At 47.3% G+C, this 60,948-nt stretch overlaps 1 protein-coding gene across 2 annotated transcripts; it reads right to left on the bottom strand.

Moving 5' to 3' along the window:
* Nucleotides 1–1,857: 1,857 nt before the first annotated feature.
* On the bottom strand, nt 1,858–49,246 carry SMOX (spermine oxidase). Of its 2 annotated transcripts, none has more exons than XM_028744126.2 (7): nt 49,058–49,246; nt 21,914–22,148; nt 13,376–13,602; nt 7,185–7,358; nt 6,103–6,805; nt 3,693–3,853; nt 1,858–2,379 (listed from the first exon to the last, which is right to left on the bottom strand). In XM_028744126.2, the coding sequence occupies exons 2-7, from the start codon at nt 22,119–22,121 to the stop codon at nt 2,242–2,244; spliced, it is 1,611 nt and encodes a 536-aa protein (XP_028599959.2). In that variant the 5' UTR covers nt 22,122–22,148; nt 49,058–49,246; the 3' UTR covers nt 1,858–2,241. The 2 variants fall into 2 exon arrangements, with proteins under 2 accessions (XP_028599959.2, XP_028599960.2); XM_028744127.2 differs by having other exon boundaries at nt 7,185–7,340.
* Nucleotides 49,247–60,948: the final 11,702 nt, after the last annotated feature.

Here is a 60,948-nt window from a genome sequence, read left to right as displayed (position 1 = left end):
AGACACGAAAGGAGAACCACAGGTAGGGTTCGAAATGCCGAAGCTTTATAACCAGATTAGGAACTTTATTTTTTTTTTAAGAGACAGCAGCAATAATGAGACGCAGAGGCAGTTCTCGCTGATTCTAATCATTGTTTCATACAATTTTGTACAGACCGATTTTTTGAGTTTACTGATCACCATTTCTAACATGTTTTGAATTGTCACCATTCATTTGGAGATGTAGTGAGGTGCTTCGGGCATCTTGTGGGGAAGCAGTATAGAAACAGATGGGAGATGAGACTACAAAGGCAAGCAGGCAGTTTCTGAGCCATTGCTTCATAAACAACGAAACAAGAGGAAGAACGTCAACACTGTAAATCGCTGGCAGCCAACTCCCTGGACTGATGTTTCATCTGCTCGCAAAAAGCAGAGCAGAAGGAGTCAAAGAAAGGGATATCAGCTTGCCACACAGCGAAACCCCAAAGGGTGGGCTGCAAGGCTAGATGATATATTGATATATCGTCCCAAACCAGTTTGAAGTCCATATCATGATATCGGTTTCATGTTTTTGACCTGGCAATATACAGTGGTGCCCCGCAAGACGAATGCCTCGCAAGACGGAAAACCCACTAGACGAAAGGGTTTTCCGTTTCTGAGTTGCTTCGCAAGACGATTTTCCCTATGGGCTTGCTTCACAAGACGAAACGTCTTGCTAGTCTTGCAATTTTTTCCCCGCTTCCTCCCCCCCTTTTTCTAAGCCGCTAATAGCCTTTTAGCAGCTTAGCCGCTAATCCTTTAATAGCTGCTAAACCGCTAATAGCGCTAATCCGCTTAGCCGCTAATAGGGTTGCTTCGCAAGACGAAAAAACCGCTAGACGAAGAGAATCGCGGAACGGATTCTTTTCGTCTTGCGAGGCACCACTGTATCGTGAATCAGGATGTGTATATGTGTGAATGCTATGCAAATATCACAATACGGGGAAAACCGCGAAGCCAGCCAATGCCTCTACAGAGCTCCATCCTTATTCCAGACATTGTGATATATCAGTACAGTCATACCTCGGGTTACAGACGCTTCAGGTTGCGTTTTTTTGGGTTGCGGACCACCGAAACCCAGAAGTGCCGAAAGGGGTTACTTCTGGGTTTTGGCATTTGCGCATGTGCAGAAACGCTGAATCGTGCTTTGCACATGCACAGAAGCGCCGAATTGCAACCCGCACGTGCGCAGACATGGCACTGTGGGTTGAGAATGTGCAACCCGCACAGATCACGTTTGCAACCCGAGCGTCCACTGTATATCGCGATGTGATATATCATGACGTTGAAAACCAGGTATCGCCCAGCCCTAGTAGAACTGCTGTTCATAGCCAGTGTTTCAGCTATGGAAACTAAGCTAGCCCAAACAGGACAACGTCACAAAAGGTGTTGTTTAGCTTGCTAGAGGAGCTGTTCAAGCCGCTTTTGTGAGTCTAGGCACAACAATTAATGGTTAGATGGAGAGAGATTATCCGGGCATGGTTTATAGCCATATACAGGGCCCAACCTTCCGTTTCCAAGACAAAGGGGCACAGGAACATGCGAAGAGCCTTGCAGGATCATACCAATGGTTCAACTGGTCCAGTAGTATGCTGGTCTCACAGTGGCCAACCAGATGCTTGCAGAAAGCATGCAAGAAGGACCTAACTGCAGCTCTTCCCACCTGTGGCTTCCAGCAACTGCAAGGCTGGACTTGCAAAACCAAATTCGGCAAAGAAAGCAATGCCCCGCAGGATCACCACAGAGGATGCCATTGCTATGCTTTGACCTAGAAAAACACTGACGAGTGTGATCTAGTCTCGGACAAACCCTGCTGAAATGGAGCCACACGAGAGCACAGTGGTTATGACAACATTTATTGAAATATAGAAGGCACTTACAATACCAGGGACCTGGGGAAGAGGTGGGGTGGGAGAGAGAAGCACCAGATGTGCAATCAGAAATCAAAATTACACCAAAATAAAAGAAAAGAAAAAGAGAGATAGCTTTCACTCAGACAGGAAGAGCAAGCTTTTCCTGTCGACAGATACAGTACATGGAAATAAACTACCATCAGTCAACTACGGGTCAAAAGAATTAAGACTTTTATAGAGACATAGAGATATAAAAAGATAAAAATGTTTTTTTAGTTCGTTTGTTTTTTTAGAAAAGGAAAAAAGAAAGAAAGACTTCTTTAAACACACAGCCGTAAAAGGAATCACGAGTTAGTGGTTCAGGCCCCTCTCAGTTCCTGCATTGCAAGAGGTCTTGGTACATTTCGAGGAGGTGGTTCGCCTCCCTCTGGCCAGAAAGCAAAGCACCATGGGTAGTGGAATAATACTTCCTGTGGGTGGCCTCGCCCGAAAACATCACCTGCATAGGCTGGAGATCCAGGGAAGGAGGGAGGGAGGGGAGAGGTTGGGGACAGGGGGAGAGAACACACGTCAGGAAAAGGTATTTGGAGAGATAAAAATGTCAGGGGGAGGCAAGGACTGGACAAAGGCAAAAGCACACACGGAACTGCATGGATGCTGGCGCTCCTCCATTCATGCAATAAAGGGCTTTCATGAGATGTGCAGAGCCAAAGGTGTCTTGAAAGACAACAGCCCTTTGCAGATACACACACAAACACAAACGCACCATGTTCCGTGAACACATGGTGTGGGGTTGTTGTTGTTTTTTGGGGGGGAGAGACTTGAACGCCTTGGGCAAAGGATACTACTGCCTGAGTGGGGTGTGTTCTCCTTTTCAAATTCCAAAAACGAGGGGTGCAAAAAAAAGAAAAAAACCGCTGTAAAATGACACGGGAAGTCAAAAGAGGTTTTGGTTGAATTAAAATTTGAGTAAAATGTGTGAAAAATTGCATAGAAAATCAGGGTGGATAAAACCAAAGATGTTTTTTTAAAAATCAGAATTTTTAAAAAATTTAAATCGGATTTTTAAAATAAAATGCTTTTGGAGGAAAAATCTTTCTAAAGATAGTTTTCTATTTAAGTTACATTATAATCCAAAGGCTATTCATCAGGAAATAAGGATTTGTTTTAAGTTCTGCATGTGTGCTAAAACTCAATCAAAGTTTTGTTTTGTTTTTAAATTGTTTAACCACATCAGTTAACAAACACGGATACATGTGCTATAATGTTATTGCTTTAGTTAAATGAATTGTTTAAATTGTTATTAAGGAAATGATTATTTTTCTCCTTCCAAGAAAGTACAGCAGAAATGTCCAAATATAAAGAGTTAACTTATTAAACCTTAATTACTTCTACTACTACTACTACTACTACACCACACTGCCCTGATAGTTTATAATATGGCTGCATAAAAATACTATCTTAAATAAATGCTATGAAGACAGCTTAGTCCTGCGGTTCCATTGACAAACACGTAGCTTGGATCCTGCAATTGCCATTGCATGTTCTTTGGGGCTAAGATTTAGGGACTGGAGGATCCAGCCTACAATTCTCAAGCTGTTTTAAATGCTAACTAGAAAGGATTTACGTCAATTAATTTGTTTAATATTGGCAATAAGACAGAAAGTGACTGTTTGCCCTTAGTCCTTTCTACTGCACCCCAGACAAAAAAAATTGCACTCTTCCTAGTTTTAACAATTCATTGCGGACTTTTTCCTACCCAACGGTCCGTTTTCCAAATGAGCGTTCTTTCAAGGGGTTCGTTTCCGGAACAATACTTACAACTGTCTTGGAGCTCTCGGTATAAGGCAGTGGCTTTGCGAGTTTCTCCACGTCCGCTCCGCTAGACCCAACTTGAGTGTAGGAATAGGAGCCGCGGAAGTAAGGATTGCTGCCCCACGAGGATCGCAAGATCCGCCGAGGTTTCGGAATGTCCGGATTCCCTAGACCGAAAGAGAAGGCGCAAAGTCGTCAGGGGAATAGGCCTGGAAAAATAATCCAAGTTCAGCTAACCAGATATATATGGCATAGCCCTGTGAAAACGTGCGCACACTTCACTGACGGTGACTCCTGGTGGTTCAGATAAACATTGGATGGATTAATTGAAAGAGTCGTGTTCTGGAGGAAATCAGTGTACCACTTTCCATGTTTCTAGTACAGTGGTACCTCTGGGTGCGAACGGGATCCATTCTGGAGCCCCATTCGCATCCAGAAGCAAACGCAACCCGCATCTGCGCGTGTGTGGGTCACGATTTGCCACTTCCACACATGTGCATGATGTCATTTTGACTGTCTGTGCATGCACGAGCGGCGAAACCTGGAAGTAACACGCTCCGTTGCTTCCGGGTCGCCGCAGCACACAACCTGGAAATACTTATCCCGAAGCTACTTCAACCCAAGGTATGACTGTATGAGTTTTTATCTTGGGTTGGAGTATTGAGGGACTGGACTGTAGCAGGTGCATTCTCTGCCATCTCCCAAGATGGGGTACTGTTTCAGGGTTTTTCTTGGGGTCATGACTTAGTTTCAAAGGTGCCATCTTGACTATGTTCTTGTATTTTTATCATCCATCTGTCTCAGGATACAACCGAGGGGTGCACCTTCGGGGGTGAAGTCAAGCTTTTGGGTTCTTTTTTGGGCTGGTGCAGAAATTCAGTTCTCTTATCAAATGATACACTGAGCTCCATGCACCCACTGAAGCAGGCAGACAGTGGCAGGTGAGCACTTATTGGACCGGGGACTGCACATCTTAAGACTGGCAGTTGCTGACCAGTGAGACACAATGATCTCTCCCACCGACAAAGACAACCTGAGGCGCTCATCCCTTACACCAATCAAGTTGAGTTTTCAACTCTTGGGTTGTTTTCGCTGAGTTTGCAGCAGCGAAGTGTTATGCTTAGACTTTATTGTGAATTATCAGTGCACTGTTTAATTTTATTGTCCATTGATTAACACGAGATTAGTCTATTGTTTATATGAGTATTTAAGTTTTGTTGCATTCGCAGTCCTGCTAGGGGATGCTGGCGGCTGAACCTGGATGTTGCAAAGCAGATGTTCTATCTCTGAACTATACAGCCTTTTCCTCAAATGAGCCCCACTCTGCAATGGAACAGGAGATCACCACACTCAGAAGATGGGTGGCCGGCTGGCAACCACATTTGTGGCAACTGATTATTGACTTCAGACCAAAGGTGTGGCTCAATTCCAATGCGGAAGCCATCTGAGTAATATCACAGCAACATGGAAAGATCAAAAGGAGAGCTGGGATTTTAGCATGGCTAAAATCATCCTCAGGAACACACACACAGAGCGCAAAAGGGCGAGAGGCACGGTTGCACCCGTGAGCTCCTGAACGGTTGGGCAGCAGCCAGAAGATACAGCAATCCTGTGAACTTGAAAGCTTCTGGCTCCCCTGAAATCCAGGCACCTAGCATCCGAGGGCTTAGCCAACAAAGGCCGTGTACAAGAAACTGAGTTGTTTTGAACAAGGCACCACTTTAATCAGGTTTACAAAGAGCCGCAGTTGTCAATGGCTCGTAGCCTGCCTGAAGACCGGGGTGTTTGGACGGCAAATCCAAATAATCCATTATGCTAACATGTGGGGGAAATCAAAGTCCCCCTAGATAAATAGTTTCTGGGATGAAAGGGGCACCAAGCACAAGTGATCACGAATGGAAAAGATGACAGAGTCTAGCTCTGACGCTGTGTGCAGGCGAAATTCATGGGATAATTTTCCCAGGAGGAGCCATGGCAGCATTTTCCAAGCTGCGCGCCAGGGTCCTCTGAAATTTACCAAGAGTCCTAAGTAATGAGAAGATCAATAATGATGAACCAAGGCAGAACTCAATTGCAGAGCTTCGCACACCTGCAATTAGTACCACCCCTTTAATGCTGCATGGTGAACTGAGGCTGAGACATATATTTTCCTAAGGCAACCCTTTAAGTGTGTAGAAAAGCTAAAATCTGAGCATGACACATTAACCTATATCCTTATTTTACCATGGTCGCATCCGCACCAGACCTTTACAGCAGTCCCGTGCCACTTCAATAATCATGGCTCCCCACAAAAAACCCTGGGAACTGGTCACGACGGCTTTAAATGCGTTGCCTCCCACATCACCCCACCCCACCCCGACCCAGCCCTTTCCGCTCTCCGGACCCAAACGCCAAGGCGGTGGGGGCAGCTGCAGACCTGTAAATTTACGCAGCATCTCAGTGCAAGTCTCTGCTACGGTTTCATCGTCACATTTCTCCATGATCAGGGCCTCCTCCCCGCAGATCCAGCCGCTCAGCACGTGGCCGTAGCGCTCGGGCGGGTAGAGGACGTCGAAGCTGCAGATCTTCTTGTACCACATCCCCTCGGGGTAGGTGAGGCTCTCAGCCTCGGCCTCGTCCTCCCACACAAACTGGATGCTGTTGCACTCGGGGCTCCAGAAGGGCTCCTCAAACTCCAGGAAGATCTTGTCTGTGGTGCTGATGCCCAGCTTCTGGATGGCCATCACCTTCTCCTCAGGCAGCCGGGGGTGGAACATGTTCTCGTGGTGCTTCTTCAGCACCCCTAAGGACACCGTCACGATGACGTGGTCGGCCAGGATGAACTCGCAGTCCTCACACTCCACGCAGACGTGGTACCCCACGTCCCGCTCCCCCGTGCGGTCGCTGTTGTGGTCGGCCACCCCCTCGATCTCCTTGCTGACCGACTGGTTCCAGTAGATGCACTTGACCGGCTTGTTCAGCTGGATGACCGACTCTGGGATGGCGCGGGAGAGGATCTCCACGATCTTCATGAAGCCGCACGGGATGATGTGGTGGGCCCCGGGGATTTCGGTCCACTCCCCGAATTCGCTGAGCGACACCTCGTCCATGCTGTGGGAGCTGCTCTCGCAACTCTCCACCTAGGGAAAAGCAGGCAGAGAAGAAGGGCTTTCAGATGGGGGCTGTTCTTCTCCTAGTGCGGCTTACAATGTAAAATCACAACAGAAAAAACGCAAAATTCGTAACAGGAATAAAGACAAGGAGAACCCAGTAACTCCTCTGTCCAACAACAGATTTTTAAAGGGTGATGAATGTGAATCAGGAAAGGCCTGGTTACAGAGGAACATTTTCACCTGGCACCTAAAGGTGTAGAATGAAGGCACCAGTCAAATTGCCCCGGGCAGAGAATTCCACAAATGGGGTTTTGAAAATCTCAGCCATGTGCCAACTTGCTATTGCCAGCCTATGCTATATGGTGCTGCAACGTCTCAAGCAAACCCCCGCCATCGCTGTCCATACCTTAAGGTATTGCTGGATCATGGCAAGCTTCAGCCTCCTGATCGTCTCCGAGTCATCCGGATCGGCTTTGATGCGCTTGCGCACGACATCTCGCGTGAAGACGCCCACGCTGTTCTTGCTCTCGGCATTGACTGGTTTACCACTCTGGAAGAACTCCTGAGTCAGGTTATAGACCTGTCTCGAGACAGGGAGAGGGGACACACAAAGGGGTTAACAACACCATACGTCCAGACGTGGTGGGAATGCAAACCTGCACAGCTGTTTCAGGAAATGGTTGCTGGAAAAGTTTCTTTTATTATGGGACAAGTGTATTAAATATGCTTATAGGTTACCAGAAGAACCTACTAGTTATGGACATACAAATATTTTCCATGTTTGCAGCAAGAAATATATTAACACACCATTGCAAAACAGCTACATTAGCAAGGAATGCAATGCGTCAGATGTGTTGTGCGTTCCACAGCTACCTTAGAGCAAACCAGACACTAAAAACAGTATTAAGCGTAAGTCCAACTGATGAATGCCTGCTTTTGCTCGTGTAGATACAGTCGTACCTTGGAAGTAGAATGCTTTGCATTTTGGCTCCCAAACACCTCAAACCCGGAAGTGAGTGTTCCAGTTTGCAAACATTCTTTGGAACCCGAACGTCAGGCGCAGGTTCCGACTGGAAGCTCCTGCAGCCAATCAGAACCCACGCCTTGGTTTCCGAATGCTTTGGGAGTCGAACGGACTTCCAGAATGGATTCCGTTCGACTTCCGAGGTACGACTGTAAAACTATTTGCCTGGGACTTAGAGGAAACCCAGGGGAAACTGCACATTTACCTTGTAACATAAATACTAATTATACAAAATATTTTGGATCTATATAGTGCTTCCTTGAGGAGTGTTGTTGTTGTTGTTGTTGTTGTTGTTGTTTTCTTTATACCCCGCCCATCTGGCTGGGTTTCCCCAGCCACTCTGGGCGGCCTTCAGCATATATAAAACAGTAAAATATCAAACATTAAAAATTTCCCTAAACAGGGCTGCCTTCAAATGTCTTCTAAAAGTCAGATAGTTGTTTATTTCCTTGACATCTGACGGGAGGGCGTTCCACAGGGCAGGTGCCACCACCAAGAAGGCCCTGTGCCTGGTTCCCTGCAACTTCGCTTCTCGCAGGGAGGGAACCGCCAGAAGAAACTCAAAAGTTTCACATATTTAATCACCAAACTGACACCGTAGAAGCTCCATCCCCTCCTATAACAAGCTATCCGTCAGGCTAACTGGGCCACAGAGGCAAATGCAATCTTTTAAAGGCAGCAACGCAGCCCAGACTGGGCCATTTTAGCCTCAAACAGTGTTGCAATTCTAAACATTCTGAGCATTTTCCACGGACAGAGTTCTTGCCATCCCGATTCGCTCTCCACATGAAACTAGCCACCGGAACATGGATAATAAGCTCTGTGTCAACATGCATGGTAAGCAGAGAGGGAAAAACAACCTTTGATGGCCAGTAATTCGAGGGAACTAATCAGCCAAGGCGGGCGATGTGACCTTGGTCACGTAGCTACAGAAACATGATCAAGGGCCTGGTGTTTCCAACTAGAGGCTGGGCACCCAGCTTCCTCCTCCCGCTGCATTAAATGGAACTGGGGGATTTCACCGGGGACCACTTTGGGGAGGTCCGAACCCCTGGCTCACACGAAGATATCAAAGTCGCTGCAACCCTTGGCTTCAGCAGAACGCCAGGCAGCTTGCATAAGCCGCTCGCTGGCCGTAAGCAGATTGCACGTTCACAAGGAGAGCAAAACCACATTAAAATACATTAAGTAACTGGGCAGAGGCTCAATTAGCCACAGCCTGTTTTTGACTGCCCTTCCCTTTTCCTTTTGTACAAAAAGGGCCTACTTTTTAAAACTTCAAACACTTATCTGAACCAGTTGCTGAAGAAGCCCAAGAGGAGGGAGTAGGGGGAGAGCTTAAGTCAGCTGCATGACCCTAATTCCCTGCATTTTGAGTGGCGCTAGGAATGTTCTAAGAGGATCTAACTAATACATCTCCAAAGTAGCCCCCATAGCTTTTCGCAGGCAGGCTCAGTGCTGGAAGCCTCTAACGCTGGAGCCCTTGGCAGACTTACATGGGAGAGAGCAGTACAGAACAGTGCAGAGGGGCTTCCTTCCGAGTAAACACACATAGGACTGTGGAACACAGAACTGTGGAGCTGGAAGGGACCACGAGGGTCAATGCAGGAATCTTTTGCCCAACGTGGGACCCAACACACACATATATGAGAAACCGTCGGGTGAAAAGGACAGATATCAAGTCTGGCTCACGGTACAGGGCTTGACCTCTTCATGTTATTTTAAATACATTTCTGAGCACAATTCAAGGTGTAGGCTTTAAAGCCCTAAACAGCCTCGGTCCTGTATACCTGAAGGAGCGTCTCCACCCCCATCGTTCAGCCCAGACACTGAGGTCCAGCGCTGAGGGCCTTCTGACGGTTCCCTCGCTGCGAGAAGTGAGGTTACAGGGAGCCAGGCAGAGGGCCTTCTCAGTGGTGGCTCCCGCCCTGTGGAACGCCCTCCTGCCAGATGTCAAAGAGAAAAACAACTGCCAGACTTTTAGAAGACATCTGAAGGCAGCCCTGTTTAGGGAAGTTTTTAATGTCTGACGCTGTATTGTTTTTAATATTCAGTTGGAAGCCGCCCAGAGTAGCTGGGGAAGCCTAGCCCGATGGGTGGGGTATAAATATTATTATTATTATTATTATTATTATTATTATTATTATTATTATTATTATTGCAAAGCAGGAAACCCAGGTCTGACTCTCCACTCAGTCTTGTGGCCAAGGCTCAGTTCAGTGCAGCCACATGTTGGTGCTTATCTATTTGGAATGCTGCACCTCCCACACCAGGGAACGCAGGAAGCAGACTTAATATTGAGTAAGCCCATTGGTTTATCTAGCTGAGCATGGTCAACACTGATTGGCAGCAGCTCTTAGCGTTTCAGGCAGGGGTCTCCACCAGGAGACGGAACCTGGTGCCTTCGGCGTTCAAAGCAAATACCCGCCCACTGAGCCACCTCCCTTTGCCAAATGTGTGACGGATGCACAGGGGCAAGCTACCACTCTTGGCTTCTGGTAAGAACATAAGAAGAGCCTGCAGGATCAGGCCAGTGGCCCATCTAGTCCAGCATCCTGTTCTCAGAGTGGCCAACATTGGGCCTTTGGGAAACTAGCTGCTCTTGAACACAAGAGCAGCACTCTCTCCTCCTGTGGTTTCCAGTGACTTGGATTCAGAACTGTGGAGAGAGAGAGAGCGCATAACTATTATGGCTAGTAGCCATGGCTAGCCCTCTCCTCCATGAATTATGTGCTATCTTCTTTTAAAAGGCTTCTAGATTGATGTGAAATCAGTTACGATACACTGGGCCAAAGATTTTGGATATAATACACAGCTAAAAGAATGGGAGAGGTTGTGGAAAGGGGGAAAAAATTACAGCATACAATGCTTTGAAAGAGAATCTGATGAAAATGATGTATAGATGGTATATTACACCTGTGAAATTAGCTAAAATGTATAAGACAAGTAATAAATGTTGGAAATGTAAAGAAAAAGAAGGATCATTTTATCATATGTGGTGGGAATGTAAGAAAGTAAAAAATTTCTGGGAAATGATATATAATGAGATGAAAAAGATGTTGAAATAATACTTTTTTAAAAAAAAAACCAGAAGCATTTTTACTTAGTATTATAAGTGAGGACATTAATAGACAGGACATTAAACTTTTTTTATACGCAACAACAGCAGCAAGAGTATTGTTGGCCAGAAATGGAAGCAAAAGAATTACCAACAAAAGAAGAATGGCGGACGAAACTAATGGACTACGCAGAATTGGCTAAGATGACAGGAAGGATTTGAAACCTGCGGGACCAGAGATCAACAGAAGATTGGAAAAAATATACAAACTATTTGAAGAGCAACTGTAATCAACAAATTATGCCAGTAGGACTACAAGAAGTTTTGTAAGGAGGAATATATGAAATATTGCAAAGAGGATAAAGAAGAGAGACATTAGTTATGATACTTAAATGTAATAGTGAAAGTAAGAAATGTAAATTAAGTGGGGAAGATTGGAAAATTTTCAGACGTGATTGATGGAAGTAAAAAAAAATTGTATAAGATATAAAAGCATGTTTAATAATTGTTGAAAATGATACGTTAAAAAATTAGTGTGTGTGTGTGTGTGTGTGTGTGTGTGTGTGTGTGTGTGTGTAAAAAAAGTGGCCCTCCCTATTCCCTGTAATTTTCAGCCACTAGTGTTCAGAAGCAACGCTGCCTTCAGCTGTGGAGAGAGAGAGAGAGGTATCACACTATTTCCCTTTCCCACTTTCACATGCACAGGCAGCAAAGCGCCAATTTATGAGTGATGGAGCTCATGAACTGCCTCTCCCTAGGTAGCCTCATGCACATCTCAACCTCTCTAACTAATCCACTTTCTCGAGGACCCGGAGAGGATAAAATGAGACAAAGCACAGTAAAGCAGATTTGCACGAGTCAAGAAACAGGACCTTAGAAAACCCTGGAAATTGGGACAGGAGGGGTGTCAGATGGGGGCTGGAACTGTGGCTGGCCAAAGGAGGATCCGAAAGAGAAACCCACCAGGCCAGCGGAGACAAACTTAAGAGCAACAGTCCCAAGTGGGTCATTATGGATTGCTAAGGTCACCAGACTTTCTTGTGCCCGTACAAACAACTGCAGGCTGGAGACCGCAGATGCACCTTTCCCTGTTTATATGTTTGTTTTGCAACAGGGAAAAGCTTAAATAAAAACTTATTAAAAACAACAACAGCAGCAATTGCAAGCTGGGGAATCTGTTGTGCACACCACACAAACTGTGTTTTCCCTCCCCGCACGCAAAATGACAATTAAGTAGGGAGGAAGAAGTGAATTAGGCCTGGGAAAAGGTGTTTTTGCTCTCGTCCACTCTTAACTGGAGTGGGACGCGCGTGGTGCTGTGGGTTAAACCACAGAGCCTAGGACCTGCCGATCAGAAGGTCGGCGCTTCGAATCCCCGCAACGGGGTGAGCTCCCGTTGCTCGATCCCTGCTCCTGCCAACCTAGCAGTTCGAAAGCACATCAAAGTGCAAGTAGATAAATAGGTACCGCTCCAGCGGCAAGGTAAACGGCATTTCCGTGCACTGCTCTGGTTCGCCAGAAGCGGCTTAGTCATGCTGGCCACATGACCCAGAAGCTGTACGCCAGCTCCCTCGGCCAATAAAGCAAGATGAGCACTGCAACCCGAGTTGGCCACGACTGGACCTAATGGTCAGGGGTCCCTTTACCTTTACTCTTAACTGGGGATGGGGGTAGGACATGACTGTCCTGTACAGCATAGCTGGGGAGGCCAGAGTTAACCTTCTAACACCAGTTGCAATTTCCAGGAAGATCCCTCTGTCTTACACACACTTACACACACACTGCAATGATTAGGCTAAAAAAAAGACCTTCTGTTGGCTTCAGTATAAGGCCAGCCACCCAGTTAATTGAGGGGAGACACAAGCTGCAAAGGGTGGGGTGTTAGAAGTGGGAAGGAAAGAGTTAACTCTCCCCAGCTGAGACACACACCAGCACCAGTAGGGGAGAAAATGCCTCTCCTTGATTGTTATTAGACCTGAAAGAAGCCTTCTCTTGCAGTCAATTGAAAGCTTCTTAGGCTTCAAATTGTGGCTGAGAGTGGGGTCGCCGTTTCTGGCACACTGGGTTGTGTATTTTGGCAGGGGGATGATAATAAACACTAAAAGACAATAACCTATTAAACATTAAAAGCTTCCCTAAACAGGGCTGCCTTCAGATGTCTTCTAAAAGTCTGGTAGTTATTTTTCTCTTTGACATCTGATGGGAGGGAGTTCCACAGGGTGGGCGCCACCACCAAGAAGGCCCTCTGCCTGGATCCCAAAACAACCCCATTCCCTCATCCCTCTGCCATCATTACGCTTCAGAATAGCCTTGTGCTGATAGCAGGAAGCTTTGTTCAAGCATAATTTCAGGGGGGGGGGGGAATTACATGCAGATGTGTCCCTGTGGGGGGAACACACCTAAGCAACCCCTTCTTTGAAAAGCTCCCTGGTCAACCCTGAAACCGTGCAAACAGCTCTGACGGGTGGGTCCGTGCTGCCTACAAATTTGCTTTAGCAACTCATCGGCGACAAACCTCGTTGTATAAATCACTGAATTCTTCAACCACATCTTTCGGGATCCTTTGACCGTTGTTGGTGAGGTGATAAGCCACCCCATTCTTGGAGTACAGGCTGATGCGGCCCACACTCCTCTCGCCGTCTGTCGTCTCTTCAAGTAAGCCATTATCTTCTGCTAGATGATAGATGGGGTTTCCATTGGAACCGTGGATCCACGTAGCTCCCAGTTCAAAAGTAGCGTTTTCTATGGTGGGGGGGAGAGAAGGAAGTCCTACGTTAGGATGCTATAATAATAATAATAATAATAATAATAATAATAATAATAATAATAATAATAATTTATACCCCACTCATCTGGCTGGGTTTCCCCAGCCACTCAGGGCGGCTTCCAACAAAATATTAAAATACAATAGTCTATTAAACATTAAAAGCTTCCCTAAACAGGACTGCCTTCAGACATCTTCTGAAAGTCTGGTAGTTGTTGTTCTCTTTGACATCTGGTGGGAGGGCATCCCACAGGGCGGGTGCCACTACCGAGAAGGCCCTCTGCCTGGTTCCCTGTAACCTCACTTCTCGCAATGAGGGAACCGCCAGAAGGCCCTCGGAGCTGGACCTCAGTGTCTGGGCAGAACGATGGGGGTGGAGACGCTCCTTCAGGTAAAGGCAAAGCCAAGGGCTGTCTCGGAAAACCAGCTGCAAACAGAGATGGTCCCCATGTCTTCCCACTGACCAATACTAGCCTTTGCCATAGGGACCTAAGAAGAGCCTGGCTGGATCAGGCCAATGGCCCATCTAGCCCAGCATCCTGTTCTCACAGTGTGGGAACGGTTTCCTGTGGGAAACCAGCAACAGGATTCGAACACAGAGCCCTCTCCCTTCCACAGAGCACTGCTGCCTCTTATCCTGGCTAGTAGCCATTGATAGCCCTCTCTTCCTGTGTGAGTTGGTAACCACGCCTGTCTCTTCGGGAAGCAAGTTCCACAGTTTAATTACGTGAACAAATGTATTTTATCCATCCTGAATCTGCCAACACTCACGTTTCCTTGGATGTCCATAAGTTCTAGTGTCTTGAGAGAGGAAGAAAAGGTTTTCTCTATCCAGTAGCTGCTGGATAGCTCAGCTGGTAGACCAAGAGACACTCTCTCTCTCTCTCTCTCTCTCTCTCTCTCTCTCTCTCTTTCTTTCTTTCTTTCTTTCTTTCTTTCGTATTATTAATTTAATTTATATACCACCCTATACCCGGGAGTCTCAGGTCGGTTCACAGAATAAATTCAAGATATAAAACCACAAAATACATAATAAAAATAAAAACAACCCAATAGAGTCCCCCCACCCAAAAAGAAAACACGTTTTAAAAGGGGATAGGATGTAAATCAGATCAGCCAAAGACCTGATTAAAAAGGAACGCTTTTGCCTGGCACCTAAAGGTGTATAATGAAGGAGTCAGGTGGACCTCCCTGGGAAGAGCATTCCACAGACAGGGAGCCACTGCAGAGAAGGCCCTGTTCTTGTGTTGCCACCCTCCGGCCTTCTCGAGGAGGAAGCGCACAGGGAAGGGCCTCAGAAGATGATCTCAGGGTTCAGATAGGTTCATGTGGAAAGAAGCAGTCATTGAGGTATAGTGGTCCTGAGCCGTTTAAGGCTTTATAGGTCAAAACCAGCACTTTGAATTGGGCCCAGAAACTAATTGGTAGCCAGTGCAGTCGGACCAGGATCGGTGTAAGATGCTCAAACCGTCTTGCTCCGGTGAGCAACCTGGCTGCTGAATTCTGCGCCAGCTGAAGTTTCTTAATCCCAGGGTTGTGAGTTTGAGCCCCAGGTTGGACAAAATATTCCTGCATTGCAGGGGGTTGGACTAGATGACCCACGTGGTCCCTTCCAACTCTATTGATTCCATGACAATTTCTCCATGCCACACATAATTTTGCAAACTTCTGTCCTGTCTCCTGCTACTCGCCGCTTCTCTGAACGGAAAAGTCCCAAATGTGGCGACTTATTACCTTATTGTGGAAGGAAGAGTGTTACAGTATATAGAAGTGTATATATGGTTAATTTGAATATGGTTAACTTGAATATGGTTAATTTGAATATGTTATAATTGAATATGTATATTATTGAATATGCATATTATTGAATATTGTATACCCAATGTATCAGCCGCCTGGGGGGTTTCACCGTTTGTGTTTTGCTGGTTGGTAAAAAATAAAATTAAAAAATAAATAAATAAGGGAATTGCCATGCGCACTTTGGCGGGAGCATCCATGAAAGCGAGACCATCGCTCTGACGGCGGGACCATCGGCTCTACCGCCATCCGCCTTGCCTTGCAAAGATGCCAGGAGCGCCGCGCGCCCGGGGATGCTCACGATGGCTTCAGAAGTGCGGAGGACACCGGCTGAAACGTCCTCGTTTCCGTACAGCATCAGATGTGCAAAGCAGAGAAGAGGGACGAGTCAGGCTAAAAATAACCGAGGCCACCTGTAATGTTTACTAACTCATTAAGCCAGAGTCCTCAAAGCAGATGAGCTTGGTGCAAATGTACGACATCAAAGTGTGACGTTAATCACATCCTTTTAGACAACAGATGCTCCTGCTGACTAAAAGACCTCTTGGAGGCATGGAAGGGGGAAAGTACGCAGTCTCCTGCAATTAATGCAACAACTACCGCAGTCGTGGGTATGTTTTAAACAAAGGCTGCAATCACCTACATCCAGCGTGCTTTTGCTGCTGTTTTTCTTTTCCCTGAGCTGGGAACGAATGCATATTTCCATAGGAATATAACAAAACATGGGAGGCGGGTGGCGCTGTGGGTTAAACCACAGAGCCTAGGGCTTGCCGATCAGAAGGTCGGCAGTTCAAATCCCCCGACGGGGTGAGCTCCCGTTGCTCAGTTCCAGCTCCTGCCAACCTAGCAGTTTGAAAGCACATCAAAGTGCAAGTAGATAAATAGGTACCGGTGTGGCAGGAAGGTAAACGGCATTTCCATGCGCTGCTCTGGTTCACCAGAAGCAGCTTAGTCATGCTGGCCACATGACCCGGAAGCTGTACGCCGGCTCCCTTGGCCAATACAGCGAGATGAGCGCTACAACCCCAGAGTCGTCCGCGACTGGACCTAATGGTCAGGGATCCCTTTACTTTTATAACAAAACAACCCTGTGCCTCCCCCCAAGGGCGGGAGTTTTCTGCCAGAACTGCCCTTGTGTATGGCTAAAACAAGGCCTCTGCAATCACAGGAAGAAATGGGGGTGGGGGCCAGACAGGTCTCATGGGAGAGGTTTGAGATTACCAACAGGGAGTCCCAAAGTATAAGGTGCCACCTCACTGAACGGTTTCTTGTAGACGGGGAACTGTAACAGTGGCCGTTCCCACGCCCTTTGGCCCTACAAGAATGCTGAATTTTGTGCGTGAAGTTGTGGGTTGCACAGAGCCAGGGCAGTACAGTGGTACCTCGGATTACACACGCTTCAGGTTACATTCGCTTCAGGTTACAGACTCTGCTAACCCAGAAATAGTACCTCGGGTTAAGAACTTTGAGATGAGAACATAAATCGTGCTCTGACGGCGCGGCAGCAGCAGGAAGCCCCATTAGCTAAAGTGGTGCTTCAGGTTAAGCACAGTTTCAGGTTAAGAACAGACCTCCGGAACAAATTAAGTACTTAACCCGAGGTACCACTGTACAGACTCCCCAACGTGCAAAAGCAAAGAAGCGCACAGAATCCGCTACAAAATCTGGGCAGCTGTGCTATTTTTTGTACGCAGAGAAGCTCCAGCCTTCTATATATAAAGGCCACACAGCCAGGAAACGTCCCGCAGGTGTGCTGAGTGACGCGATGGCTCCCTTAAGGGCTCGGGGCATGGAGCACTTCCCTTCTGTCTGGCAGCACACACTGCCAGGGGGGCTATTTTTGACACGGCGTAATCGGCAGTGGACGACCCACTTCCCATCCGCAGGCCGGTGCCAAGCGTTCAGCAGCAACTCCTGAATGAAAAGGCGGATGCTGGGCTTGCAAGGCATCCTTTCCCCTCCACTTCCCTCAGATGTTCGGCTTTTAATTTACTGCTGGTGTGTTTATCGACTGAACCGCAGGGCGTGATGTCAGGGCTTCTGCAAGGAGCAGGAAGTGGGGGGGGGGGGGACTAGGGCCCCTTTCTCCGGTGATTATAACAGGGACACGGCCAAATAGTAAAGGAAACCAGCTCACTGCCATGAGAAAAGCAGAGAAGGAAGTCATTTGCAGCGCAGCCAGGACATACAATCATAGAATCATAGAGTTGGAAGAGACCACAAGGGCCATCGAGTCCAACCCCCTGCCAAGCAGGAAACACCATCAGAGCACTCCTGACATATGGTTGTCAAGCCTCTGCTTAAAGACCTCCAAAGAAGGAGACTCCACCACACTCCTTGGCAGCAAATTCCACTGTCGAACAGCTCTTACTGTCAGGAAGTTCTTCCTAATGTTTAGGTGGAATCTTCTTTCTTGTAGTTTGGATCCATTGCTCCGTGTCCGCTTCTCTGGAGCAGCAGAAAACAACCTTTTTCCCTCCTCTATATGACATCCTTTTATATATTTGAACATGGCTATCATATCACCCCTTAACCTCCTCTTCTCCAGGCTAAACATGCCCAGCTCCTTTAGCCGTTCCTCATAAGGCATCGTTTCCAGGCCTTTGACCATTTTGGTTGCCCTCCTCTGGACACGTTTCAGTTTGTCAGTGTCCTTCTTGAACTGTGGTGCCCAGAACTGGACACAGTACTCCAGGTGAGGTCTGACCAGAGCAGAATACAGTGGCACTATTACTTCCCTTGATCTAGATGCTATACTCCTATTGATGCAGCCCAGAATTGCATTGGCTGTTTTAGCTGCCGCGTCACACTGTTGGCTCATGTCAAGTTTGTGGTCAACCAAGACTCCTAGATCCTTTTCACATGTACTGCTCTCAAGCCAGGTGTCCCCCATCTTGTATTTGTGCCTCTCACTTTTTTTGCCCAAGTGCAATACTTTACATTTCTCCCTGTTAAAGTTCATCTTGTTTGTTTTGGCCCAGTTCTCTAATCTGTCAAGGTCATTTTGAAGTGTGATCCTGTCCTCTGGGGTGTTAGCCAGAGGCCCCTTTGGTGTCATCTGCAAATTTGATCAGGATGCCCTTGAGTCCATCATCCAAGTTGTTGATAAAGATGTTGAATAAGACCGGGCCCAAGACAGAACCCTGTGGCACCCCACTAGTCACTCTTCTCCAGGATGAAGAGGAAGTTCCCCCAGAGCATCCTCCCGTTGTGGGTCAGTGGTGGATCATCTGCCTTGCATGCGGAAGGTGTCGGGTTCAATCCCCGGCATCTCCAAGAGAGACACTTGCCTGAACCACTGGAGAGTCCATATAGACAATACAGTGGTACCTCGGGTTAAGTACTTAATTCTTTCCGGACGTCCGTTCTTAACCTGAAACTGTTCTTAACCTGAAGCACCACTTTAGCTAATGGGGCCTCCTGCTACTGCCGCGCCGCCGGAGCACGATTTCTGTTCTCATCCTGAAGCAAAGTTCTTAACTACTTCTGCGTTTGCGGAGTCTATAACCTGAAGCGTATGTAACCCGAGGTACCACTATACTGAGAAAGACAAACGAATGGTTTGACTCTGTGTTAAGGGAAAAATGTGGATGAATGACCTGCCCGCAGACTGTCTCACCAGAGTGGTGCATGCCTGGTTATCTCCTGCTTGGACTACTGCAATGCGCTCTACGTGCGGCTACCTTTGAAGGTGACCCGGAAACTGCAACTAATCCAGAATGCGGCAGCTAGACTGGTGACTGGGAGCGGCCGCCAAGACCACATAACACAGGTCCTGAAAGACCTACATTGGCTCCCAGTAGGTTTCCGAGCACAATTCAAAGTGTTGGTGCTAACCTTTAAAGCCCTAAATGGTTTTGGCCCAGGATACCTGAAGGAGCATCTCCACCCCCCATCGTTCTGCCCGGACACTGAGGTCCAGCTCTGAAGGCCTTCTGGTGGTTCCCTCATTGTGAGAAGCCAAGTTACAGGGAACCAGGCAGAGGGCCTTCTCGGTAGTGGCACCCGCCCTGTGGAATGCCCTCCCATCAGATATCAAGGAAATAAACAACTATCGGACTTTTAGAAGACATCTGAAGGCAGCCCTGTTCAGGGAAGTTTTTAATGTCTGATGTTTTATCGCTTTATTATTTTTATTATCACTAATTCTACTAATTCTATTGGGAGCTGCCCAGAGTGGCTGGAGAAACCCAGCCAGGTGGGCAGGGTATAAATTGTTGTTGTTGTTGTTGTTATTCTATTACTTTAACTGTTCCTTGGTACAGCAAAGTTTCACCCATCCTCACGACTCCTCTCTATCCTTCCTTCAGAAAAGCAAGACAAGCATTGTTCAGGTTCAGGGTTCAAGGACACATTTCAGCTGGGCAATGACACTCAAGGAGGATGCAGGATATAGCTGGCATCTTAGATGCAGAGGAATCGTGGGAGGCAGCAGCTGGGGAATCCCCAAGGCACAAAGGCTCAGAGCCTGGGGACTGGTGGTGGGACCACAATGAGTGGTCGGAGGAGGGAAGAGGAGAAGACTGGGAAGAGGAGGAGCCAGAAGCCAAAGAGATAACAGGGCTCAGTGAGCAAGGAGAGTCTGTGGCAGAGAAAAGCCCAGAAGCTGAAGCTGAAGCAGGAGAACAGGAGGCCAAAGATGGGTCAGGCTTTTAATTTCCCCTTCCTGCTGCAACAAGCTCCCCTCCCTGCTGGCCTCCGAGAACCAGGAGAGGCATGAAGAGGGAGAAGCAAACACAGACACACAGGCGCGTCTCAGATGGCATGGGGGGGGGGGGACCCTGGAAAAAGGAGACATAGCCGGCTGTGGGGAGGCAGGGACCTATAGTCTCGGCAACGGCTTCACAGGGCACCACCTAAGTTGCTGTGCTCATTAGGCCTGGCACCCCTATGCAGATCCTGTTTTGCCAGTAGTTCACTCCAGCTTTCTCGGTGTGATTTACCGCAAGTTTGCTCCGGGCAGCTGGTGAGGGTTGGGAGTGTGGGGCACGGCTGAGGAGGTGAAGGGAGCGTCCCAAGGGCCAAGTGGAGGGGCACATTTGGCCCCTGTGCTGCTCCAAGGTTTCATACAGAAATCTTTTTCATCCCTACTTGGAGCTTCCAGGGACGGAACCTGGGACCTTTGGCACTCAGGTGCTCGACCACTGAGCCCGAAGGATGCTAGATAGGTCTCTGTTAGCCCTTCCGGATAGCCAACCAAAATGAAAAGAGGCTGGGAGGTGTATTATGGAACAAGCACAAAATATTATCCTCAGCCTGTAGATCGATCCCTACACACGGACAGAGATGGAGGGGAGTGTGAACAGCCAATAATATGAAAGAGTTTAGTCTGTGATCTCTCTTCCCAAAGCTCAGGAATATTTCTCTGCCAGCAGAGAGCAACGCTTCACACATGATGTGGGTTTCAGCCGGGAAAGGTTCTGCCGCCACAGATCAGATAAGCCTTTAAGCAGTCACAAGGCTCCTTTGTTTTTGCTGTAACAGACTCAACACCGCTCCCCTCTGGAATGCGTGCGATTTATAGGGACACAAATGCGGAAGGAGTGGGGGGGCGTTTACGCTGCACGTCGCCATTCTGGCCAATGGTACGGCTTTCGATTTGCATGCCAAGCCGGCTGCAGCAAGTACAGCTCGAAAACCCACGTGTGAAAACAAAGAGAATTTGAGATAACAACTACAATGATCCTCCTGCACTGAGACGGGCGAAGGAACTTTTTTTTTTTTGGAAGCAAAATTAAATGGAAAAGGCACGAAGCCATGGTAAATCCTGGGATACTTTGCAGAGCCCAGTGAACTGGGCATAAAGGACCCCACCCTCTAATAAAACACTCTCGAGTAATATTTATCTCATTTGCTAGGAAAAGAGAGGGAGAATCTTCCTACATTGTTCAGATTGGACAAATTCACGGAGGACACATCGATCAGCTGTAACAAGCAGGACATTACACAAAATGTACGGGGTTTCACTCGAGCCAGCCAGCGCCTCCTCCAGGACACTCCATTCCCTTCCCACCACCCCTATCCCCACAGCATTCTACAGCCCCTGAACTCACTCGTCCTCCTCTTTGGGTTATTTCTGAACCTCCTCCCCTTCAATATTGTCTTCTCCTAAATATGTTTTTGTACTTCTGCCTACTTTGGGCTTTCCCCACAAGCCTTGCCTGCCAATTCCTCCCTCTCATACATGGATAGTGCCCTTTCTGGCTACACAAGGAACGGCACTCACTTCTGACGATCATAAATAGGGGGGGTGACAATAGAGCAATGCCCCTAGGGCCAGAGGCAGTAAACCTAAGTGCAAGGGGCACACACCATGGAGGGTGGCTCTTGGCTGACATGCTCAGTTGCCCGTGAGATTCCCAGAGACTGACCACCATGAGAAACAGGTCACAGGGGCTAAACGGACCTTAATGTGGAGTCCCCTTCTTATGGTGATTATGCAAAGGCTGGCCAAGAACCGGAAGCCACGTTGCAAGGAAACGATTCCCTTACCAAGCTTCACGCTTTGTATCCTGCCTCCGATTCGGTCAGACGCTTCGAGGACAGTCACATCCGTGAAACCATTCTCCAGGAGGGTTTTTGTCGCAGAGAGGCCCGCGAGCCCAGCGCCGATAACTACTATTCGCGGCTGTCGCTTTCTTCGTAGGCCACTACTAAGAGGATCATCAGTGCTGTCTGCAGATATTTCACTACTTTGCATGCCGTCCAAGCTCTCTTTCTAAGGAACCTGCCAAGAAAGGGGACACAAAGTAGTTTCGGAGCATTAGGCTGGCAATTTTCTCTTCCTATCGCCCTCTTCTCCCTTCCCTTCAGGTCGCTTTTCAATCTCCCTGTTCCAGCAATAAATTCTGGAGAAACATTGGCGTCCCAGGACTCGAGGATCCCGAAACAAGAGCCAAACCTTCTCAATGGGAGATACTGAAAGGAAAGCAAGACCGGCCTGGAATATAAATGCCTCTGATTCTGCGGGAATGAAAGGCTTGGTGAATACAAAGGCATCCACCCGGTCATCAAAGATGATATTTTCAGAAAATTCACATGCATTTTTGCCCTTGCATGTCTTTTTATAGACATATAGACCCTCCCGAGGTGCCAATCTTGCGGTAGAGGAAAACCCAGACGCCACACACACACATTCTGTGAAAAACCTGCAGAGCAAAGGAATGATTCAGCCTTCCTTCTGCCTCTCTGGCAACCGCAAAACATAAGCTTCGGGGCATAAAGATAAGGGGCATGGCAGCTGACCTGGTTGGAAAAGAGCAAGGAAGCTAAATATGAAAACACACAGCCTCTTCACACGAGAAATTGTAGCTGAGCATCTATCAGTGCTAAGCTGTAGGCAGCAGATGGAGAGGACCTCATTGCCACAAGGGAAACGCACAGAAATATTTCAGAGTCCAGAAGAGAACTTATTAACCAGGGACCTTGCAGGAAATTCTTTTAACAGCCCTCCCTACCTCCAGGAGGGCCAAACAGTTGGGTGAAGAGGACTGTGGGGGGGGGGGGAGCAGTCACACACACCCACCAGAGCCAAAGGCAGCTCATGAAACATGTGCCCTTCTCTTCCAGGGTTTCAAGCTGGCAGCAAATGCAGACAATTTATCAGCACCCATGAACAGCCCAGCACCCACTAAACCTCCTGCTTTGTTCCTCGTTCGCTGTGCGAATCCGCAGGAAAGACAATTGAGGACGCAATGCCAAAAAAAGGTCTGAACTTCTAAAACAAGTTAAGTGGCATGTAAGCTAAGTTGATGATAGGGCCTTGGAGCCAGGAGCATTTCAAGTTCAAATTACACAGTGTGCCACGCTTATGAGTGCATAAAGAGCCACACAGTAGCAGAGAATTCTCAGCTGAAACCTGGAATAGCATGCCCATCTAAAATCCCACCCAGCTGTTGGTTATCTGAGGTGCTGCAAGATACGAGGTCCTCCCTGCCTGACGAGTCCTGAGATGAAGGGAAATTGTCCTTGCTTTCTGGTCTTGGGCTACTGGTAGCCCAACTAGTTATTGCAGATCCATGTAGTATTATTGCAGATCCATGTAGTATTATTGCACACGCAGCGGCAAAGCCTGCAACTCCGAATGGAGAAAACGCGTAAAAGGGCACAGCATTTTGCCTCCCAAGATTGCAGCAACTCAAGGGGCCAAGCTGTGAGAATGTCTGCGGTCAGCTTCTGTGGGGGAAGAGGAAGTTGTCGGTTTCCCTGGGACAAAGATATCACAGGAGGAGTTGTGTCAGGGCAGGCTGAGGCCTGGGGAAATGTTGCAGGCAATATGAAAAGATCCCAGAGACATGTCAGCTGAAGAAAGGCTGCAGGGCTAGACACTGGGAGTTGGACTAGACGACCCTCGGACTCTACAATTCTATGATTCTAAGTAACGTCTTACAGACATCCCATGTGGATGTTGAAAGTTGCTTGAGACAGGGAGCTTGTGGAAGACAGAAGAGAAGAGCCAAAGAGTCTGTCTCCCAGGTGTGAGGTGCAAAGGCAAAAGCAGAGAGGTGTTAAGAAAATGTTTTCTTTCCCCTTCCTCTCTACCCTCTGCTGTTTTTTCATTGGCCCCCACCTGTTTGTACAAATTTTTCAAAAGCTACACAAATATAAAAAAGGAAACCAGACCACGGCTGGCAAACACATCACGCTTCTGAAATGCCATTTGTGCAATTTCCTGTATCAACCAAATGCGACAGATTTGGGTTGTTTTGAAAGGCGGTGTTTTCACAGCCTGCTTCATCTCACCCATCTTTAGCCAACAAAGCTGGAAAGTAATGGAATGAGGCGATCAATACAAGCATTGCGCCGAGAACATCAAGGGCCAATTCAATCAGTGAGACAAGCTCTGCTTGCCCAAGACATCCGTGAGTGCCACAATGAGATGCTGACATCAAAAGAACCCTAAAAAGAAGTTGTTGCATAAGTACCATCAGAAGCCAAAGGAAGAATTTGAAAGCTTGGACCAGCGAGCTCCTCCAATATCAGCATCACCCTGCAGAAAGAACTATGGGGCTTGGCTTCAAAACAAACTGAAGGCGTATCAGGTTGCATTAAAGTGTAATATTGTTGTTTAAAGCGATAGCTGAGGACTCACATTTTGAGAGACATTTAAAATGTTTTCAGGGTGTCCAACACGTACAAGGTACACCCACACTGGGTATTTTCCACACAACTAGTTCTGCGGGTTAGTGTGAAACTGTAGAAAGGGGCTTTCAATAAATAATGGGTCTATAATGAACTAGGGCTTGCCAATCAAAAGGTCAGCGGTTCGAATCCCCACAACAGGGTGAGCTCCCGTTGTTCGGCCCCAGCTCCTGCCAACGTAGCAGTTCGAAAGCACGTCAAAGTACAAGTAGATAAATAGGTACCACTCAGGCGGGAAGGTAAACGGCATTTCCGTGCGCTGCTCTGGTTCGCCAGAAGCGGCTTAGTCATGCTGGCCACATGACCCAGAAGCTGTAAGCCGGCTCCCTCGGCCAATAAAGCGATATGAGCGCCACAACCCCAGAGTCGTCCGCAGCTGGACCTAACGGTCAGGGTCCCTTTACCTTAATGAACTTGCAAATCAGCCACTCATCTGGTTACCTGCAGCAAGTAGGAATCACCTCCAGGCAACCAAGTAGGGAACTTTCAGCAAACTGGAAGAAAGTTGGTTCCTTTTCTCCCCTCTCACCATCTAGGCATTCCATGTGCCACAAATGACAAATATAATTAGGGAGGGGAGCTAGCAAGTTTTGTAGCCATTTCCCAACTTGCTAAAAGTTCCATTGTGGCCTGGAGAAATTCTATTCCACTATGATTAGATTAGCCGGTACTCAGAGACAATGCTATCAGCTCCATTACTAACAGATAGGCAGGAGCCCAGACCGAAGTGAGTTCAAAGTCGCATCCAACTCTCAATCCTATCTGATGATTCCTATAAGGCCACCTGGAAACTTGAGAAGACCACCAGGAAAGGAAAAAGCGGAAGAAGTTGCCCTACTAGCCCCCAAGCATTTCCTGACAATCAACCCAAGGGTTTGGCTGGGGAGAGGAGGTGTTTTCCAAGGAGGGGGTGCGGAGAAAGGCCAAGGGATGAAAATGCCTCCTTAAAAAGTCCAGTGTAGACATTACTGAGCAAAACAGTCTGATTCCGTGTAAGGAAGCTTCCCATACAAATGTGTTCTATTTCATTTCCCAAAGTGGAAGTCAATTCTTGGGGAGTTTGGTGCTGATTTCCACACTCATGCTGAAACTGCAGAACTGCAGAATTGATAAGGCTCCAGCACCAAGGCCAATTCAGGGTCCGTGCTTCTATTTTTTTCCACGGGCTTTTTAAGCTAACAGTGGCCCGTTGCCTGCTTCAAATCTTGCAGTTGGGAAGGGCTACAAAAGTGAAGAATGGCATTTTTGACCTGTAAAGGGGCAGGGGGGGGGGTTGCCCTTCCAGCCAGCTCACACCACTTCTGTTCAGGTTTCATCCACCCAAATGCAGAACACAAACATACAGAGCGAGCTCTACAAATATGACACACACGCATCCTGCTTAGGCAAGTTAGCCCAGGAGCAGCACGGTCCACCCTGTCTGGAATTCTCTTCGGGGAAAAAGCTATTAGGAGTGATGAAATCTTGGCGCTTTATGCAGTTTGCAGAAGGCAAACAGTTCTGGATCTGGCCAGCGCCTGGGTAGATGACTTCCGTGGGAACCCCATATAACAGCCTGGAGTTCTGTGATGAAAGAAAGGCAGGATGGGAATGTACTAAGCCATTATCAACTCACTGGACTTAAATGGCAGGTTGTCTCTTTAGGCAAACAGCACGCTGCCTGGAAGAGAACGCCGTGTGCTCTCACCAGTGGGCAACATCCTGCCCTGCCTCTCCCTCCTTCTGAAGGCAGCCCTCCAACCTCCAGGAATGACAAATAAAACATTTTGTGCAATGTCCCTTTTCCCAGGTTAATCGGCATTCCACAAAGGAAGCCTGGGTGAATCCCAGACACCTGCTGTTCTGAACTGCTGCAGGCTGCGACTCTTGTCGCACTGAACGTGTCAGCCAAAATTGTTATATGTGGGGTTTTATTCGTTTTCAAAACTTTATTGCGAAGTTAAAATAACAGTAAGAGAAATATGAAATGAAATAAAGGGAAGGGGGGGGGGACACAAGCTTCACAGCCGTTACCCCATAAAAACAAAGTCATTCTCAAGAGACTACACAATGAATTAGATGTTACAACAAAAACTGGCCTGATACAGAGAGAGCACAAAACAAGTGTTGTGAATGCCATATAAAGCCGTATTTCATCACTTGCCATTCCTGTGATTGGCCTGTTATATAAGTAACAAATGGCTGCAAAACACTATGGATTTTGCACCCCAAGATACCCTTAGCTTATGAGTCAATTTCTCAGAAATAAAAACAAACGCTACCACATTGAACCAAATGAGTAACGCCCAATGATTTGTCCCAGCCCTGTGATATGGTCAAATGAGCAGCTAGCAAAATGATGAGTGCTAAGTCTGTCTTTGATGCATCCAAAACTGTCACAGTTTGGGTTCTAAAGGGCTACTGTTTCAGAAATTTCCTTTATCACCTCTTCCCAAAATTCGCACGCGTGTTTGCAAGACCATGACCATATAGCTGCATTTTTAAGGTGCAAGTTTACTCTCAAATGCTTCATAGTAGTCACCTTTGTGACAACCCTGTAATATAAGTCACTAATACTAAGGATGAGCGATACTGACCTACCCCTGGGTACCCAACGAATTCATGGCAAGGACCCTAGGGCGGCTTAGATCCTATCAAAAATATACATACTGAGTCAAGGACAGGTGCATATTAAAATAAGAGAATCAAAGACTCCTGAAAGTTCATCCCCTTGGACTGTGCTGCAGTACGGTGCATCATTTTAAGGGGCAAAACTTAATTTTTGCACATTTCTTAAATGAAGGGTCTTAAAAATATGTTTTTGGGTGCGAGGAATTAAAATCTGCTGTTATTTTTGTGACTGGACAACATTTAGCTTAGTAAGTCTATCTTTGATGAAGAAGCACATAAACTGCTTTCGGAAAACCAAACAGTTTTAATTTTACCTTCAGAAAACGTCCCGTAATGTCCAGTAATGATTGGTTGGTTGATAAATAAACACACAAACTCACATACATACATAACTGCAAATACTTGGCAATTATTCTTAATGATTTCTATGCAATTTGACACACATCACACTTGCCAAGCAAAACTAAACTATATTAATTTAACCGAAATATCTTCTGAACTCCCCAAGTCCTGTTGCAAATTTTCAGCGCCCCACATTTGGGAAATTTTGAAAGTTGGAAAAGTCAACAGTTCAGAGCAGGTTGCAGAATGCGAGGAACGCTGAGGAAGAGAAGATGCTAGCAGGGCGGCCGTCGGGAACCACAAAGTGTGAAAAGGCCAAGGGAAGTTTTTGTGAACTGAAATTGTTTTGCGCTGTAGATCTTTCAATGCTGGCTGTTTAAGAGGGACAAGCAGTCCATTGCGGAGGATGAAACTTCACCGACACAACCCACAGGGGAAAGTTTTCCAGATACTTTCAGGCAGGGGCGGGGAAAACTGTTCGGCCCGATTCCCTTCTCGACAACCTTCTGCAGGACATGGGATCATGCAAGTGGCTGGCAGGGGCAGAGCAAACAACCCAGAACAAAACGAATTCAAGCTTCAAGGAAAACATTTCAGATCCTTCTCTATGTGACAGTTTGTATCCCCCATAGTGACCTACCTACTCAATTTATAGAGCTGCCCCATAGCAGAAGTACTCTAAGAAAGCAGGGTGGTGTAGTGGTTAAGAGTGCCGGACCAGGACCTGGGAGATCAGGGTTTGAATCCCCACTCCGTCAGGATGCTCACTGGGCGACCTTGGGCCAGTCACGGCCTCTGAAGCTACTTCGCAGGGTCGTTGTAGGGATTAACTGAAGCCAGATGGCGATGCCAGTTGCCAGCCTGGCATCCAGGGATCTCCACGTGGTCACAACTGGACCCACGTCAGTCGCAAAATGCGCCTGGGGAATTTCTAGCACTGATAACATCTACATGTGGAAGTCCCACCGCTGCGACAGTAAGCAACTTCGTTGAGCCGCCTCAAAGGCCTAAGTGGTGGAAATGGCAGGATGTAAAACTGTTTAATAAACACATTCCGACGAGGAAATGTCTTTACGAATGATTTTTTTTGAGGCAGACCAGCACGATCACAGGAAAAGTGAATCGGGCATGAAATAAATAACAGCTGGGATGGCATATTATGTTACAGCTGATGTACTGATTAATTTTTTTAATGCATTTATTTATTGAAAATGTTTTAAAGCCACCTTTCATCAATACATGGTATCAGGGTGGGATGCAATCACAAAATTCTAAAACCAAAAACACAGGCAATATAAACACAGATAAAAAAGAGCCGGTAAAAATAACAGGCTGTTTATATAAATATCAGGAGCTTTATCTGCTTATCTGTTTTCCTGCTGTTTTAATTGATGTTTGACTGTTTCCCAGCCTGGAACATTCAGACACAGGATGTTGAAATTCAGACTGTAAGCTTGTCAGGGCAGGGCTCTATTTATCTTGTCTGCGGTAAAGCACCCTGTACTTGTCTTGACTCCCACCCAATACAGAATAATAAGCTCATCCGCCAGGGATGGCGTCAGCTTCTAGGAAGCCTTTGGGCATCTCTGCCCGAGAGGGCCCCATAAGCAGTCCAGATGTGGCAGAGCCTAGAAGCACATGCAAACTCAGAGAGTGCCCCCATTGTTCTCTCGAAGAACACAAAGAGGATTTGGATACGCACCTCACATGTGGGGCTTAGCCAGACTGGGCCTAGAGTCAAGCGAGAATCAAGAACGCAAGAATCAAGAATGCTCTTGGGGAGTGGGCCCCTTAACTGCTGGGGGAGGTCCTGACAGATGCCCAACTCTGCCAACCTCTGGCACCGGACGCCACACAGGCAGCTTCTCCCACCAGCACTCACTACTTGAGAGGAGCGAGGGAGAGAGGAAATGAATAAATTCTGGGCTGAAGAACTATTAATATAAATGCTGATCAAAGCCTTGCAGATTCCCACCACTGCTCTCCAACTCGTTTCACTGGTGCCATGCCCCTGGGGCAAAACGAACTTGTTCCTAGCTGGCCAAATCACCGCAAGGCCACTTTCAATTCCAGCGCACACACACAAAACCCCAGCGAAGTTGTTGACAAGCAGAAGTTTATTTAACAAGCCACCAAGCGCGTTGGCATATGGTCTGAACGCTTCCGACTACGAGGGTGGAATTGATTGCTACCATATGGGCAGAGCATATTACCTGCCAAGGGGCACTTCCAAAAACACTACTCAGAGCAGGCAGAAGCCTCCAAACACTCAAATTAAGGCATGTTCAGCCAGGTAAAGAGGCATGAATCATGTCCTTGGAGAACTCAAATAACCCCCCGCCTCCCGTGGCTGGGCATGCTCTACAAGGGCCCTCAGATCTCAGAAAACGACGATACGTAAGTGGCCCAAGTTAGAGGAACCTCTGGCAAAGGAGCACATATGAGGGCCAACTACCGGGTTCAGGGCCTGGTCACTTAGCAGCAAAAGTGGAGCTCATTATCCAGTCCAGCTGGGGATTAGGAAGACGAGAGAAAGAGGCAGGAGGTGCAGTCGAAATCCAAAAGAAAAAAGGGGCCATAGTAAGAAAAGGAAACAGAACTGGAGAGATCAGCTCAGGCAAAAGTGGAGGAGCAGACACGGCTTGTCTCCACTGTCTGTCCTGCTCCGAGTAGACCCACTGAAAATAATGGGCACCGTGAACTTCGGTCCATTACTTTAAATGGGTCTACTCCAAGAATAGCTTAGTTGGATACAGCTCTCTATGTGCAATCTCTTCAGCAAGAGGGGAAGGATCCTGCAGCAGTGGGTCTCTTGCACTGGCAGGGAGCCAAACTAGGGGGCGCTCTCTTTGAATTCCTTTATCCAACTCTATGGTAAGATGGGTGAAACACGTCATATTTGGAAGTCTAGGGAAATGTTTAAAAAGTGCCGGGCTGGGTTCAGCTAAGTTGCTGAGCTAATGGAAGAGTGTAACTAAGTCTGGCTAGTGCAATAGGGCTTTCTCCCCTGTTCTTTCTCCCCTGCAACCCTTGCATCCTCCCCAAATCTGCTTAGGTGGGGAGATGCCCTGGAAGAGGGCACAGTGGGGAGGAGACGGGAGATGACTCAGTCTGAAAAGCAGAAATGCTCACACTGATCGAACAATCGCTTTAGCACAAGACTGGCTTCCACCCATCAACTCCATGGATCAGCAACTGGTGAGTCGGGACCTAAGGAAAGGTTGATGCCATCACCCTTCTCCTTTGTTTAAGTCACTTCAAAGAGAAGGATAAAGACAGGAGTGAGCAGAAGAAGGGGTGAAATGCACAGAGGGAGAAGGAGACCAAAATGAGAGGATAACTTATTCTACAGGAGGGGTAGCCAGCGTAGTCCTCCCCAGTTGTTTTGGATTTCAACTCCTAGCATCCCAGATGATTGGCCATGTTAGAATCATAGAATCATAGAGTTGGAAGAGACCACAGGGGCCATCGAGTCCAACCCCCTGCCAAGCAGGAAACACCATCAGAGCACTCCTGACATATGGTTGTCAAGCCTCTGCTTAAAGACCTCCAAAGAAGGAGACTCCACCACACTCCTTGGCAGCAAATTCCACTGTCAAACAGCTCTTACTGTCAGGAAGTTCTTCCTAATGTTTAGGTGGAATCTTCTTTCTTGTAGTTTGGATCCATTGCTCCGTGTCTGCTTCTCTGGAGCAGCAGAAAACAACCTTTCTCCCTCCTCTATGTGACATCCTTTTATATATTTGAACATGGCTATCATATCACCCCTTAACCTCCTCTTCTCCAGGCTAAACATGCCCAGCTCCCTTAGCCGTTCCTCATAAGGCATCGTTTCCAGGCCTTTGACCATTTTGGTTGCCCTCCTCTGGACACGTTCCAGTTTGTCAGTGTCCTTCTTGAACTGTGGTGCCCAGAACTGGACACAGTACTCCAGGTGAGGTCTGACCAGAGCAGAATACAGTGGCACTATTACTTCCCTTGATCTAGATGCTATACTCCTATTGATGCAGCCCAGAATTGCATTGGCTTTTTTAGCTGCCGCGTCACACTGTTGGCTCATGTCAAGTTTGTGGTCAACCAAGACTCCTAGATCCTTTTCACATGTACTGCTCTCAAACCAGGTGTCCCCCATCTTGTATTTGTGCCTCTCATTTATTTATTTATTTTTTTGCCCAAGTGCAATACTTTACATTTCTCCCTGTTAAAGTTCATCTTGTTTGTTTTGGCCCAGTCAAGGTCGTTTTGAAGTGTGATCCTGTCCTCTGGGGTGTTAGCCACCCATGTTGAGTGGGACTGATGGGAGCTTTCGGAGGACATTGCATTGGCTACCCCTGTTCTACACACCGGGTCGTCTGAGGTCTGAAAACACTCACTAGTCTATAATGCATTATGAGAAGAAGGAAGGAACACTGGAGCAAATTGGCTCTCAATGAATGTGGTGGCCATTTCTTTGGCGTCTTACTGGCCAACCATTCTGACCTGCCTTGTTTTGAGCAGCAAACCGCAGAAACGCTGACCCAAAAGAGAATGGGCGACTTTCCCCGGGGTCAACTTCCTTATTATTTCTTAAAAGGGAAGGGAAATTTGCACATGAACGAAGTCTTTCCAGTTGGACATTTTGCTCTCTCTTTTTTAAAGACTCAGGAGGAAGCAAAGTCTGCCAGTCTATAAAAGGACTTTTCGTCGTCCTTCACAACCTTCTCTAGGAAAATGAAAGGTTACCCGCAAGGGGACCGCAGGGCTGTGACAGGACACTCTTTCCTTTGCCAGCGTCACCCCGGGGAGAAAGGAGAGGGAGTCAAAGACCGGCCTTTTCCACAGGCTGGTTTTGGGACGGGCTGGCAGCAATTCTCAAGTGAAGTGCCTTTTTTAAAAAAACGGCAGCATCCAAAACTGCCAAGCTCAGCAATGCTGAATTGTGCTGCTTGTTTGCGCAGTCATTTAAATTTTAAAATGTTGCTGCTCAACATTGTGACTCAGCTGAAAATAAAAGGCAGGGACAAATGTGAAATCAGCTGGGTGTGAGGAAGAAGCGAGGCGGGTGGAGTTCACAAGATGCTCAGGGTCTGGAAACCAGCGAGAGGAAACGGCAGGTGCCAAAACACACACAGCTGTCGCACGGAACACTTTCTTCAGAACTGCTGGAGATCACGTTTTCCCAGCGCTCTAATCACAATATTTACCGGGAATGTGCCATTCCTTTTCCCAGGCCCAGCAGCGCATCCATCGCTATTCAGGAGAGCGTGCAGAGCCCAAAGTCTCCCAGGCACGTATTCCAAGAGTGCTAAGAACGTTAGAAGAGTCCTGCTGGGTTGCAGCAAAGTTCCATCAAATCCAGATTTGTATTTGCAACCGAAGCTGGGCAGATGCCACCTAGAAGCTCTGCCCTGTTACTGGCTCCCATCATTGTCAACAATTTAAGAAGGAAGTTGACAAGCTGGAAGGTGTGCAGAGGAGGGCAACCAAGATGATCAAGGGGCTGGAAACCAAACCTTATGATGAATGGTTGAAGGAGTTGGGTATGTTTAGCCTGGAAAAGATGAGACTGAGAGGAGATATGAGAGAGGGAGACAAAGCTTGTTTTCTCCTGCTCTGGAGAGTAGGACCCAGACCAATGGCTTCAAGTGACAAGAAAGGAGATTCTGACTCAACATCAGGAAGAATTTTCTGACAGTAAGAGCTGCTCAACAGTGGAACAGACTCCCTCGGAAGGTTGTGGGCTTGGAGGTTTTTAAGCAGAGGTTGGGTGGCCATCTATCATTGATGATCTAGTTGATCATCAATGATAGATTATCTACATTCTATGATTCTGTGTAGCACTTAGGGCAATGGTTCTCAACAGATATGGTGCACCACACTGGTGTGGCAGGAAAGGATAGCAAGCGCGGGGGATTCAAGGACAATCTACAGAACATTGAAACATTTCAGTATAGTATAGCATAGTATAAAAAATATAATTGCAGACTATGGAAAGGTATTTTTTTCAAAATGAGAGCAAAAGCATCAAATGATACTGAGGACAGTCCTAGTTGTGTTTTCCAGCGTATTTCTTATCAATTAAGAAATCGGTGTGGCACAGGCAATTTTTTATTCTGAAAGTGCAGCCCAGAGAAAAAAGTTTGAGAACCACTGACTTAGCAGGACACCGCCTCTGTTAATCGACTTATCCTCCATGATTTATCCCAACCTTTTCCCCAAAGCCATCTAAGCTGGCAGCCGATCCTGACACCTTGCAACAGAAAATCCCAGAAGTTAAGCACAGATAAGTTCTTCCTTGGGAGCTTACGATAAGCAATTGTTCACACATATGCCATTCTATGCTCAATTAAAGTTTTGTTGTCGGGTTGTTGTTGTTTTTTAAAAAATGCATTTTTCTTTTTGGATTATTTTAGAAGCAGAGATCTCTCCCAGTGTATTGCTCCAGCGGGCAATGCCGCCCCAACTCAGCACAGGCAAATGCCTGACCGTTTCATACGACTTTTTCCTTCCCTTTTCATTTTCTTTTTCAAGCTGTTTGCATCCCTACTCAGGTGCTGGAGCACTCTCACCCTGATTTTTCCTTTTTTAAAGAGATGGCATGCAGAAAAATATGAGTAGAGCTCTCTGCTGCCGAGCCACAACACACAACCACCCATCATGAGGCAATGGACTGTGGATACTGCTCTCCCAGCACTGGATCACACCCAGGTTCACATGTAGCACAGAGGAAAAGATCCAGGAATTTTATATCACCTGTTCCAAGGCAAATTTAAAGACAGACGCCACCAAACACCACGCAGATGAACAGGCTTCTCAGCTGCTGCGTAGCAGCCTTGAAAGATCAAGAGGAAACAAGTGCAGCCTCAAAGGAAATTAATCCATTACACCAATCCAATCTTCAAAGCCACCTTTGAACTGAGATCCAGATGCTTTCTGTGCTATGAAGGGAGGGGATTTGCAGGAGGGGAGAAGAGTAAGCCTCATGTGGACTCAGATACTCAGCTGTGCCGCTGGGATGTTTTGCAGGTGGCCAAATTGAGCAGCAGGGATTGTAAAAGAGTTAAGAGCAGCACTGCATTGTGGTTTGGATGTGGGTGGGCGGCAGATCAGTGGTGGAGCACATGCGGCGTATGTGCAGAAGGTCCCTGTTTCAATCCCTGGCCTCTCCAGTTCAAGAGGACCACAGTAGCAGACCTCTGGAGACCCTGGAAAGCCATTGCCAGGCACAGCTCAGCAAACCTGGCAGACCCGTTCCCCTCCAGATTTTCTGCACTACAACTCCCAGCAAGCCTCAGAGAGCAACACTGCTGGCTGGGACTATTGGGAGTTGTGCTCCAACACACCAGGTTGGGGAAGGCTAGGTAGACAATACTGGGCCAGACGGACCAGCAATCAGGCCCCACATGCACTATACACTTAAAGCAGCATCATACCACATTAAACAGTCATGGGTTCCCCCAAAGAATCCTGGGAACTGGAATCTGTTGAGGGTTATTAGGAGACCCCTGTTCTGCTCAGAGAGCTACAATGCCCAGAGCAGTTTAACCATCAACCCCTCTTCCAAGGGAACTCATGCTCACGTAGTGTGCATGAGATGGGCTGCAACAGGAACTATGGGTAGCACAAACATTAACGCAGGGTTCGGCAAGCATCTGATTCAGTTTCCTCCCTCTTGGGTACTACAGAAGCAGGACAGGTACAGTTATACAGCACCTAGCACTGCCCCGAACCAATTCTCAAGTAATAAAAGCGTAGATCGAAAGGTAAACGTTATGACATCCGATCACCATGACGTAACAGCGGTCATTGTGGATTTTGCCTTGGAGCAATGATTCATCACAGCATTAACAGATGAATGTTAAGGGCCAGGACAAGAGGTCTCCGTTTCTCGATACAAAGACCTTTGTAGAATATTCTGAATAAGGCTCACCTTTCCCCAACTCCAAGCTGGAGACAATAGAACCTAGTAGGTATGTGCAAAGAAACTGCAATTTAGAGACTTGAGGCAAGTAGAGAGGGGTGGGGAAAAGATAGCTTTGAGTTCTGGAAAGGACTTTTGCAGGGAGTGCCTCGGTAGGGATTCCGAAGCGCAGCAGTGAATCTGCTGTAAGGAGTGCTTAAACTACCTCGTCCACCTATGCTCAGCTTGTATTTTTGTTGTTAAAAACACAACTATTACGGAAGCACCTTAGAGTCGGGATAGCTCAGTCAGTAGAGCATAATCTCAGAGTCATGGATTTGAGCCTCACCTTGGGCAAAAGATTCCTGCATTGCAGGGGTTTAGACTAGATGGTCCTCGGACCCAAATCTGCAATTCTACGATTCCATTATCTCTCCCTCCGGAAGAAACTAAACTAGCTTAAGCACTGTGCCCTTAAAATGTCACACACTCTGGGGAAGAGTAGTGTGTGTAACAGTGCCTTGGCAGCATTATTATTATTATTATTATTATTATTATTATTATTATTATTAATTGCTTTTTTGCTCAGAGCAACTTACCAAAAAAAAAGTACCGTATTTTTCGCTCTATAAGACGCACCAGACCATAAGACGCACCTAGTTTTTGGAGGAGGAAAACAAGAAAAAAAATATTCTGAATCTCAGAAGCCAGAACAACAAGAGGGATCGCTGCGCAGCGAAAGCAGCGATCCCTCTTGCTGTTCTGGCTTCTGGGATAGCTGCGCAGCCTGCATTCGCTCCATAAGACGCACACACATTTCCCCTTACTTTTTAGGAGGGAAAAAGTAAGTCTTATAGAGCAAAAAATACGGTATGCACACATACCAAAATTTCCTACAATCACAGGTAACCCTTAGATGTGTCATTACAACGCAACTCTTAAGCTCCCAGACTCACTGCTCACAATCCCTGCACCAAGCAAGGTTCTCTTAAGGTTTCTGGGTAGGTCTCTAAAACACAAAGTGTTGTGGGTTTGTGTGTGTGTGAATCACTGCAGAGAAAACCCTAAAGAAGCACTTACACATGCGTTTGAAGCTTTCAGTGAATTCCTCCAGACTGCAGCAATCAAGTTGAAACCAGATTTAACCATGCTTACAGCAGACCCACCGAGATCAAGGGGATTTAAGTCAGGGATGACTATGCTCAGTCCCACAGATTTCAACAGGCCAACTCATATGACTAAACCGGGGTATAACCCATTGTTTCCAAAGTCTCGGGCTTTTTCTACAAGTATAGCTGAGCGTGAGAAAAGGAAGGCGCTTCGAAGAGAACGTATAGCAGAAAGTGACAAGGGCCCATCCGATAATTGCAATGCCACAAGAAATTCCAAAGTTGCAATATGCGGCAGGGCAGGGCTGCCATGCCCCAACCTGCAACTTTCACCCATATCCCAAGTTCTGCAGGGATATGTAGCTCAGAGGTTCCACTCTGACTCTCCTTCCAAGTCACCTTTTCGATGTACACCCTAAATAAAAGCATGCATAGGGGAAGTCAGACCAAGAAGCAGCCCACAGGTATCCATCTACTTAAGAGGTATAGCCCTACCTTACCTTACAAAGGTGTTCTGAAGAGAAGCGAGAGAAACAGCATCACCCTGCACATTGCACTTCTAATGGGAAACGTTTTGGCAAACTTCGCTGCGCTGCCGAAAGCCAAGCAGTTGCTGTTTTCCCTTCCCCGGAAAAATGCTCTCTTGCTTTGAAGACAACCTGGCTTGTCTTCCGACACAGCCGCTTCTTATGCCCTCGGAAACAGCTCCTCATCGCAAATACACCGGAGTGGATGTTATCTGATTATGCAATCATATCTGATCAAAACCCTGCTAAATTCTTGGCTTGCAACCACATTACTTGGCAATACATCCCATGTGTTAATTAGGTTATTTCCTTTTGGCATTTTTGAACTTGCATTTTAATACCAACTGTTGTACGCCAAACAGGGCTCTGTTTTGTTCCTCTGCCTTTTATTTTCCCCTCTTAAGAGTAACCAAAAAGCTTCTTAGCTTCTCCTTTTGTTCACGCTCAATGTTCTTAGAAAGGAGTTATGAAGCGCTACAAAAAGCAATGATTTCTAGATTCTAGTGCAATCAGATCTTTACAAGCCTTAGAATGCACCACTGATTATTATTTTTTTGAAAAAGCATTCAGCAAACAAATGTTTACTTACCAATAGTGACAACCAAATTTACAGCCTCCTATTCACCTGTATTTCCATGGTCCCCAGTTGGCTTCTCTTAGCCTCCTAACGGGCTATTTAAAAGGAGGGGAGCCACTCTGTCCCTCCTGACCTTTGCATTTTGATGCTGGTTGCAAAGAAAGGGACTTTCCTTCCGAAAAGAGCATTCCAGGTCTCTTAACTCACCTGCCTGGATTTTCTATTTCCTTATGGCTGTCAGGCAGTTAGTTCAAACCATGACTAGTTTAAAAACTATCTGACCTCATAGCCGCAGGCACAGAACATAAACTAGTATACAACCAGCATTCCTAACTCCTTCTGAAGCTGGACAAATTACGATCCGAAATAAGCTTTGAGAGAGTTACAATCTTGGTGGATCAGGGGGATGCTATGGACGTAGTTTATCTTGATTTAGGTAAGGCTTTTGACAAAGTCCCCCATAACAGACATGTTATTTTTTGCTCTTTCGGCATCTTGGGAATTAACCAGTTTTAATGTAGCATGGTATCCATTCTTAAGGATCCATTCTTAAGAATGTATGCATTCTTAAGGAAATCAGCCCTGAGTGCTCACTGGAAGGACAGATCCTGAAGCTGAGGCTCCAATACTTTGGCCACCTCATGAGAAGAGAAGACTCCCTGGAAAAGACCCTGATGCTGGGAAAGATGGAGGGCACAAGGAGAAGGGGACGACAGAGGACGAAATGTTTGGACAGTGTCCTCGAAGCTACAAACATGAGTCTGACCAAACTGCGGGAGGCAGTGGAAGACAGGAGTGCCTGGCGTGCTCTGGTCCATGGGGTCACGAAGAGTCGGACACGACTAAACGACTAAACAACAACAATGTGGCATGAGCTTCAAAGGCAACATCTATCTCCACCCGAATCATTTTAAGCTGCTAAAAGGGCTAAGCTCTGCCCAACCAGGCAGAAGAAGAGAAAATGAAAGTCACTCAGGCCTTCTAGAACATCTCATAACACTCTGTGCATAGAGCTCACTTGGGTTTGCCCCAATGCTTTCTAAGGCACTTCCATTTAATGGCTTTCAGGTACAGACCGGCACATTTTCCGTCCAAAAACCCCACAGATCAGCACTCTCACCCCACCCGCCCCCCAAATATCAACATCATTCCCTATTCAGAAACTCCTGTGTGTCGTATTGAAACTTCCATTTTTGTAAGGGGAGATTTTGTTTATTACATTTATCACATTCCTCTCACTGGGCCACGGATTAGCTGTTCCGGCTGACTCTAGGCGGTCTCTGGGTTCTGTTACATATTGCCACGATCACCAATGTTTCATTTTCCAATGCACTTTTCTGCTGGTAAGGTGACCCCCTAAAAAAAGCCGCATCTTATAAAGAAGCTTCGGAGTGGTTTGCTAGGCTCAAGGCTTCAAGAAGACCGCTTAAGCGTTCTGCTAACACCCCATTGCTAGATATGACGGGTTGGGGAATCTCAGGCCTGGGAGCTAAATGTGGCCCTCGAAGTCCACATCTGGCCCCTGGAATTCTCCCCAGACCACACCTTCCCTGGCAGGTGGTCCCTGCCTTGTGCTAAGCTCCAGAATACTGCCCCATAATTCTCGATATTTCACTTTTATCTGCTGAAATGAGGATCGTCCTCCTTGATTAGCCTAATTACCTGCACGCTGGCAGCATGCTACGTGAATTAGATTAGGTAATTCAACAGGCGCCTCTTCCAAGAAAACAAGAAATTGTTTTCACTCCCAAAATAAGGAGATGTGAGGAACAGGATAAAAACCATGTTTAGCTCTTCCAGAAGTCTCACAAGCATTCGTGATCAAGGCCGACAAACATTGTGTGTGTGTGTGTGTGTGTGTGTGTGTGTGTGTGTGTGTGTGTGTAAAGACCAAAGCGTGTCCAAGCAGCACCTCTTTTTATGGGACGTTTTAAAAAAGCAGACCTAAATGACATGTTTCGGGCCTTTGATGCAGAATGTTAATTGGGATTGCAGCTTTCAAGCTGCAGCAGAGCACTTCCGGGGTTTTGCCTGCAGCCTTCTGAGGCCATAAGCTTGTGGAAATGCTTGCCATCCCTGAACAGCGATTTTAAGCAAGCAGAAAATGGTGAAAGGTGTGTGGCCTGTTGTGCAAGACATCAGCCATAAGCCACACGGCTGTCGAGCCTCCTTGGAGCAAGCCCCACCCCCAAGCACCTTTTTTTGTAGTTTATCGACTTTCGTTTACTTGGGAGCGTGGGATTTGTTAGGTCAAATGGTGCAGGGTAGATTGCCTTGGCCTCCTGGCCCTGCTGCCAAACTCACTCAGCTGCTTGTCATCCGCTGGGGTTCTTCTTGAGCTCATGGAGTGGGCTCCCTCCTCCCTAGATTGCTCCAAATTTAAATTCCTGGCTAGCTTCCCCCAGCTGATAAGGCAGATAATTAGATCAGGTGGTCCTCATTTGAATAAAATACAAGGAGGGGTGGCTCAACTACTATCCAAATTTGAAAGGAATTTGAAAGAGGGCAACCACCTTAGCCCCCCTGGGAATGGGGACTGTGTTGTTTTTTAATCAAGGGAGTGATAAGGATGGGGGGAGGGAAATCACATGCTTAAACTTTTAAAAAAATCCCCTTTAGAATATCTAACATTTCAAGGAGACTGCTGTCTAAAGCTTCTTCCCCTTTCGATGCACAGAGAGCTTATCAGCAGTTTGAAAATTGTACACTCAGGCAAGAGTTGCAACATAGCGCATAGCCGTTGATGCCCCTGCAACAGTAATGTGGTTCTTTGGCCATTTCCTGCTCTTTTATGCTTACATAGCAAAAGGCAGAGGATGCTAAGGTCCCATCCTGTGGACGGAGGGGATCACAGTCATTTTGGGGCAACTAAACCCACAGCACCCCTTGGAGCCTGCTGACATAATCAAGGACCACCTCTCTCCATATGAGCCTATGTGGACCCTGCAAGGATCATTTGAGGGCCTTCTTCAGCTGGTGCAGAATTCAGCGGCCAGGTTGCTCGCCAGAGCAAGACGGTTTGAGCATCTTACACCGATCCTGGCCCCATTGCACTGGCTACCAATTCGTTTCCGGGCCCAATTCAAAGTGCTGGTTTTGACCTATAAAGCCTTAAACGGCTCAGGACTGCAATACCTCAAGGACCGCCTCTTTCCATATGAAACTACCCGAATCCTGAGATCATCTTCTGAGGCCCTCCTTCATGTGTCTTGAGAGGTCTGGAGGGTGGCAACACAAGAACAGGGCCTTCTCTGCAGTGGCTCCCCATCGGTGGAATGCTCTCCCCAGGGAAGTTCACCTGGCGCCTTCATTATACACCTTTAGGTGCCAGGCAAAAACATTCCTTTTTAACCAGGCCTTTGGTTGATCCGATTTACATCCTATGCCCTTTTAAATGTGTTTGTGGGAAAGGAATTTATTGATTTGTGGTGGTGGTGGTTTTATTGTGTTTTATTGTGCTTTTATGTTGTGAATTCCCCAGAGATCTACAGATCAAGGTGGGTATACAGATTTAATAAATTATAATATAATATATACGGGAGGCACTGTGGTCTAAACCACTAAGCCTCTTGGGCTTGCTGATCAGAAGGTCAGTGGTTCGAATCCCCACAACGGGGTGAGCTCCTGTTTCTCGGCCCCCGCTCCTGTCAACCCAGCAGTTCAAAAGCACGTCAAAGTGCAAGTAGATAAATAGGTACTGATCCGGTGGGAAGGTAAATGGTGTTTCCGTGCGCTGCTCTGGTTTCGCCAGAAGTGGCTTAGTCATGCTGGCCACATGACCCAGAAAAACAGTCTGCGGTCAAACGTCGGCTCTCTCAGCCAGTAAAGCGAGATGAGCACCACAACCCCAGAATCATCTGCGACTGGACTTAACTGTCAGGGGTCCTTTACCTTTTAATATAATATCATATAAAGACAGGACTACACCAAAGTACCAGTTCCACCCTCTTTAACTGTAAGTTTATGGAAATGGAATAACCTAGAAATGGTCTCCACAGCAACCCATGATCAAGACTCCACATAGCTGGATGCCTCTAGATGACTGTAGTAGCTAGCAGCTCTGACAGCTGCTACAGCCACTCACAGGGTGCCCCTTTCCATCAATCTCAACAGCAGCATAAACCAACCTCTGTCGGGACCCAGAATCTTCTTGCAACAGAGAGGAACTGGTTCGTATGACTTCCACAGCACCCTTATTTCTTTTTGCTGCCAGAGGGCTGCTCAGAGGGCTGGGAGAAGGCGCTCAGTGGATGCTACAGGCACTCAGAGGCTTCAGATATTCACCTTCGTGGATACCTGCACGAACCAGCCTGTAACTCCAGGCCCTGCGTCACACTAGGCAAAAACTGCCGCAATGAGATGGCGCTGGATTACAAAAGCAAGAGGTGATGACTGCCCACTTACATAAATAAATGTTCCCTACACAGCGTAATTTAGTGGGACAGTGCTTTACAGCATCACCAAAAAAGATCCCTGCCCCAACAAGCTTACACTCTTGAGGTGTGACTCTAAAGTAAGAAGAGAACAGAAAAGAGGCTGTTGGGAGAAGCAAGCGTAATAAGGTGTGTGTTTGTTGAAGTTTGCTGGGGTTGTAGAAGAGTGGAGGTTACGCAAGGGCTTTGAAGAAAGGTGGGCCCCAAGGAGACGTATTTGCTCAAAACACAAAGCTGTGTGTTCACCCACTGAGCTTGATGACTGCCTGCCCTGCACAGAATGCCTTTGAAGCTGTGTCTTAATACAACTAGCTTTTCCAGGAGGCTTGAAGTCAATGGAAGAGGAACCACTTTGGCTGTGGGGCACCACCAGGTATACTTTCATCGTTCAAATTCGCTTCGATTTGCAACTGCACACGTCTGATGTGGAAATTACCGATGAGATATGCAGAAGCCGCTCTCTCTCCCTCTCTCAGTAACAGCTGTCACAAGGTCACCTTTCAGAGGAGGAGGAGAATTTAAATGGGTAGAAAAAGTGGTTCATGTAGAAAAGAAAGATTCAAAATGCTTAGAAGCTAAAAAGTACCTAAAGGAAATGGAATCCGTGGGCCACGGCAAATATTACAAAATTAGATTGCATCTAAGACCCTAATGTCAGAGACAGACTCTTGTCTTCTTAAGCCTGGAAAGGTGAACCTGTAAGCCTCCAGATGTTGGACAATAAATGCATACCCCAAAAAAATATTGTCCATGCTTGCTGGGGCTGATGGGGGCACCGGATTCTCCAAGTTAAATGAAATAAATTAAGGCTGCCATCCTATGCAAGCATACCTGTACATCTCACTGAACTCGCTAAAAAACTTACATGCAAGTGGACATGGATAGGGTAGCATTGTAAATTTAAAAACCAAGCCCTTAGGCCAAAATATACATGAGATAACATCAATCATTAGGTTCTCTCAATCGATCTTAAGTTACAATACATCCCACTAAATGCTCTCAAAATATGGTTGGGCATTTAACCCATCAAGAAATAATTGGGTATTGGGTATTCCGGCATCAGTTAAAGAACAGGTAAGGATTTTTAAAGCATTTGATTTATTAGAACAAAAACTAAATACTTCCATCATCGTGCATGCTAATCACAAAAGCAAAATAGTTAACTATGGCTGTGTTGCAATGAAACCAAGTTAAAAATGTGGTGAAACTGATAAATGCAGTCACATTTATAATATAATGTGTGGTTCTGGTCCCTCCATCTCGAAAAGATTGTCAGAGAGTTGGAAAAGGTGTGGAAAGAGGGCGACTAAAAATGATCAGGTAGTGGAAGCTAAAGTGTTTGGGGTATTTTGCTTTTTTAAGAAATGACTAAGGGGGTGCAAAAATTATGCATAGCATGGAGAAAGTGAATAGAGAGAAGTTTTTCTCCCTCTCTTGTAGTACTAGTTCCACAGATCACACAATGGTACTGCCCGCCAATACATTAAGAACAAAGTTGAATATTTCGTAACACAGCACAATAATAAATTTACCAAATTTATTGCCGCAAAATGTGACAAGGGCTATAACGGCTCAGATGACCTTTAAAGGGGAGGTTGGACAGATTCAGATAAATGGAGCCTCCCAGATTTTGAGGCAACATGAATACCACTTGCTGGGTGGCAACAGGGGGCAAGGACTATTGCCTTTGAGTTCTGCCACTGGGCTTCCTGGCAGCTTCTGCCTAGCCACAATGGAAAAACAGAGCGACGGACTAGATGGGACTTCAGTCCAATCCAAGTGGGTTGCTCTCATATTAAGATTCCCACTGCTGCTCAGTGTTTGCCTGACTTGGGGGAAAGATGTTCTCACGACTCTCCTTGCTAGCAAAATAAAAGATCATGATGAAATGTCGAGGGCAATTCAACAGCAAAACATCCATGCCTTTGTGGAATATTGGCAATATCTGACCCTGATCATTAAACAGGTGGCCAACTGACCGGTCGACTGACAGTATTTGACTTATCAATTGACTTAAATGTGCTGACCTTTTCTCGAAATGTTAATGTATAACAAGAGGAGCAGAAGAGCAGGAGTTTAGATGCTCAGTTAGATTACACTCTCTCAGAAAACCAAAGGCTCTTTTTTTTTTTTTTTTTTTTTTTTGGCTTGTTAGACCACATTTTCTATTTTTAGAAGACACCAAAACACCATATCCAAGTGAGAAAATTGATTTAAAACCTGGGTTCAAAAGATATTGACATCCCTAAGCAAAAACATTATTTAGCAGTCATCGAGTGCCTGCAATTTTCTACCTTTAGCTAAAACAACAACTGGCAGCATGGTCCTAAGCATATTTATGCAGAAATATATTCCCCCAGAGTTCAATAAGGCTTACTCTCTAGCAAGTGTGTTTAAAACTGCAGCCAGATTGGTGCAGCTGTTTTGATTCAGACATTGTGTTTTGGATAATCCACCAATATGCTGTTTAACCAAGTACCTCCAATCAACACATGTTTAAATACTGTAATATTTTAAATATCTAACCAGCTGTAAACAAGACTGCATTCTTTCAGCTGCAACAGATCAGCTGTGGTAATTCTAAATTAGCTGTGCAGTCATTGGGCCAGCAGTCCTTGTGCTCTGAGCCCAATCTGTAAAACGGAACAAGTGTTATGACCCACCTCCAACCATTACAGTATTATTTTTTAATATTATTTACAGATTGCCACCTATCCTGCCAGGGGCACTGTTTGAAAATGAAAGAAAGCTCAATACATAGCACAAAGAATGATCAGTGTCGATACAAAAACAAGATATAAAAGAAGCACGAGCTTTTTTTACAACCTACCAAATTCTATAGATCCACTGCGTCCTTAACTTAACCCCACACGTTATTATTTAACGTGCTTCACACCAAGCAAAGCAACACTATGCAAACATGAGATTAACAGGGTGAAAAGGAGGACAGCCTTCTGACCTAAACTTTGGTCTTAGTAGCAGATGAGAAAGTAAAGGAGCAGATTAATAGGAAACTCCCTTACACCTTAATACCTTGTTGGGAGCTTCCCAGAGTGGCTGGGGCAACACAGTCAGACAGGCGGTATATTATTATTACTATTATTACTACTACTACTACTATTATTATTATTATTATTATTATTATTATTATTATTATTATTATTATTATTATTACTACCCAGTCAGCACCACCCACACAGACACACAGTCTGGGTTTCAGAGATGCCAAGGATTGAACCTGCAACCTTCTGAAGCCAAAAGAGAGGCATTATCACTTCCCCAAATGAGCGCATACACAGAGTACTAAGAGGTCAACTACACATGACATGCAAGCATGTATTAATAGAGGGTGCTGCTTTTAAAAGATAAAAAGAAAGGAAAGCAGCTTCGAGATGGAATGTGGGATTTACAGCACAGAAGAAACAAAGGAGAAGAGGAGCGCTTCTCGGCTCCAAACAGCACCCCAACACCATCACAGCTCCTTCCCTGGTTCCACACTGTTATTTTTGCCTTATACCAATGGTGTTCAGGTGCTAGCAAGAGACGGAGGCTGCAATCCTGTGTGTGCTTGCTTGAGAGCAAGTCCCATTCAACTCAGTGGAACTTTTCAGTCAATGTGACTACGCTTGGGCTGCACATGTTAGTACAATCACGATATCCACTACAAGGTCTCCAAACACACCCACGTTTATTAACTCAACTCTAGGAAATCCAGGGGTATCAAAAGTAAGGTGAAATTAACCAGCTGTTCCTTTGTTATCGACAGCAATTCAGGTTCTTCCTGAGAGAAATAAGGCTGCAAACCTCGACCCACTTGCTGGGACTTGCTTCCTAGTAGACATATGTAGGTTTGCACTGCAAGAGAGTGTTACCAGGAGAAAGTTGGATGTAGCCAGTCAAAATAAAATAAAATAAGAGCCAATGTGCAACACCCCAGCTCCTTCACTGTAAAGTCTCAACTGCCTAGTCCATATATCTGGGCCATTTTACCCCTTATTTTTATCTGTATTAATAAAGCATCATTAGCATGACTGAGATTACCTATGTACAAGTGCTTTGAAAGGTGTACTTGAAATGTGCTATGTAAATCCCCACACGCAACAAGGCTGGGGCTTGATCGACACAGGGAGACACCTTTTCTCAGCAAAGCAGAGCTGAAAAATGTGGGTGCTTTGTGGGTGCCCCCCACCCACCCACTTCCATGGTTGCTATTTGCACAGTAACCCTAAAACAACGCTGTCACATCATGCTTAAAAAAACCAAGAACCTTATGCAGCTGCCAGCACCCATATACCTCCCCATACATGCAGGCTGAGCCTTACATGACTTTCCCCCAAAAAAGGTCCATCGTGCTTGAATTTGTCTTCCAATGGTTATTAGCAATGACAGGTAAAGGGCACAGCAAACAGCATCACTCTGAATGTTGGGGGGTGTTGAGGGATAACAAAGGAAAATGACCACACCTTCAATGCCCCATTTGCGAGATTCCAGGCTGTCCGCTGCTGGAAACAGAGCACTGGACTAGAGCACGCAACCTACGGATTAAGTTCGTTATCAAACGTTTAATGGAAGATCTTGAGTATGCCTCAGACTTATTTCCCCTCTTGCCTGCTTTAACTGCGCTGCTGTTTTCATATACATCAGCAATTTGAGCTGGCTGAACTACAACCCTCTCGCAGATGAGGCATTCTCTGGAACGTTTCCATCAGCACATAATGCTGTACATACCCCCGGCTAGCACATTATCTCAGCACAAAGCATGCCAGGCTGATGCCGCTGAAGCCAGTGACGGAAACCCTCCTCTAGCAGTCTTATTGGGGGGAAAGCAAGGCTTTGTTTGCAGATGTCTGCCTTCTTTCCTTCCTTCAAATCCATACACACACACACACACACACACACACACACACACACACACAGCACAACGGTGGGATATCTACCACTCGGCCAATCTCTCCTACTATGCTCAATGATTCCTTCACATTTTATGCAAACGGGATACCTAATATTACCGGGGTGTAAAGGAGAAATCAGAAGAGGAGAAAACACAGACACACACACCCCTTAAGAGCGTTGCAGCATTGACAAATACAATCTACCTATTAAAGAGCAGCACAGAAACTCACATTTGTTCTGGTTTTAATATAAATTTAGTGGGGGCAGGGAAGGAGCTTGGTGCATTTGAATTTTTTAAACCCCACAAACCCTCTCTTTCTGCTTTTGTGTCCATCATCTTGAGCGCATGCATCCCTTGCAAAAGCCACCCAGGGCATCTGATTGTAAATGAGCGTACACATGTTATCTTTCAGAAATTGACTGCTCTCGTATTTCATCTTTTGTGACATTTGGAAGGGGGAAGAGAGAGAAATAATATCAGAGGGCAATTAACGGGAGGATAAAGAAGTCTTTATTCTCTGGGAAAGGGCTGGGTATGTTGTTGCTCTTGCTATTGGAATCTCACATGCTCTCATGCAGACACAGAAAGAGGAAATGATCCTGAAAAAAGGCAGGAGGTGGGGCGGTGGGAGGGAGGGAGGGAGAAAACAGAGAGATGTGTCATTAGGAACTAAGGTGAAAAGAAAAGGAAGGAGATCCTCTGTGGGTGTAACTAAGCAGGGAGGTTTCTGGTCCCCAATCCGAGCCGTCAAACAAATGGGGTGGCACTTGTCTGCAGTACGGGACAAAACAAACATCTGCCCCCATGTTACCCCCGCCCCAAAAAAAGCATACACACAACCTTGAGTTTCAGGGAGGCTCAGGAATCATTTACAAAAGGGTTCGCTCATTGCCTTAAAGAATAACAGCAGCACCACAAGCACACCACCCTAGCTAATGGGAGAATGGAAGATACTGGGGGCAGGGGCTTCAATACCTGAAATGATATGGGGAATGCTATTCTCCCCCCCCCCAAAAAAAAAAATGGGGAGGGGTGGGAGAGAAAGGGGAGGATAGGTACCTACAGTCTCCAACAGGACCCCTCTGCAGTCCAGGCTCCCAAGCAGGTTCTGGGGGAGGAACGGTGCAACAACAACCCCTCTCCCCTTTTAAATAAATAAGAACATCCCCATTTCTCGCACCCACCCAAAGCGAAAAGCCTAAGAAGTGATCAAAGTGAAAGGGGAAGGGGGAGAAAGAGAGCTTTGCTACCTCATATGACAATAGGTAAAATACACACATACACATACAAGGACATGACTGAGGAGGTATTGAGGAGAGGGGCTACATAGCCCACCCACCCCCCAAAAGAAATAGAGAACTCTTTCCCCCCCCCCCACCCGCAGTCTGAAAACTGGGGAGGGGGAGTTTTATTGCCTCTTGTGAGAATAAGGCCACCACACATCCCCCATCGTATTAGAAATGGGGAGGGGGTCTCCCTGGAATAATAGAAACAGGACTTCACCCACCCAAGCTGAGGATAAAGCAGAGGGGAGAGGGACGCCTTTACTGCCCGGCACAAACACACACCTAGATCTAGGGGGTGTCCCTAGATAAAATGATAAGGAGCCCCTTCCCCAAAACTGTGGGCAGGAAGGGCCCTCTCCTCCTAAAGGTTCTCAATGGGCACCCCAACATTTGGGGGAGCCCCCACATAACGGTCCTCAATAGCACCCCAAGACTGAGGGGTGGTCGTCCTCAGAATGCTCCTCAAGATCACCCCAGGATTGGGGTGGGCACCTCACAATGGTTATCTCCGGGGTACCCCAAGATTTGGGGCGTCCCCTCACAATGGTTATCTCCGGGGTACCCCAAGATTTGGGGGACGTCCCAGAACGGTCCCCGAGAGTACCTCGGGGGTTTCTTTTTGGGGGGCGTCTCAAGGCTGCGGGGAAATGAGTGGGGGGTGGGGGCGCCCCTGCCTCGCGGGAGTAGGGGGGACCCTTCTCCCTCTGCCCCCCAATAATGAGAAGAGAAAGGGGCTGCCTGGAGGAGGGGGCGAAGGGAGGAAGGAAGGAGGAAGGGGCGCTCCAGGAGGAGAGGGGAGTCGGCTGTGGGTGCCGGGCACCCCGGGGTCCGCCTCTACCTCTCTCTTGCGGTGCCGGGGGAGAAGCGGGCGGCCGGGCAGGCGGTGGGGCGAGCGGGGCTCTCGGCTTCGCTGCGGGCGGTGCTGGCGGCGTCGCCCTGCGGACCCCGCGACGACGGCAGCTGCTGGCTCTGCGGCGGCGAGGCGACGACCGGCGGCCTGCCTGCTCCTCGGCGGCCCGGCCTCCTCCTCCGCCTCCGCCGCCGACCACGGACCGCCCACCGCCCGGCTCCTCCTCGCGGGCGGGCCCGCCGCCGCCGCCGCCGCCGGCCCGGCTTCGGGGCCCGGCCTGGCTCCGAAGGGCCTCCGTGGCGCCGGCAAAAGCGGAGAAACGGAGCCGGCGGAGCCGCAGCCAAGCGGCCTCCCTCCTCCTCCTCCTCTTCTGCATCCGCGCGCACGGGGGTCCCTGAGCGCATGCAGAGTTCCCCCGCCTCTGGCGGTGGTTTGCCGGCCACTGGGCCCTTCCTTAAGACTGGGGAGGGAGCCCAAGGGTAATCCAGTCCTACGGTTGCCACCCATAGGGGCCAGCTCCTTGGGGGGTGGCACCCACAAAACTCCCCAACCCCCCAACAAGAGGGGCCGGGCACCCATGTGCAGCTACATGGCACCCACCCGGGCACCCACCTGTCCCGTACAACGCAGGATTGTCCCGTATTTCAGTGTAAAATGCTAGGGCCTGCATGGATACAGTTTTGTCCTGTATTTCGGGCCTTTTCTTTCTCTCTCTCTGCCAAAATAAATTAAAAAAATAGAAAATTGTCCAGTTGGTCCTTAGAGACCAACTAAGTTTGTTCTGGGTATAAGCTTTCGTATGCATGGATCTTTTCCTCTGTGCTAAATGTGAACTTGGGTGTGATCCAGTGCCGGGAGAGCAGTATCCATGGTCCATTGCCGCATGATGGATGGTTGTGTGTTGTGACTCTGCTACCTGCCTACTCTCTACCAAGTTTGGGATTCCCTACAAATGCATGTGTTTGAAAGGGCACGTGAAAAGTCACGTATTTCAGCTCTGGGTAGCCAAGCACAGACAGATTTACAAATTCATGTTTGTGTGTGTGACAAATTCCTGGACTTTTGGACACCCATAGTTTCCCCCCCCCCCCTTAAATTGGGTAGGAAGCCTGTGGTTCTCTATTGTTATGGCTTTGGACCACAGATTCCATCATTCCATGGAATGGAATGGCCATTCTGACTTGGGCTGCTTGGAACTGGGGTCCCAACTGCAGAAGAAGAAGAAGATTTTGGATTTGATATCCCGCTTTATCACTACCCTAAGGAGTCTCAAAGCGGCTAACATTCTCCTTTCCCTTCCTCCCCCACAACAAACACTCTGTGAGGTGAGTGGGGCTGAGAGACTTCAGAGAAGTGTGACTAGCCCAAGGTGGCTACATGTGGAGGAGCGGGGAAGCGAACCCAGTTCACCAGATTACGAATCTACCGCTCTTAATCACAATTAATTGCTTGCTGCAGAAGCAACGGCCTTGCCTGCTTTGCTCCTCCGTCCCTACCCACCTCCTCAGGGTTTATCATCCACATAGCGTGCACTCTCAGCAGTTTCCCCACAGAAGTGTAGGGAAGGCGGCCAAGGGAAGGGCCTTCTCTGTGGCAGCCCCCAAATTGTGGAACTCACCTTCCTTGGAGGTTGTGGGTTCTCCTTCCTTGGACATTCTTAAGCAGAGGTTGGATGGCCATCTCTCTTTACCTAAGATTCCTGCATTGCAGGGGGTTGGACTAGATGACCCCTGGGGTTTCCAACTCTATAATTCTATGAACTCCCTCCCTACAGAGACATGTCTAGCATTTTCACTGTACTGCTTCCAGCATATGCTGTATAATTGCCTCTTTACCTTGGCCTTTGACACGTTAAGGTGTTTCGTTTTTGTGGGACCTGCCTGTTTTGTTGAATTTATACCCTTCTCTTCAATGTTTAATGGTTTTACTTCTTTTAGGATTGTAATGATTCCATGTGTTTTCATAGCTATACTATATTGCATTAGTCTACCCTGGGACCAGGTGAGAAATCTTACAAATAAGCTTGTGCAGGGAAAATAAACCACAATCGTGTTAAATCCGGACAGGAGTTTATTCACTCCCAAGAACACCACGATCTGTAGACAATGTTTGTTCTTGGCTCACTAGTCGTGGGTTGTCTGAATGCTCAGACCTAAGACTAAGCCAGGGATTGTAGCTTGCTTGCTTGCTTCTCCTTGGAGCAACTGAAGAGTAAAGTGACCAAGATCAGTGCATTTGTTGTTGTTGTTTAGTTCGCCCCTGGTCTGTAGGCCATCATGTTTTCCTTTACTTCTATGAGGTTGCAGAGACAGAACTCCCCTAATCGCTACATTCAGGGAAGGTTTAGAATTTGAGTTAACTCTCAAATTCATGAATTTTGTTGTTGTTTAGTCATTTAGTCGTGTCCGCCTCTTCGTGACCCCCTGGACCAGAGCACGCCAGGCACTCCTGTCTTCCACTGCCTCCCGCAGTTTGGTCAAACTCATGCTGGTAGCTTCGAGAACACTGTCCAACCATCTCATCCTCTGTCATCCCCTTCTCCTTGTGCCCTCCATCTTTCCCAGCATCAGGGTCTTTTCCAGGGAGTCTTCTCTTCTCATGAGGTGGCCAAAGTCTTGGAGCCTCAGCTTCAGGATCTGTCCTTCCAGTGAACACTCAGGGCTGATTTCTTTAACATTGCAGTAAATCATTAACTCTGATTTTACCATGATGTGTGAGCTGGGCAGGTGCCTCAGATCAAGCATGGGAGTTGCTGAAGGTGCATTAGGATCTGCTAATAGATCTCTCAGGTAATTTCAGAATAAATCAGCCATTCCAATCATTTGCTGAAAGCAGCGGCAAAATAGCCTTCCTCTGAAGGTGGAAAGCTTGCTGTGAAAACCAGGAGTGGGTTTTTGCAGGACCGGACTGTGCACTCAGCTCTGATGCTGTTCAGAGGCACCCTGTTCTATAATTCTAGGAATATACCCCACCGCTGTTTTCCACCTGCATCCAACTGGGGAATCTCAGTGATCTAGTAACAAAAAATATCCAGTAAGTTTGAAGTCTGGCCACCTGTGTATGACTCAGGCAGGGCACATGCAAAGGTGCCTTTCCCTTAATTTTTTTTTCTCCTCTCCAGAAAACGACCTAAGAACCTAGTGACTCAGAGCACATCCTTCTCACTGACTATCCTCTAAGCGGGATTTTGTTTCTCCCTCCTGGAGGAAACAAAAAGACCCAAGGATATAGCTTCAGAGCATGCACAAAGTGCCATTCCCTTGGACAGAACCAGTTCTTTGTTTGTTACATCTGTTGCTTGTTTCTCAAGGACCTCAGAGCAACGATTTGGACTAGTAAGAAGCCTGCAAGGAAGTTAGGCAGAGAAAGAGTGACTCACTCAGCAAGCGTCAGAGCCGAGAAGGAAGTTGAATCTCAGTTTCCGGCATCCAAACGCAGTGCGCTCCAGTTATTACATCACACTTCATTCAAAGTGTGTTTCCTACCAAAGAAAGGACCTAAGGACAAGTGCCTCTTAGCATGTTCTGAGCACCTTTCCCTTGGGAGGGGATTTGCCCCTAGGTCTGTTTTTAAAAACAGAAGTTTAACAGCGGGATCTGCAGCAAAATGTCAGCATTTATCCTCACCTAAGAAGAAGTGGCGCTGTGGGTTAAACCACAGACCCTAGGGCTTGCCGATCAGAAGGTCAGTGGTTCGAATCCCCACTATGGGGTGAGCTCCCGTTGCTTGGTCCCTGCTCCTGCCCACCTAGCAGTTCGAAAGCACGTCAAAGTGCAAGTAGATAAATAGGTATCGCTCCGGTGGGAAGGTAAACGGCGTTTCTGTGCGCTGCTCTGGTTCGCCAGAAGCGGCTTAGTCATGCCGGCCACATGGCCCGGAAGCTATACACCGGCTCCCTCGGCCAACAAAGCGAGATGAGCCACCCCAGAGTCACCCACGACTGGACCTAATGGTCAGGGGTACCTTTACCTTTAAGAAGAGTTGAACCTGGGCTAGCTCAGTTGGCAGAGCATGAGACTCTATCTCAGGGTTTTGGGTTCGAGCTCCATGTTGGACAAAAAGATTCCTGCTTGGCAGGGGGTTGGACTAGATGACCCTCGTGGTCCCTTCCAACTCTGCAATTGTATGATTCTCTTATTCGCCTGTTCAGGGTTCCAGGCAGGCAGGCCCTCCTCCAGGATATTCCATTTAATTCCCAGATATTCCATTGCATACATGCCTTTTCTATTTTTTTCTTTTCCAACTGACAGGTAACATTCTGTGGCTACAGGGCGTGATCATTCCTTGCTGGGCTCCTTTTGGGGAGATTTTTGCCCACTTAGGTCTTTTTCAAAGACTTTTTGTACTTCCCTTAAGCAGATCCTCTTGTTTCTTACTGGCCCCATTTTGGCTCCAGTCCTCTTGGCCTGAGTTCACTGATAGAGGGACTCCTTCTTTCCCCTGCAGATGTATGCACAACAGATTCAAAAAAAGGAAGTTGCTGTCAAAACATCTTTGGACTATGCACACATTACCGGCATAAATGCAAGGAGGTCAGGGAGTTTTTCACGCTGTGTTTCAAATAGCAATTGCACATCATGATAGACATCGGTACAGTTTGATGTCTTTTCAAGTCACCCACTGTCTATCCACACCAGTGGGCAAAGAAGTACCGGTAGCTTGGGTGTCTTCATATTGCTTACATTTTCAACTCAGATCAAAGGTCATTTGGGGAAGAAGGTGGGATGCATCAGTACACAGCATTTCTTGAGATGCAGGATAGATGTGGGTTGTGGCTGATGCCGTGTGCACACAGTTCAACAAACCAACGGTGTGAGCACGCTGAATGCAGAGTAAATGGGAGCATGCACAGCCTTGGCATAAATGTGCATTGTTTGACAGCGTGCCTATGCAAACTGGGAGAGAAAACCAATCGCATTTTGAAGGTAGCCTCTTCTTCTAACAGGAAGGATGTTTATCAGGTAAGGAGTGGTGTCTTGAATCCCAGTTTGAGGGGTGGGAAAAATCTGGGTATGAACAAGATGCAACATTGCAGGACGTTAGTTGACCGTCCCATTGCCACATCACCCTGACCTCATCAAAATCCACAGTGTAACCTCTGTAATTTCTTCATTCTCAGATTTTTATCTTAGCCAACAGCATGCATTAGTAAACAAACGACAAAATTGTTAGGGCTCTGCTGAATACAAAGTCGTCATTTCTCTCTCTTTTCTAAAACAGTTCAGTGCCAAAACCCTTTCAGGCAGCATAAAATGAGTCATTGTGCATGCCAGAACCAATGAAAGGTTATTATTTTTTCATACAGGTGGATGGCTTATTTCCATTGGCAGCTGAGTTGACTTGAAGAGAATTCCATGCAGATCTAAAACAGATTTTTGCAGGTCCCCAAACTGAAGCACTTGATTCTCTGGCGGAACCTTGAGGAAGTAGGCAAGTGATGAGGCCAAGATTTTTTTAAAATAATCAAATGCCTGCCATTATTTGTATTCCCACAAATCTAGCTGACATATTTAGAGTCCTTCAACTATTCCAAACATCTTACAGACAGTAATCTACAACTGTCCTGTAAAGGTACCCCTGCCCGTACGGGCCAGTCTTGACAGACTCTAGGGTTGTGCACCCATCTCACTCAAGAGGCCGGGGGCCAGCGCTGTCCAGAGAACTTCCAGGTCACGTGGCCTGCGTGACATCGCTGCTCTGGCGAGCCAGAGCCGCACACGGAAACGCCGTTTACCTTCCCGCTAGTAAGTGGTCCCTATTTATCTACTTGCACCCAGAGGTGCTTTCGAACTGCTAGGTTGGGAGGCGCTGGGACCGAACAACGGGAGCGCACCCCACCACGGGGATTCGAACCGCCGACCTTTCGATCGGCAAGCCCTAGGCGCTGAGGCTTTTACCCACAGCGCCACCCGCGTCCCTTGTCCTGTAAGGTAGGCTAGCACAATTATCTCCATGCTATAGAGGTGGAGGTGGGGATGAATTGCAGCTTAGATAATGGTTTGCCTAATGACACTAGGGATGCGGGTGGCGCTGTGGTCTAAACCACTGAGCCCAGGGCTTGCCAATCAGAAGGTTGGTGGTTTGAATCCCCGCGATGGGGTGAGCTCCCGTTGCTCGGTCCCTGCTCCTGCCCACCTAGCAGTTCGAAAGCACGTCAAAGTGCAAGTAGATGAATAGGTAACACTGTGGCAGGTAGGTAAACGGCGTTTCCATGTGCTGCTCTGGTTTGCCAGAAGCGGCTTAGTCATGCTGGCCACATGACCCAGAAGCTGTCTGCGGACAAACGCTGGCTCCCTCAGCCTATAGAGCGAGATGAGCACGCAACCCCAGAGTCGTTTGCGACCAGACTTAACTGTCAGCGGTCCTTTACCTTTAATGTCATTTACTACATAAATATACTAAGGATTTCTGTGCAAATAGCATTGCAGAACACAATGGGATTTCCTTCCAGGTAAATCTTCATGGGCCCAAGCTGCGTTTCGTTTTGCTGAGATTTGAACCCAAGACGTTGTGTCTCATAGCCCACACTCTTGAAGCGCAAGCCTAGGAAGTAGGTCCTGCCGAGCTCAACCAATGACCGTAGCTCATAAGTCCCCCAGTTCATTCCCCGGCATGTCCAAGTAGTTCTGGAAATGTCCCCATCTAGTGACCTGTTTCCAGTTAGGTATAGCTAGATGGAGCATTGACATGACTGTATAATGCAGTTTCCCATTTCCCTAACCCCAAGAAAGTATTAGCAGGATAGAGGCCTGACTAACTACAGCACAGTTCCAGGCATCCTGTTCATTGAGCATTCAGTGTGATTTTTTTGCAGGAAGATAGAGGCTGTTGGCTATTTAAGGAGCATTTGTTTTGATTCGTTTGCAGAGAGGCTAGATGACATTGCATCAGAGCAGGTGCTATTCTGCAGTTCTCCCAACCATTGCGTTCCTTATAGCAAAAAGCCCAATCTTTTGGCAAAACAGCAGCTCCAAATCAGCTTTAATCGTGCAACCCGAATATGCCAGCGCATGACTGAATCCCACCCCAAGCGGCCTGGAAGTGCCCTATATCAGTTAAAGATGTGGCTGCACCTACCTTATCAAACACCAGTCGTTTTTCCTGGTTTGAAAATACTTTGCTTCTTCTGTATGGTCCACGCTGGCACTTGTGGAGTGAACACTTTCTGCTCACTCCTCGGGCTGAGAAGAAAATAGGACACCAAACCAGCGCTGCCTGGGGCAAACTCTGCGGCGGCAGGAGCAGAGAAGAAAATGTAGCGCCAGGCTACTGCTGTCCGGTGCAAACACTACAGCAGCGAGAGCAAAGCCTGCAGTGATCCCAGTAATTCCAGCAAGAAACTGGCAATGTGAGCACACCCATAGGAATCAGAAACCAGGCGAGCTAGCTTGATACTGGTGAAATGTGCGGCTAGTACTGGTTGGGATGCTGGTTTACTGAGGCCGAGGAGATCATCTGTTTTACCTTGCGGTGCTAAGCAACATTTCGCAAATGACATGATACCTGCTCCCTACCGATCCTACCAGAATTTCAAACCGCCAGTGATTCCTCCAGGGCAGGGGGGGGGGGGAGTTTAGAAGGAAAATGGTGCCGCCTTGATATCCGAAGCTTCTCCTTATTTATAGCACTGAAGTGCTTGAAGAAAGTTTCGTTCTTCACTCAGACATGCCCCTCTGATTCGCAGTCATCTCTAGCATTGCCAAGAATGATGTCACAAACAGCTGAGACAGGAAAAGGTATAAAGATGGAGAGAGGCAGACGTCACACTTCAAGAGAGGCCAGCGTGGGTTTTCCACCGTCGGAACAAGCCCAGCTTTGCTGCCTGCATGACAGATGTGCGTTCTTCAAGTCAAACCCTCGGTCAGCTCTCATTCTCTCCCCGCCAACCTGACTTTCAGCTGGCCCACCCAGTTCTTCTGTTCCTTTTCTGAAGCACCACATGCACATTTGTACATCTTTCCATCAATTGTTTATTAAGATGAAAAGGGATCATTTTAAAAGCTGTTGCAAAACAGCTCCGGGGACTGGGAAGAGATTTCTTGAAGATGTAACCAGTGCCAATCCAATGGCCCTGTTTGCAGCCGGCCTTTTTTGTAGTAAACACCACCCCCAGGGAGACCCATCTTCAATGTTTTGGCTCCAGGAAAATGTGTTTTTGTTTTTCCAGACCTTCCTTGGGCCGACCTTTGGTCCAGTATGTTCCCATTCCTTGGACTTGTCCTCCAGTCCGTCCTTTGGTCTCTTCGGGTGTCCTGGACCCAACTTGTTAAGGGACTTGTGAATTAATACAAGAACCTTGAACCTGCCCCCCAAAGCACATGGCCAGCCAGCGCAAGGCTTTGCGCACCAGAGTTGCGCTCTGGTGATAGTCTGTCCCCACCGACAATCTAGGCGCAGCTTGTCGCAACAGCTGGAACCAACAACCCCAGCAGGACAGGAAAGGAAGTTGCTGAAATGCAGAGACAAGCTGGGTGGAGCTGTCCAGGTAGAAAGAACAGCTGGAGGGTCAGAGAGCAGACGGGATTCTTTGGGCGTAGCCCTCTAAAGTCTCGCAAGACAGGTCCTGGTGACAGGCTGCTTTGGAGACGGAGACGGAGAAGGAACAAAAAGTCGTCCGCTCTGCGTCTCCAAAAGTGTTTAGCTGTGCTTGCACAAATGGACACCTGATGTTTGACTCAGCATAAGCACCGCCTAATGCCACAGCCTGGAGCCAAGTTACTTCTTGGTGCCACAGAGCCACATCGCTATGATTGCCAGGCACACCAGCAGTTTGTGCTGACATCTTTGACAGTGGTGGCGCATGGCGGGAGGGAGCAATATGGGACAGGCCTGTCCAGAGGGCTGAAATCCCATTAGAGGAGGTTGATATAATCTACTCTTGGGGTGTAGGGTTGCACCAGTGCAGCGGGTTCTGTTGCTCACTGTTTATTTTCACCTGGCTCCCTTGGAACCCGCTCAGCGTTTAGAAACCCTTTCTCTCCCAACACCAGCCAAACAATACTACTTATCACACCTGATTTCCCAAAGAAAATCAAGGCAGTTCACGAGGGCATAACACAGTGATATAAAACACATAGGAGCCTCCAAATTAAACCCAAATCACAGAATTGTAGAGTTGGAAGCAACCTGAGGGTCATCTAGTCCAACCCCCTGCAATGCAGGGATGTCATCTCGATCATACATGACATGTGGCCGTCCAGCCTCCCCTTAAGAAGAACTGTTAACAGAGAAATCTGAGGGCTCCCTTGGACAAAAAAGCAAGGACACCAACCAGGAAAATTGGAGCAAAACAGCAGCCAGTAGGCTTGGTCTTTATTGAAACTGTCACGACAGGACTCCAACTCACTGCAAGACAAGCAAGATGGAAGTCCCTAACAAAAGAGCCCCCAAATCTTTATTACCTCCTAATCCCCATGTTACACCCCCCCCCCCAAACTAAATCAGCGGACTAAAAGCGGAGTTCAGCGGAGCCTAAAGCTACCTAGCAAACTTCAGTGCTCCACCAGAGAGCTGATAAACATTCTATGACCTTTTAAATTATTTTTATTGTCTCTGGAATTTGTTATAATGTTTTACAGTCATACCTCGGGTTACAGCTGCTTCAGGTTGCATTTTTTGGGGGGGTTACGGACCACCGAAATCCAGAAGTTCTAGAACTGTTTACTTCCGGGTTTCAGCAGTCGTACATGCGCTGAAGCGCTAAATCACGCTTTGCACATGAGCAGAAGCACTGAATTGCAACCCGCGCATGTGCAGATGCACTGCTGCGGGTTGCGAACGTGCATCCTGCACAGATCACATTCGCAACCCGAGCGTCCACCGTATTACGTTTATATATATTGTTGTAAACAAAAATTGCCCTTTTTCCCTTATGGGGTATCCAAGAGCCCATATAGAGTACAGTGGTGCCCCGCAAGACGAACGCCTCACAAGACGGAAAACCCGCTAGACGAAAGGGTTTTCCGTTTTGGAGGCGCTTTGCAAAACGAATTTCCCTATGGGCTTCCTTCGCAAGACGAAAGCCCATAGGGAAATCTCCGGGACAGCGGGGAAGCGCAGTGCATCTTCCCCACTGTCCTCGGACCTCCTCCGAAGGCTGGCAGCGGGGCGGAGAGACCTCCTCCCGCCACCAGGCTTCGGAAGGCTGCTCCGAAGCCTGGCGGCGGGGAGGAGGTCTCTCCGCCCCCCGCCAGGCTTCGGATGGATGCTCCGAAGCCTGGCGGCGGGGAGGAGGTCTCTCCGCCCCGCCGCCAGGCTTCGGAAGGCTGTTCTGAATGTTGGCGGTGGGGAGGAAAAACCCTCCTCCCACCCCAAGCCCGGGAACAGAGGAGAAGCGCTGCGCGCCTTCCCCTCTGTTCCCGTACCTGTCCTGAAGGCTTGCAGTGGGGAGAAAAGCCCTTCTCCGCACCGCCAGCCTGGCAAGCGGTTTCCATAGGAACGCATTAATTGATTTTCAATGCATTCCTATGGGAAACCGTGCTTCGCAAGATGAAAAACTCGCAAGAAGAAAAAACTTGCGGAACGAATACATTTCATCTTGCGATGCACCACTGTACTTACATTTGTTCCCTATTGGTAGGAGAAAATAACAGAGGCCAACCAGAGACTATTGAGAAGCAAAGCAGCTAGTAAGCTTGATCTTTACTGATCTGTTGCAACAGGGTGCTCCCCTCACACGCAGGAAAGGAGGAGGACCCAGAAAAATGGCATGCAAGGCCTTATAAAGACTTTTGAAATTCTGATCTTGTAGATCAAGACCACCCCCCAGAAACATCTACATATATCACAGAAAAAGGCAGTCTAAACAGAAATTTAAATGTTGTTTTTCTCTTGTCCTTGTTTATCTCCTGCCTGGCAGGTTACTTGATTGGATTGCCTGAGGAGCCTGGCCATTCTTTTGTAGGGATAAATACTTAGTTCCTGGACCATGTCACAGGCTCACACCCTATTCAAACACCCTTAAGACAGGATTTGTGAAGGAAAAGACAATGGGGAGGCTTTTCCACTTTGACCATTCAGAGAAAACATTTGATCAGTTTAGGAATCAAAATGGTTCCAGGTTGGCCTTCCTGTGCTGATCTATTTATGTGCTTGGTTGGTACACTTATGAACATTACCATATATCTAAGACCATAAAATTCCTATTACAATATATATTGGAATCTTCTCAGAGTGGCTGGGACAACGCAGTCAGATGGGCGGAGTATAAATAATAAAATTGTTGTTGTTGTTGTTGTTGTTATGGAATAGGACGTCCTTATTTTCATCGGAGATGTGCTGGAGCGTATGCGAGGCTGCCCGTTGTAGCAGCAGCTCCATGCTCCTTGCAAAGCGATGCACAGCACCATAGCAAGCAGCCTTACAATGAATCCGACCACTGGTCTATCTAGTTCAGTGCTGTCTGCACTGACTGGCAGCAGCACTCCAGCTTTTCAGGCAGAATTCTCTCCCAGTCCTACCTGAAGAAGCCGGAGGATGAACCAGGAAACTTGTGTGCAAGATGCACTGGGCTACATCCTTTTCCCAGAGCGCTGCTGCCGTTAGTTCCTGATCAATGCTACCTTCCTCCGAGATGCAGAAACGCCTGACCTTTGAGGGGGAAACACTCCCCTTAAAGAGTTTCACATGACACTTTTCCCCAGACCATATGGAAAAGATTTTCCTTTGCCGCCGGCTGGGTTATTTTAAAACCCTTTTGGCACCGCGCTGATTTGGCCAGGTCTCTCCTTAATGCCTCGCATTGTTCACACACACGCATAAACACACCACTCGAAAGCTTGCTTCGATTAAAAGAAAAGAGTTTGCCAAGCTGCGGGCCTGGAAGATTACGAGTCGGCGACAGGGCAGCCACGTGTCAGCCAGCGAAGACAGGAAGTGCC

Source organism: Podarcis muralis, chromosome 9 (genome assembly GCF_964188315.1).
Source record: "Podarcis muralis chromosome 9, rPodMur119.hap1.1, whole genome shotgun sequence".
Classification (NCBI taxonomy): Eukaryota; Metazoa; Chordata; class Lepidosauria; order Squamata; family Lacertidae; genus Podarcis; species Podarcis muralis.
Note: the sequence above shows the minus strand (reverse complement) of the source record. Positions and strands in the feature narration are given on the sequence as shown.

Excerpts from the sequence above, each read along its gene's own strand:
- SMOX (XM_028744126.2), bottom strand. The coding sequence starts at position 22,121 with ATGCAAAGTAGTGAAATATCTGCAGACAGCACTGATGATCCTCTTAGT. Across the intron at positions 13,603-21,913 it reads GATACAAAGCGTGAAGCTTG|AAAACGCTACTTTTGAACTG; the intron begins GTAAGGGAATCG and ends CCCCCACCATAG. Across the intron at positions 3,854-6,102 it reads GATGCTGCGTAAATTTACAG|GGAATCCGGACATTCCGAAA; the intron begins GTCTGCAGCTGC and ends CTTTCGGTCTAG.